Source organism: Bos grunniens, chromosome 15 (assembly GCF_055505025.1).
Source record: "Bos grunniens cultivar Pamir isolate PY7600 chromosome 15, Bosgru_T2T1.0, whole genome shotgun sequence".
Classification (NCBI taxonomy): Eukaryota; Metazoa; Chordata; class Mammalia; order Artiodactyla; family Bovidae; genus Bos; species Bos grunniens.
This window is the reverse complement of record NC_141179.1, coordinates 38215818-38287906: the sequence shown is the minus strand read 5'-3', so window position 1 is coordinate 38287906 and position 72089 is coordinate 38215818. Positions and strand designations below refer to the sequence as shown.

General features: G+C 39.8%; 1 long non-coding RNA gene across 3 annotated transcripts; it reads left to right on the top strand.

Moving 5' to 3' along the window:
* The first annotated feature begins 13788 nt into the window (after positions 1 to 13788).
* On the top strand, positions 13789 to 59396 carry LOC147357687 (uncharacterized). 3 transcript variants are annotated; one of them, XR_015141527.1, is made up of 5 exons: positions 13789 to 24097; positions 24945 to 25044; positions 25522 to 25649; positions 26194 to 26279; positions 59210 to 59396. It is a non-coding gene; the product is annotated as an uncharacterized LOC147357687 (long non-coding RNA). The 3 variants fall into 3 exon arrangements; XR_015141525.1 differs by having other exon boundaries at positions 24881 to 25044; XR_015141526.1 differs by lacking the exons at positions 26194 to 26279; positions 59210 to 59396 and having other exon boundaries at positions 24881 to 25044; positions 25522 to 25978.
* The last annotated feature ends 12693 nt before the right edge of the window (positions 59397 to 72089 follow it).

The window sequence follows — 72089 nt, the reverse complement described above, 5'->3', positions numbered from 1 at the left end:
ATGATCCAGCAGTTCTAATTCTGGGTACTTATCCAGAGAATACCAAAACACTAATGTGAAAAAATATGTGCAACCCATTGTTCATTATATATATATATAATGAAATATTACTCAGCCCTAAAAGAAATGAAATCCTGCCATTTGTGACCACATGGATGAAACTTGAGGGCACTGTATTGAGTGAAAAATAAGTCAGATAGCTCACAGACACAGAGAACATACTGGTGGTTGCCACAGGTGGGGATTAGAGAATAGGCGAAGTGGATAAAGGAGTTCAATGGTACAAGCTTTCATATATGAAATTAAAAAGTTATGAAGATGCAACATAGATGGTGACTATAGTTAACAACTGTATTATATATTTGAAAGACCTAGCAGAGCAGACCCTAATAGTTCCCATCACAAGAAAAAAAACTGTAATAATATAGTGTGATGAATTTTAACTAGACTCGCAGTTATCCTTTTCCAATACATGCAAATATCAAAATCATTATCTTATATACCAGAAACCAATGTTACCTGTCAATTAAACATCAGTAAAAAAGCTTTAACATATCAATTAAAAAACCCTCTTACAAAGCTACAGCAATCAGAAACAGTGTGGTACTAGGAAAAGGACATTCATTAATGATTTAGAATAATAGAGCCCAGAAATAAACCCTTGTAATAATGTATAATCAAATGACTGTTGACAAGAAGGTAAAGACCATTTAATGGGAAAAGGACAGTTTTTCCAACAGACGGTGCCAGGAAAACTGGATGTCCACATACAAAAGAATGAAGTTATACTTTTAATTAGCACCATGTACAAAAATTAATTCAAATTGGATCAAAGGCCTAAATGTAAGACCTAAAGAAACATATCTCTTAGAAGTAAACATAAGAGAAAAAATTTACAACATGGATTTGACAATTATTCCTTGGATATGACACAAAAGGCACAGATAATATAAGAAAAAATGAACAACTCTGACTTCATGAAAATTTAGGAAATTTTTTATTCATGGAATCTATCAACAAAGTGAAATAGCAATCCATGGAATGGAAGAAAATATTTGTAAATCATATATCTGATAAGGAAAATAATATCCAGAGCATATGGAAAATTTCTAAAACTCAACCACAAAAAGTCAAACATCAATAAATGGCCAAAGGACTTGAATAGACATTTCAAAATAAGATATGGAAATGGCAAGTAAGCACATAAAAAATGTATAACGTCACTAATCATGAGGTAAATGCTAATCAAAAGTGCAAGGAAGTACCACCTAACATCTATTAGTGTGGATGCTATTTAGAAACTCAGAATAAAACAAATGTTGGCAAAAATGAAAAAATTAGAGTCCTGGTACACTTTTAGTGCATAACGTAAATGTAAATGAATGTGCAGCAGCTATACATGTATAGCCTTTGTGTAAAAAGTTACAGCCACTGTGGAAAACAGTAGGATAGCTTCTTAGAGAAATTAAAAATAGAATTACTATATGACCCAACATTTCTACTTCTGGGTATATGCCAAAAAGACTGAAAATAAGATATCAAAGAGATATTCGTACACCCATGTATATAGTAGTATTATTCACAATAGCTAAAACATGGAAGCTACCCAAGTGTCCATCAATGAGTAGATAAGCAAAATATATATCCATACACTGGAATATTATTCATCCTTAAAAGAAGATTCTGGAATATTATTCAGCCTTAAAAAATCCTGACATATGCTACAAATAGGGATGAACCTTGAGGACCTCATGTTAAGTCAAAGAAATCAATAAAATAATACAAGTAGTGTATCATTCTACTTATTTGAGGTACTTAAAGTACTCAAAGTCATAGGGACAGAAAGTAGAATGGTAGTTGCCAGGAATGGGGAGTTGTAGTTTAATGGGTATAGTGTTACAGTTATACAAGATGAAAAGAGCTATACAGGATGAAAAACACTCCTAAATACTGATTCAGGAACTGTTTGCTATGTATTCACACAAAGCTTTATTTATATGTTCCTATATACAGATTAACTGAGCAGATGACCACAGAGATCCTTCTAATATTGCTTGACCAGTGTTCGTAGGCTCTCACTTAATAACTACAGGATCTCTGTTCCTAGACTGCTTGGATTTTGTTGGTTTTGCTTTGTTGTTAGTTTTATTGCACACCACATGAAAATTCAAGTGGGTAGACTGTTGCTGGATAAGGCAATGGCAGCCCACTCCAGTACTCTTGCCTGGAAAATCCCATGGATGGAGGAGCCTGGTGGGCTGCAGTCCATGGGGTTGCTGGGAGTCGGACACGACTGAGCAAATTCACTTTCACTTTTCACTTTCGTGTACTGGAGAAGGAAATGGCAGCCCACTCCAGTATTCTTGCCTGGAGAATCCCAGGGACGGGGGAGCCTGGTGGGCTGCTGTCTATGGGGTCGCACAGAGTCGGACACGACTGAAGCGACTTAGCAGCAGCAGCAGCAGACAGTTGCTAAACTTATATGCAGAGTACATCATGAGAAACACTGGGCTGGATGAAGCACAAGCTGGAATCAAGATTGCCGGGAGAAATATCAATAACCTCAGATATGCAGATGACACCACCCTATGGCAGAAAGCGAAGAAGAACTAAAGAGCCTCTTGATGAAAGTGAAAGAGGAGAGTGAAAAAGCTGGCTTAAAACTCAACATTCAGAAAACTAAGATCATGGCATCTGGTCCCATCACTTCATGGCAAATAGATGGGGAAACAATGGAAACAGTGACAGACTTTATATTTTGGGGCTCCAAAATCCCTGCAGATGGTGACTGCAGCCATGAAATTAAAACATGCTTGCTCCTTGGAAGAAAAGTTATGACCAACCTAGACAGCATATTAAAAAGCAGAGACAATACTTTGCTAACAAAGGTCTGTCTAGTCAAAGCTATGGTTTTTCCAGTATGGTATTCCAGTCATGTATGGATATGAGACTTGGACTATCAACAAAACTGAATGCCGAAGAATTGATGCTTTTGAACTATGGTGTTGGAGAAGACTCTTGAGAGTCCCTTGGACTGCAAGGAGATCCAACCAGTCAATCTCAAAGGAAATCAGTCCTGAATATTCATTGAAAGGACTGATACTGAAGCTGAAGCTCCAATACTTTGGCCACCTGATGCAAAGAACTGACTCATTGGAAAAGACCCTGACGCTGGGAAAGATTGAAGGCGGGAGGAGGGAACGACAGAAGATGAGATGGTTGGATGGCAGCATGGACTCAATGGACATGAGTTTGAGTGAACTCTGGGAGTTGGTGATGGACAGGGAGTCCTGGTGTGCTGAAGTCCATGGGGTCACAAAGAGTCAGACATGACTGAGCAACTGAACTGAACTGAACTGAAATACAGTTATAATGCTACCAGCAAGAAGGGACAGTTGACAACCTGATAAAAAGAAGAAATGAAAGAGAATAATCACAAAATTATATGGATATTAGACATCAAAAAGAACTGACTGCATGATACTGTCTAGTTTAGGGCTAGAGATACTACCTGGAGACCCTACACATCTTATAACCCTCAGAGCAGCACTGTCTTCATGCCAGCACCATATCATATGGTATCAGTCGCTCAGTCATGTCCGACTGTTTGTGACCCTATGGACTATAGCCTACCAGGCTCCTCTATTCATAGAATTCTCCAGGCAAGAATACTGGAGTGGGTAGCCATTTCCTTCTTCAGGGGATCTTCCTGACCCCAGGATCGAACCTGGGTCTCCCACATTGCAGGCAGGTTTTTTACCATCTGAGCCACCAGGGAAACCCCTCATGCCAGCCGATTAAGTAATAATTTTATGACAGTGTCAATGTCCTTCAAGAAATAATTTAATTTGTATTCAGTTTAATCTTTCTAAGAAAGTAAAGGTGTATGCACTGCATTTGACTAATTTTCCATACAAATTGCTATGATTAGGCACTTTTCAAACAAATATAGGTGGCTGGCACACCCTGAGAAATCATCTTTCTAAAACATTTTAAATTAAAAACCCCGGGTTCTAATTTAAAAGAATGGAAGTGTCATAGCAGAGTTTATTAGAATATTGTAAAGATTTTTTTTCTGAACTGGATTGTTTTTACCTCGTGCTGATACCCAGGTTTAAAAGTTATGAAATAAGATTGTACAACCAAATGCCAAATAATAAGCAACTATTTTAAAATTAGTACTTTCCTTGGTGACTTTGGTTAGATCACACTCTGTTTAGTGCTACAGTGTTGGGTGGATGTAATATAAACCATCTGCATGTAGTAAGGTCTAAATTTCTGTTCACTTTGTAAATCAGAGATGGGCTCAGAGGAGAATGGTTTTATATCTCATATTAGAGACCCTAGACTTCATAAAGAGCAAGCAAATGCTGCTCTACCTACCTAAGTCAGAATTCTCTGCAGATTGGGATTAGAGCCATATAATAGTGGTGAGATTGGCTGGTAAATCTGTCAGAGGAAATTAATTTCCATTCAATCAGCAAACACTTGGTGAGTGCCACCTGGTGTGCAAGACATGGTGCTAAGTGCCAAAGAAAAGTTTTTTGTTTTTGTTTTTTCTAAACTTGCCCCAGATTAGCATCAGGGACTTTTTAGAAAATCAGAGTACTTGAGGGATAGTTAATTTGAGTCCCTCCCTATCTGGAGATACTGACTTTTAAAATAAAGTTTGAAATTGCTGGAGGCTAAGTTAGAACCCTCTGGGTACAGACACTGATGATTCCTACCTCACACCACCAGTCCTCTGTAGCTTGAATAGGTTTCAAAAAGTGAGGAATGAATATACAATTTAATGGCTCAAGGCATACATGCAGTCAGGAGTAGAGTTCTGAGTCCACAAAGTGACATGATTACATATTCAGCTTCTAAAGTTGCCCTAGGAGACTCCAAGATGGTAGAGTAGAAGGCTGTATGCTCATCTTCTCCTGTGAGAACACCAAAGAAGGCCAATGCCAAAGAATATTCAAACTACTGCACAATTGTGCTCTATTCACATGCTAGCAAGGTAATGCTCAAAATTCTTCAAGCAGTATGTGAACTGAGAACCTCCAGATGTACAAGCTGGATTTAGAAAAGGCAGAGGAACCAGAGATTAAATTGTTAGATCCGCCAACATCCGTGGATCATAGAAAAAGCAAGAGAATTCCAGAAAAACATCTACTTCTGCTTCATTGACTACACTAAAGCCTTTAACTGTGTGGATCACAACAAACTGTAGAAATTTTTAAAGAGATGGGAATATCAGACCACCTTACATGAGAAACCCATAAAAAGGAGGGAAGCAACAGTTAGAACCAGACATGGAACAATGGACTGGTTCCAAATTGGGAATGGAGAACATCAAGGCTGTATATTGTCACCCTGCTTATTTAACTTATATGCAGAGTACATCGTGTGAAATGCTGGACTGGATGAATCACAAGCTGGAATCAAGATTGCAGGGAGAAATATTGACAGCCTCAGCTATGCAGATGACACTACCCTAATGGCAGAAAGCAAAGAGGAATAAAGAGCCTTTTTTTTTTTTTTAAAAGAGCCTCTTGATGAAGGTGAAACTCAACATTCAAAAAACTAAGATCATGGCATCTGGTCCTATCACTTGATGGCAAATAGAAAAAAATGGCAACAGTGGCAGATTTTATTTTCTTGGGCTCCAAAATCACTGCAGACAATGACTACAGTCATGAAAGTAAAAGATACTTGCTCCTTGAAAGAAAAGCTATGACAAGCTTATCGCATTAAAAAGCAGAGACATCACTTTGCTGACAAAGGCCCATATACTCAAAGCTATGGTTTTTCCAGTAGTCACATACTGATGTGAGAGTTGGACCATAAAGAAGTCCGAGTATTGAAGAATTGAGGCTTTTGAACTGTAGTGCTGGAGAAGATTCTGGAGAGTCCCTTGAACAGCAAGGAGATCAAACCAATCAATCCTAAAGGAAATTAAACCTGAATACTCATTGGAAGGACTGATGCTAAAGCTGAAGCTTCAATACTTTGGTTATCTGTTGCGAAGAGCTGACTCATTGGAAAAGACCCTGATGCTGGGAAAGATAGAGGGCAGGAAGAGAAGGGGATGGCAGAAGGGGATGGTTGGATGGCATTAACAATTTAATGGACATAAGTTTGAGCAAACTCTGGGAGATAGTGAAGGACAGGGAAGCCTGGCATGCTATAGTACAACGGGGTCACAAAGAGTTGGACATGACTTTGCTTGACTGAACAACAAAGTCACCCTTTCTTAACCATTTGCAGTCACCATTGCACTGGTTAAAGCAATGGTTCTCTCAATAGGAAAAGGGAATCCACTGATATATGCAGTTACAAATGATCTCAGAATATTGACGTGTCAGAAACTTCATGCCTTGGAAGTCACTTTGGCAAAACTGTTTTGCACCTGAGTTTTAAAGCCTCACCTACAACAATCTTAAGTGGCAGAGCCCATTTACATGCTGCACGGTATCTGCAATGCTGTGGTCACCAATTTGGTCTTACTGCTGGGCCCCTAAATGCTGGTCTGGTTGTCAGCCCCCAATTTTTGCTTCTAGACTCCACAATACACTGAGCCTGTAATCTGCTGTTCTGAGCCCTTGCATGTCTTTTCTTTCCTGGCTCTGTGCCCAAGTGCATTGCACATTATCAACCATTTCTTTCATTCCCATGGTCCCCAGATGCCCTGTCAGTCCGCCCTGAGGAGAGGGAGTTTTTCAGGCACCCAGTTCCCCAGCTCTAAGATTTCATTTTCTTGTAGCCCTGCAGGCACCTGGGGTTTGAACAAGAACATCTTGGAAATTAGGTGTTCTGAGACGAGTTACCACACTACTACACTGGAAAGAAATGTGACTTGAAACAAGTGTGTTGAAGAAAATATTGAGGCTTCCAGACACTGATACCTGGGTCACTCATGGGATATCCAAGACTAGTTTTGAGCTTTTTGGGTGGTGCAGTGGTAAAGAATCCATTTGCCAATTCAGAAGGTGCCAGAGACATGAATTTGATCCCTGGATAGGGAAGATCCCCTGGAGTAGGAAATGGCAACTCACTCCAGTATTCTTGCCTGGAAAATTCCATGGACAGAGGAGCCTGGCAGGCTACAGTTCATGGGGTCGCAAAGAGTCAGCACAGCTGAGTGACTCAGCATGTAAAACTAGAAGAACTATCTACCTGTTCTGTTCTTTCCTCCTCAACCCACTGATGCTGCTGCTGTGGTTGTCGCGCTTGCAGGCTCTTATGTTGCTGTGGATCATGTACTGTGTGTGTGTGTGTGGTGATCCTGGGATTGTGAGAAACTATTTTTTTTGCACTCTACCCTCTGTGGACAGTAAGACAGGAACTCGGATCTTCCAGAAGGGCTTTGAGCAGTAGCTCAAAGGGTTCCAGAAACCTGTTAAGCAGAGTGTAGAATGGTGGAGGTGCTGCATAATCAGCTGTTACCGTGCATGCTTATTCTTAAGTCGTTGCAGGTTTCTTGGAAGCAGTTTATTTTCATTCAGAAATGTGCACACGCATGGACGCGTGTGCACTTGGCACAATTGAGGTTGACGCGTCAATGACCCGGTGCCCCTATCTTTTTGTGAGTGCCTATGGTTTGGGAGTGGGCATGTGTTTGGAAGCATTACTGAATTTTTGTGTGTGAAAGAATGACTGGAAGTGACTGTGAGGATTAGACTTAGCCATAAAAATAGATCTGACCATGTTTCGTGTAGGCACAAAATATTTCATTGACGCTCCATCTCAAGGAGTCAGCAAACACTTGGATTAATGCAATGACTTACAGGGTCCGAGTTTTTCCTCCTGTTCTCTCATCACCAGTCTAATTTCTGCCTCCTCTCAAGCCCTACTTCCTCCTCCCACTGGCTTTCTATCCCTCATTCTGCATCCACCAGCACCAATATGCCCAGATGTTTGGCCCCGCTTGTACCTTTCTTATTCAATGGCCCTATCACCTCCAGATCTTTATTCAAATGTGGACTACCCTGGAAATCCTTTCTGAAATTGTACCTCAGCCTGCCAACACACCCTGATCCTCTCTCTTCTTCTTTGCTTGTTTTCTCTTTATCACTCATTATCCACTATATTGTATGTATTTTCTGACTTAATTTGGTTTATTATTTGTACACTATGCTCTGTGTGTGTGTTAGTTGCTCAGTCGTGTCCCACTCTGCGACCCCATGGACTGTAGCCCACCAGGCTTCTCTGTACATGGAGTTCTCCAAGCAAGAATACTGGAGTGGGTAGCCACTGCCTTCTCCAGGGGCTCTTCCCAACCCAGGGATCAAACTCACATCTCCTGCATTGCAGGCATATTCTTTACCATCTGAGCCACCAGGGAAGCCCCATGCTGTGGACAGTGTAAAATCCACATGTATAAGCATACGTCTATTTTTTTAATCTGCTGAATCCGCTACACACAGAACAGCGTGCCTGGCACAAAGTAGCACTCAATAAATATCAGTAAGACAGTTTAACAACTAGTAGGGCAAAGGTGCCTTTATATTTCTCTTTTTCAATATGCTCTTGGTGATTCTCACACATTAATTTTTCCAGAGGAAAGTTAGGATAATTACAAATTTTAAAACATCCTGTTGGATTTTTATTTGCTTGGGCTTTCCAGATAGACAATTTTATCATCTATAAATAATAGTGAATCTTATTTATTTGTTTATTTGTGTTAGTATATCAAGTAGTACTTCTATATTCAAGAACATATATATATATATATATATGTTCTCTTCTTACTGGATAGTCAAAGATATTTTAAAAATCATAAATTATTTGATCAAACACTTTTTGTTACCTAAAATAATTATCTTGGGACTTCCCTCATGGCTTACTCGCTAAGACTCCATGCTCCAAATGCAGAGGGCTTGGTCCTTGGTCAGGCAATTAAAGCCCACATGCTGCAACTAAGACCCAATGCAGGCAAACAAACATTGAAAAAAAAAAAAGAGTAAAAAAATTTTTTTAAATATTATCTTATGGTTTTTTCTTTGACTTGTTAATATAGCTAATATATTTCTAAAAATAAAAAGCTAATATTAGAAAGCCCAGAGGTAAATCCACGCACATATGGACACCTTATCTTTGACAAAGGAGGCAAGAATATACAATGGATTAAAGACAATCTCTTTAACAAGTGGTGCTGGGAAAGCTGGTCAACCACTTGTAAAAGAATGAAACTAGAACACTTTCTAACACCATACACAAAAATAAACTCAAAATGGATTAAAGATCTCAACGTAAGACCAGAAACTATAAACTCCTAGAGGAGAACATAGGCAAAACACTCTCTGACATACATCACACATCTATGACCCACCTCCCAGAATATTGGAAATAAAAGCAAAAATAAACAAATGGGACCTAATTAAACTTAAAAGCTTCTGCACAACAAAGGAAACTATTAGCAAGGTGAAAAGACAGCCTTCAGAATGGGAGAAAATAATAGCAAATGAAGCAACGGACAAACAACTAATCTCAAAAATATACAAGCAACTCCTACAGCTCAACTCCAGAAAAATAAATGACCCAATCAAAAAATGGTCCAAAGAACTAAATAGACATTTCTCCAAAGAAGACATACAGATGGCTAACAAACACATGAAAAGATGCTCAACATCACTCATTATCAGAGAAATGCAAATCAAAACCACTATGAGGTACCATTTCACGCCAGTCAGAATGGCTGCAATCCATAAGTCTACAAGCAATAAATGCTAGAGAGGGTGTGGAGAAAAGGGAACCCTCTTACACTGTTGGTGGGAATGCAAACTAGTACAGCCACTATGGAGAACAGTGTGGAGATTCCTTAAAAAACTGGAAATAGAACTGCCTTATGATCCAGCAATCCCACTGCTGGGCATACACACTGAGAAAACCAGAAGGGAAAGAGACACGTGTACCCCAATGTTCATCGCAGCACTGTTTATAATAGCCAGGGCATGGAAGCAACCTAGATGTCCATCAGCAGATGAATGGATAAGAAAGCTGTGGTACATATACACAATGGAGTATTACTCAGCCATTAAAAAGAATACATTTGAATCAGTTCTAATGAGATGGATGAAACTGGAACCTATTATACAGAGTGAAGTAAGCCAGAAAGAAAAGCACCAATACAGTATACTAACGCATATATATGGAATTTAGAAAGATGGTAACAATAACCCTGTGTACGAGACAGCAAAAGAGACACCGATGTATAGATCAGTCTTATGAACTCTGTAGGAGAGGGAGTGGGTGGGGAGATTTGGGAGAATAGCATTGAAACATGTATAATATCATGTATGAAACGAGTTGCCAGTCCAGGTTTGATGCACGGTACTGGATGCTTGGGGCTGGTGCACTGGGACGACCCAGAGGGAGGGTAGGGGAGGGAGGAGGGAGGAGGGTTCAGGATGGGGAACACGGGTATACCTGGGGCGGATTCATTTCGATATTTGGCAAAACTAATACAATATTGTAAAGTTTAAAAATAAAATCAAATTAAAAAAATAAAAACAAACAAACAAAAAAAAGCTAATATTAACAGATAGTATTTTTGAGTGGTTACTACCTGCAAGACACTGTGGTAAGTGCCCTACAGATACTATCTATTTTGTACTCTCTTTTTTCTGTTTAAAATTGGGACTTTGCCAATGTTACCAAATAAGTTGGTGAATTTTTGAACTTTTTCTATGTTTGCTGCTGCTGCTGCTGCTAAGTCGCTTCAGTCGTGTCCGACTCTGTGCGACCCCATAGACGGCAGCCCACCAGGCTCCCCCGTCCCTGGGATTCTCCAGGCAAGAACACTGGAGTGGGTTGCCATTTCCTTCTCCAATGCATGAAAGTGAAAAGTGAAAGTGAAGTCGCTCAGTCCTGTCTGACTCTTAGCGACCCCATGGACTGCAGCCTACCAGGCTCCTCCTTCCATGGGATTTTCCAGGCAAGAGTACTGGAGTGGGTTGCCATTGCCTTCTCCATTCTATGTTTGAGATCAGTGTAAACAGCATGAAAATTTTCTGTTCCTTAAGCTTGATGTAATCAACCTGTGAAACTTCCTCATCTAGCTCTTTTTTAAACTTTTTTTTGACATGCACGCATTGCTTAATTTATTTATTATTTATTTAGTTACACTGGGTCTTCTTTAACGCACATAGGCTTTCTCTGGTTGTGGAGATCAGGGGCTACTCTCTAGTTGCAGTGCATGGGCTTCTCATTGTGACTTCCCTTATTGTGGAGCATAGGCTCTAGGCACATGGGCTTCAGTAGTTGCAGTAAATGGGCTCAGCAGTTGAGGCTCAAGGGCTGTAGAGCACAGGCTCAGTTGCTCCGAGGCATGTGGAATCTTCTTGGACCAGGGATTGAACCCATGTCCACTGCATTGGCAGGTGGATTCTTACCAACTGTGCCACAAGGGTAATCCCCTGAATTCTTTTTATAACATAGTTCTTAGCAAAGTTTTAAATTTATGTCATGGTTATTCAAGTTTACTACTGTTTTATTTTATTCAATCTATTTTTGATTTATATATATCTCTGTAAAACATCTTTTTTTTTTTTTTTTTTTTTTAGCTGCATTGTGCAGCTTGTGGGATCTTAATTCCTTGACCAGGGATCAAATCTGTTCCCTCAGCACTGAAAGTGCAGAGTCCTAACCACTGGACCAGCAGGGAATTCCCTATTTTTGTAAAAATTTTAACTTTAAATTTTTTTGCATGCATTAGCAAACTGTGCTTTTTCATTATAATTTAAAATCTTCATATTTGAGGTTATATCTTTTCTTTATTCTGGATGTAGTATATCTGTGTTTTCCCTTTTCCTCATTCAAATTAACAGTAATTTCTATTTTACTGAACTTTTCAAAGCACTAGCTTTAATATTTATTTTTCAGTTCCACTGCCAATTTCACATGAACTCTGCTTTCTAATTCATTAATATCTTCCTGACCCACTTAGTTCCCTTATTCTGCATGAATGTTAAAATGTTTGTTTAGCTGGCCTATTTCTAGATTTCTGAGTTGAATTATTGAATTAAATTGCTTACCTTTTCTTTTTCTTGATTAGTTGTATTGAACTGTTTCTCTCCACCTAACTGATTTAATTCTGATCACATTTATGATCATGTAATATCTGGAATGCTCTTACTAAAATGCCAAGCAAGTAGTAACCGAGTCTCCATCATATTTTACCTGAACTATTATAACAACCTCCCAACTGATCCCCCTGTTTCTACTTTTTGCTGTGTACATAATTCTGGAGTGATCATTATAAAATATAACTCATACCATGTCTATCCTCTGCTCAAATCCTTCCACAGGCTCCCCACCTCCTTGGAGTAAGTCAGAGTCCTTATGGTAGCCTAGAAGGTTCTACATGATCTGACCCCATATAATTTCTCTGATTTCCCTGTCAACCAAGCCATAGCTTGCTCTACTCCCAGCTTCCTCAAGGTCTAGCATGCCACTTCCTCAATGTCTCCATGATTGACTGTTTCTCTTCCTTCAGAACTCCTCTGAAACATCACCTTCTTAGAGATGGCTTCCCTTACCACTATTTGCAAAAAGGCATCCCTTCTCTGATCACTCTCTATCTACCTTATTATTTTTTCCAAAGAACTTATCACTATCTTAAATATTATATATTTATAGTGGGTTTTTGGTCTATGTACTTCCACTAGCATGGAACTCTATGAATGAAGTTACATGTTTTCCTACTATGTCCCTGAAACATAGAAAAATTTCTAGAACATGGTAGCCCTACAGTAAATATTTGTTGAGTTAATAAGGGCTTCCCTGGTGGCTCAGATGGTAAAGAATCTAACGGTAATGTGGGAGACTCAGGTTTGATTCCTGATCAGGAAGATCCCCTGGAGAAGGGAATGGCTGTCCACTCCAGTTTTCTTGCCTGGAGAATTCCATGGACAGAGAAGCTAATAAATAATAGAACTATATAAGGCTCTGATTTTGATCTCTAAGTTCATCTTATCATGTAGACATGTTATGTGATGTAAAGATCTCATTTTTTAAATAGTCTATAATTTTTGTTTTGCTTTCCACTTGGTCTCGCAAGTTAAGAGCATTTCTATCTTCAAAATAGCTTTAAGAATTATACATCAGTTTTGCACTGAGGTTAGCTAAAATGATTTCTATAATTTTTTTTACTTGGGAAACTTATTGAGATTTTTTTCTGTGATTCTTTCTTTAAAAATATTTGTTAAATAATAGAAAAATTTTTTCCCTGAGGTAAAAATATTTCTATGTCTCTAGCTATAAATCTATGGATGTGAAATTAATATGATTCATGATTGTAGTTGATCTTGAAAAGACTAAGAGAGGGCAATGAAATTTCCAAGTACTATTGTTTCTTTTTTTGTGTGTGAACTACTCCTTGCATTCTAAAATCTTTTAGTTTGTATAATTTTTTCTGACCATTATAAACAACTTAAATAAGGTTTAAATATAAATTATATACTTTATATAATTTCAGTGAGTTTTATCAAGAATATGCCATATAAACCACGAAAAATACAGAATATCTCCATCATCCCAGCATGTTCTCTATGCCACTTTTGAAATCAATATTTTCCAAATCACTCCCTCACACAATCACTAATGTGATTCATTTTTCAATGTAAATTCATTTTTCAATAGATATATGATATGTACTCTCTTTTATCTAGCTTCTTTCAGTCAGCATCATGTTTGGGAGATTTTTTTTTATTGTTGCATATATCAATATATAATTATGTGGGGGATTATTAGGTATTAATTTCAAAGGATTGGGGAGAAAGAAGTAAGTAGAACTTCAATGTATACCAAAGATTTATTGTTGGACAGACACATGTATAGCTTCTAACTTTAGTTACTATGCATGACACATGAACATCCATGCACAAATATTTCTATGAAAAGCTGAAGTCATTTCTCTTAGATAAATAGCTAGAACTTATGTGGTAAATGTCTATACAACTAAACTGACTATGCCTGTTTACAAATGGCTCTGTCATTTTACACTTCCAGCATAAATTTCAGGTCATTTAACTTGTTCCATACAACCTTGATGATGATTGGTATTTTCAGCCTTTATAATTTTAACCATTCTTACGATACTGTAACAGTGCCTCATTATAGATTTTGATTATTTCCCTAATTAACAGTGATAATTGAGTATCTTGGCCATTTATTTATATTCTTTTGTAAAGTTCCTATTCCAATGTTTTGTCCATTTTTAATTTGACACCTCATCTTCTTACTATTAAGTTGTAAAGGTCTTAATATACTCTAGATACAAGTCCTGCTTCCTTTGGGGACACTATTTCACTTATGTGCTTACATTTTTCTCACTCTTGAATCACTTCTTTTGTTGGAAGCTAGATGCCATGAATCAAGGGTGTTCAAGTAGGCTGTGGAGGAGTCTGTATGTCAAGGATGCAGGCCTCTGACCAATAGCCAGCGAAGAATGGAGGTCTGTCAACAACCAAATGAGTGAGTTTAGAAGTGGATTCTTTAGCTCCCATTGAGACTGGATATGACTGCAGACCTAGCTGAGAGCAAGACAACTTGAGCCAGAACCACCCAGCTGAGCCTCTCCCATATAACCTACCCTCAGATTATGTGAGGTATTAATTTTTTGTTCTTCAAAGCTGTTAAGTTTTGAGATAATTTGTTCCACAGCAATAGATTACTAATATCCATCCAAACTATGATAACTTAATCCAGTTTTAGGATTGGATCAAGGTTTGGAAAGGTGTCTGAATATTCCTGTAACAGTTGCTGCATGTGATTGACAGAGCTAACAAATGCCTTGCCTTTGTCTCCTGTAGGGCCCTGAGCCAAGTACTATAAATCTGGGCCTCATCTCTCCTATTGACTTGCCAGGACAATGATGAGATTAATTGTTTCCATGAAAAGAACTCTAGGAACTTCCTGGAGAGCTTGGCTCATGTGTAGATCTTGAAAAACTGTAAAAGTAGTTTCTTGCCTATTTAAACATAGCCAACAGTGACCAAGTCCTACACAAAACTTCGAACATAGTCCCCAAAGCTATGTATGAAGTGGCACCTGATTATTTTTGTTTCAGTCTCATTTCTCACCATGCTCTCTTTCCCAATCTGAACTCCAATTACATGACATTCTTTCAGTTTGTCAGAATCTGCATGTTCTATCACAGGGCCCTTCCACATGCTATTTCCTTGTTCCAAAGTTCCTGTATCTTCTCTGTTCCTAGTTAATTCTTACTCATCTCCTAGATCTCATTTAAGTGTTGCTTCCTTAGAGGAGCCTGTCCAGACAACCACTCTGAGTCTAGGTTATATTTCTTTCTTATTTGATTTCAAAGAGCATACATACCTTTCCTTAGCTCATCATTTCAGGTTTAGTTTATGAATTTATTAGTGTGAATACTTGACTACTATCTAGTGCCTTAGTTATAAGTTCCATTCATACAGAAACTGCATCCATTTTGCTCCCCCTGTAACACAGAATAGAGTATAATAGGTACTGAGTAAGTGTTTGTGAAAGGAAGAAAAATGGCAATTAAAACCCATTTTGGCCAAAGCAATCTTAAGAAAGAAAAACAAAGACGGGGGTTTCACGTGCCCTGATTTCAAACTATGCTATAAAACTACAGTAAATAAAACTGCCTGGTACTGGCACAAAAACATACACTTAGATCAGTGGAACAAAAGAGAGTCCAGAAATAATCCCATGCTTTTGTAATCAATTAACAACAAAGGAGCCAAGAATATACAGTGGGGTAAAAGAAAATCTCTTTAATAAATAGTGTTCAAACAACTGGACAGACACATGCAAAAGAATGAAACTGGACTACTTTCTCACTCTATATACAAAATAAACTCAAAATGTATTAAAGACTTAATGTAAGATCTGAAACCATAAGACTCCTAAAAGAAATCATAGGAGGTAAGCTCCATAACATCAGTTTTAGTGATATTTTTTGGGATCCATTTCCTCAGTCAAGGAAAATAGAAGCAAAAATAAACACATGGTACTACAATAAACTAGAAACCTTTGCACACAAAGGAAACTATCAACAAAACAAAAAGACAAACTACTGAATGGGAGAAGATAGTTGCAAATAATATATATCTGATGAGGGGTTAATATATAAAATACATAAAAACCTCACACAGACTAGTATCAAAAAGATAAACAAACCAATTAATAAATGGCAGAGATCCTGAATTATTCTTCCAAAGAAGACATACAGATGGCCAAAAGACACATGAAAAGATGTTCAATATAACTAATAGACAGGGAAATGAAAACCCAAACCATAATGATTTATCACCTCACAATTGTCAGAAGTGACTTAGCATGCACATGCACAAAAAGACAACAAATAACAAGGATGTGGAGAAAAGGTAACCTTTCTATACTGTGGAAGCTATGTAAATTGGTGCAGTCACTAAGGAAAACAGTATGGTGGTTTCTAAAATAATTAAAAATAATCAGTGCTGCAATGAACATTGGGGTACACGTGTCTCTTTCAATTCTGGTTTCCTCAGTACACATGTACACCCGTGGCAGATTCATGTTGATGTATGGCAAAACCAATACAATATTGTAAAGTAAAAAAATAAATGAATAAAATAATTAAAAATACACAATCCAGCAATTTCACTTATGGATATTTATCTGAAGTAAGCAAAAACACTAATTTGAAAAGATACATGCACTCTTATGTTCATTATTTATTTACAACAGCCAAGAAACAGAAAGAACCAACTGCTCATCAATAGATGAATGAAGATGGTTATAATAGACAATAGAATAAAACTCAGCCATAAAAAAGAATGGAATCATGCCATTTGTGACAGCATGGATGTAGCTAGAGGGTATTATGCTAAGTGAAATAAGTTGGGTGGAGAAAGTCAAATACTATATGATTTCACTTATACATAGAATCTAAAAAACAAATGAACAAACAAAACAAAACAGAAACAGACTCATAGATACAGAGAACAAATAGGTGGTTGCCAAAGGGGAGGCTATGGGATGGGTTGGGCAAAATAGGTGAAGGGGATTAAGAGGTACAACTTCCAGTTAAAAAATAAATGTCACAGGTAAGTAATGCACAGCATAGGGAATACAGTAATATTGTAATAACTTTGTATGGTGACAGATGGTTAGTAGACATCATGGTGATCAGTTAGTAATCCCTCCTATGTAAATGTCAAATCATTATGTTGTATACCTGAAACTAATATGATATTGTATGTCCACTATACTTAAATTTTTAAAAAGGTGATAAAATAATTGCAAAGAAAAGGAATCCATTTTAATAAATGGTACCCTCTGAGTAGCACAAGGACTATGTTCTAGTCAAATCCAGAGAGAAAGCTTTCCTGTAATGTGGTATCAAACCACATCTCTGAAAGTGAACAGCATTCTGCCATAAGAACAAAGCAACCACAAAAGTAAGAAATAATGAGAACCTACATAAGTTCACAAGTCATTGGCTCCAGATCTAGTCCATTATTTCTTCTCTGTAAATGAGAACATTAGTCCTTCTATCTGGATATAGGAAGTTCCTGAAGATCACGTAAAGAATGATAGGAGCTTCAAAATTAAACAGGAAATGAGTTTATAAGATGGCAGCTGAATGCCAAACAGATCTGATGAGATAGCCAGATCCCTCCCAAGCATAGCTGATGAAGACCACCTTTGCTGGAGAGCTACCTACTCAACCACTCATAACTAGAATTCTGGACATGGCAAAATACCCAACAGCCACAGCTTAGGATTTGAAAGGGAGAAAAGGTGATGCCAAGGTAGGACAGGATCACTAGGCTATTTGTCCTTTGTTGTCTTGAAAGTTGGGCCCAGGACAAGACCCATCAATGCAAAGGAAATTCCATAAAACACTAGAGAAACCAGAAGGCACTGTCACATACACTACATCTGGGGTGCTGCCAAAGAATGCTGGGCCTGTCTGTTAGGGAGCTATGTAATCTTGTGAGGTGGTGCTGAGTTCAGATGATTTCCAGGAGTAATGAAATAATTCAGCCTCATTCAAATTTAAATGTTGAAGCCCTAAACCCTAAGTGATGGTGTCTATAGATGGGTTCTTTGGGAAATAATTAGGTTTAGAAGAGGTCATGAATGTGGGCCTTCATACTGGGATAAGTATGTCTTTTATAAAGACACCAGAGAGTTGTCTGCACTACCCTTACCCCCTTTCTGTGCCATGTGAGCACACAATGAGAACATGACTGTCTGTAAACCAGGGTGAGAGACCTCACAAGAACTTGATCATGCTAGCACCCTGATGTCCAATTTCCAGTCTATAGAAATTTAAGAAAGTCTATAAAATACAGACAATAGAAATATAAAAAAAAAAATGTCTGTTTAAATAACCCAACCTATGGTATTGTGTCATGGCAGGGTGCAACTAAGATAGTGGCAGTGACGAATAGAAAATACACAGTTCCTACCCTCATTGGTGAATGAATATAGAAGTTTGATATCAAACATTAACATTAAACATGAGTAATAGAGTGTACAGTGCAGCACAGGTATATGTAACAAACATTTAGCCTTGGCAGGAACTAGGGAAAAAGCTACTTTAAGAAATAAACTTTGAGATCTGAAAATTGAAAAGCAGTGGGAGAACATTAAAGGGTTTTGAGGCATAGAGACCAGGGATACAGCCATAACATCAGGTTGGTAAAAAAGTAATCTCAGCTTTGGACCATGAATTTTAAATCATTAAAACTAGGCTCAAACCCGTCTATATTAATCAAAATACGAACCATTACAACCAACACATTGTTTTGCTTAAGAGAAATAAATTTGTTTATTCCTGTAGCATAAAAATCCATGCTTCGGGATTCAATGAACTCTTAGAAAGCATTTTCAACCTCCCGCTGCTTGTGCAAACATTTTCCCTGCAAAAAGTCATCGAATGCCTGAAGAAGTGGTAGTTAGTTGGTGACAGGTCAGGTGACTATAGCATATGAGGCAAAATTTGTAGCCCAATTCGTTCAACTTTTGAAGTGTTGGTTGTATAATGTGTGGTTGGGCATTGTCCTGTTGAAGAATTGGGCCCTGTGTGTTGACCAACGCTGGCTGCAGATGAAGTGCATTTCATCAATTTTCTGAGCATACTTCTTAGATGTAGAGGTTTCCCTGGGATTCAGAAAGCTGTTGTGGATCAGACCAGCACAGCAAACAGGGACCACGATCTGTTTCTGGTGCAAGTTCGGCTTTATATTGCCAGTTGTCATATAAAATCCTCTTTGCATCGAACATCACAATCCGATCAAGAAATGGTTTGTTGTTGTACAGTAAAAGAAAAGACGACACTTTAAAATAATGATTTTTTTTTTCGGTCAGCTCATAAGGTACCCACTTATCAAACTTTTTCACCTTTCCAATTTGCTTCAAATGCCAAATGACCATAGAATGGTCAATGATGAAGTCTTCGGCAACTTCTCATGTAGTTGTAAGAAGATCAGCTTTGATGATTCTCTCACTTGGTTGTTGTCAACTTCTGATGGCCGTCCACTGCACTTCTCATCTTCAAGGCTCTCATCTCTTTGGCAAAATTTCTTGAACAACCACTGCTCTGTACATTCATGAGCAGTTCCTGAACCAAATGCATTGTTGATGTTGTGAGTTTTCTCTGCTGGTTTACAACCAACCCATTTTGAACTCAAATAAGAAAATTGCTTGAAATTGTTTTTTGTCTAAAATCATTTCCCTAGTCTAAAATAAGTATAAACAGCAATAAGTCATTAGCAAAAAAAACATAAAGTGAGAAATGAACATTAAAATGATGAATAACATAACCACATTTAAGAATGTACTCCAGTATCAAATTGCAGAGTTCAACAATATAAAACCACAATTACTTTTGTACCAACCTAATATCAGTGGGATGATATTAGATGATATTAGATATTAGATGAAAGATGAATTAGATATTAGATGATATTAGAGCCTGCTCAAACCAGCTCATGCAAGTCATGGTTTGCATCTCTTCCCAACTTTGTGTTCAGTGATATCTCATTGGTAGCTTGAAAGTAGACATGTTGGGAGGATTTACACAGTGGAATTTTTTAAGTGCAACAAATCAGACCTTTCTCCCCTCACCTCCCAAATCACAGAACTACCAATTGTTAAATATTAACCACACACAACTGTAAAGCATGCTTAAGAAATAGGGAGTAAAATCAGAGACAAGAGTAGAAGATAAAGTGGAAAGAAATGAGGTCAATATTAAACCTTCAGAAATGGTGTGTAACCATCAGTATCTCAAAAAAAAAATAACTTAGTTTTTATAAATAAGGGTGAGAATCACTGGGTAAGATTTAGAGGGCCTTGTAAGCTATGGTAAGAGGTTAATTATTAGATTATGATCAAAGGGGGCAGGGAATCTGAGAAGATGGCAGAGTAGGAAGATTTAGAATTAAAAGATTAAAGTCACCATACATTCAGAGTGAGTCTCCTCAATGTGGTACATTTCTATTTAAGATTGCTTTTAAAATGAATGCATAAAACTTGAGTACTGGTTGCCATCGTTTCAAGACATATAAGAGAAAATTGAATTCACAGACTTCATAAATTTAGGTGTCACTTGAAGTGACTGTGACTGTCATTTCTCATAAGCATTTTTAAAATTCAGCTTTTTTTTTTTTTTTGAGCACATGTCTCCAAATCATAAGGTAAGATAGTGGAAAAATAAGATTCTATTTATAAATAAGCTATTCAAACAATTTTCTACAACCTTCCAGTAAGTACAGGAGATAAGTCTCCTCCCACTTCCTAAAAAGTTACAGTATTTTGACAATTCATACCAACTTTAAGACTTTGTCAAAGTTGAAAAATATCTAAGACAATGGGCTGTTTCACAACTAAGAGAAAGAGCAAGTAGCTTAAAGGGTTAACATGTTAAGACTTCAGTTGAAAGCTACCTAAGGCAGATTTAGGCAAACAATGTCTTCAATTCATACAACGCTTTTAGTTTTTACTCCTTTCTCCTTTTGCTCTGTTCCTCTTGCACATAATTCAGTTTAATCCTATTCTATCTAGAGTAAAAGGGCCCTCTTTGTAAAGTGCTATGGTTTCCCCACACAGTTGTACCAGCAATAAAACTGGTTCAGTTCAGTTCAGTTGCTCAGTCGTGTGCGACTCTTTGCAACCCCATGAATCACAGCACGCCAGGCCTCCCTGTCCATCACCAACTCCCGGAGTCCACTCAGACTCACGTCCATCAAGTCAGTGATGCCATCCAGTCATCTCATCCTCTGTCGTCCCCTTCTCCTCCTGCCCCCAATCCCTCCCAGCATCAGAGTCTTTTCCAATGAGTCAACTCTTTGCATGAGGTGGCCAAAGTACTGGAGTTTCAGCTTTAGCATCATTCCTTCCAAAGAAATCCCAGGGCTGATCTCCTTCAGAATGGACTGGTTGGATCTCCTTGCAGTCCAAGGGACTCTCAAGAGTCTTCTCCAACACCACAGTTCAAAAGCATCAATTCTTGGGCGCTCAGCCTTCTTCACAGTCCAACTCTCACATCCATACATGACCACAGGAAAAACCATAGCCTTGACTAGATGGACCTTTGTTGGCAAAGTAATGTCTCTGCTTTTCAATATGCTATCTAGGTTGGTTATAACCTTCCTACCAAGGAGTAAGCGTCTTTTAATTTCATGGCGGCAGGCACCATCTGCAGTGATTTTGGAGCCCAAAAAATAAAGTCTGACACTGTTTCCACTGTTTCCCCATTTATTTCCCATGAAGTGATGGGACCGGATGACATGATCTTCATTTTCTGAATGTTGAGGTTTAAGCCAACTTATTCACTCTCCTCTTTCACTTTCATCAAGAGGCTTTTTAGTTCCTCTTCACTTTCTGCCATAAGGGTGGTGTCATTTGCATATCTGAGGTTATTGATATTTCTCCGGGCAATATTGATTCCAGCTTGTGTTTCTTCCAGCCCAGTGCTTCTCATGATGTACTCTGCATGTAAGTTAAATAAGCAGGGTGACAATATACAGCCTTAGCGCATTCCTTTTCCTATTTGGAACCAGTCTGTTGTTCCATGTCCAGTTCTAACTGTTGCTTCCTGACCTGCATACAGATTTCTCAAGAGGCAGGTCAGGTGGTCTGGTATTCCATAAAACTGGTTACTTATATCAAATTCTTATCCATTGTACCAGATCTGCCTATGCCAGAAGACAGTTTCCAACACATTTATAATTTGTAATCTATTATGAGACTTAAAATACCCACTTTCCCATAGTAAATACAGAATTCCTTTCAGTTCAAATATCTATGTATGAAAAACAATTTCCTATTCTGCATAACACCATTTCACATAACTGGTTGTAAAACACTGTGTACTTTGTAGTCCTAATAAATTGCTCTGTAATTAACAACCAAGAACATTTGAGTAGCACTTAACTGTGTTCAGTTACTATTACCACCATTATGCATATCAGGAAAAATTAAGATTCAGACAAGTAAAGGTCAAGTTTTGTCTGATGAAACAAGGACTCAGCCTCTGTTCCTGTGCTTTCACAACTTCTGATTTCTCTGTAATACTGATGATGCTTCATACCAACACACCAGAGATCAAATATGAAAAATCAAAACCATGGAAATACACTCGAGAACTGGAGGATGGAAAACAAAATATAAGAATTATATATATTTAAGTCCAGCTTCCCTGTTGCGATATAAACCATTATTGAACTGCAGAAACCTAGAATAATTCTTGTAAAAACCTGTTTAAATACGGATTCAAGCCCAAACCTAAAACACCACAATTGCCAAATAGCTCTGCGGTACTTTTCCTTCAAAACACATAAAATTTGTGGTCGATCGTCAGATTAATTTTTCTTCTTCTCTCACTAGACTGCACCTAAAATCGGCCTGTGACTGCTTTCTTCACTTCTTCATCCCCAGCACCTGGTACAGTCTAGCTGGTAGTTTCTTTTAACAGAATGGATTCAAAAGAAAACAAGTGAGCTGCATCAGGGAATGTTCTGGAAACTTCTGCTTTCTCGAGGTCTGGACACTTTTCCAAAGGCAAGCTAGCATTCTGGCCTTTCCCCTGCTTGTTCGCAGCTGTGTGGCGGCCCGCAAGTCACTCAGCAGGTCTGTACAGCTGTTTCCTCCTCAGTTTAATGGGAAGGACCGGAGGACCTGCCCCCTGACGTCTGCACTGCAAGGGAGGTTGGCCCTCCCGCCCGCGAAGGCTCCGAGTTTGCTGCGGGGACTCTCCGGTCTCCTGGCAGACAGGATAGCAGTGGTACTCCCTCACTGATCTTCACTCATTAATTCATTCGCTCTTTCACAGTCATTTCCCGAGGCCTTCACCTGCGCTCTCTCCTCCTCACAGCAGACGCCTAGACCAGCCGTTCTCAAATGCAGACAGCCAAAGACATCTTATTAACTGTTAACTCAGTTCTTTCTAGGACGCCTGGTTTCTCCAGAAATTGTTGGCGGAAGGTAACCTTCACAGGGAATGCCGCTCATTATACTCGAGAAGCCTGGCGTTGAGTCGGCGCCCGGAGGAAAGCTCCCGTCAAGCCCGACGGGGCAACTGGCGGGCCTGGGACCTCACTGCGCAGGCGCGGGAGCAGCAGCTTGGCGCCGTCAGCTGCAAAGAAAATCCCCGCGCAGGCGTGATTCCGCAGGCATTAGGTGGGTCAGGCTCGCGGCTGGCTGGGCTTCTCACAGCTGCCTCGCGGAGTTAAGGACCTCGCCCCCCACCCCGACCCAGGAAGCGGGTCTCTCTCCATGCCACTGGCACACGTAGAGGAGTCCCGACAGCTCGCGCCCACAAGCGTCAGCCTACCCAGGAGGAAGGCCCTGGCCTTCTCTGCCCGAGGCTGGTCAGGCTGTACCTCATGATACACCTGGCTCTGCTTTTTCGCGTAGACATAGGGGAGCTCGGCCAGACGGCCAGCAAGTAGATGTTGCTGATAAATGGTAGCGCCGACTAGCCATGCTGGCGAACCCCCAGCGCAAAGAATAGCAGAAAGAGTGCTGCCAAGGACCTCCGCGAAAGCCTCAGTCTGTGAGGTTCCCACCTGGCCCTGGCCTGAAGCTGTGAAGTCCTGCAGTATCCCGTTGGCCCGCAGAACTGGAGGTCCCGCTCCACCTACATGACATTGGCTGGCTGAGCCTAGGGCCCTCCGGCCCAGTTTCTCCCCACGTTTCCGAGCTCAGAGTCTGCTGTGCAGAGGGCGTGTGGTTCTCTGGGTCTGGGTGCAGTTCTAGGCAAGCCACAGCTGGTTGGGCACTGATGGTGGTGGTGGTGGTGGTTTAGTCGCAAAGTCGTGTCCGACTCTTGCAATCCCATGGACTGTAGCCCGCCAGGCTCTTCTGCCCATGGGATTTTCCAGGCAAGAATTCTGGAGTGGATTGCCATTTCCTTCTCCAGGGGATCTTCCCGACCCAGGAATTGAACCTGGGTCTCCTGCATTGCAGGCAGATTCTTTACCGACTGAGCTATGAGGGAAGCCCTGGGCACTGATCCTGGAGGCCTTTTCAGGAGTGTTGACGCTTGAGCCTGGAACACAACAGCACCGCCTCCCTCACAGGGCCGGGCGCATCTTGCGTCCCTAGCGGTCAGCGGTTTCTGTGGGTATCCTTTTAGGAACCAGGTCTGCTTATTTCAGCCTGGAAGAGTGGGACGGCGATTATCAGCACTGTGGTCTTTAGCTCAGCGGGATAATCTTTAGACTCTCCGTTAAAGAATTGAACCATCAATGTAAAAAGAAAACAATCATATTATTTTACCTCCTTGTCTGATTTTTCCTCCTTATGGTATGAGGCATTTTTGTTTGTGACGCTTTAACAGTTGTGATGATTGTGAGATATTTATGTGATTCACTGAGGCTACCTTTCTTATCACTTTCTGGTCTTCTAGGAAAATAGAAAAAAAATAGTATGAGAAGTCATTGCTAAACTTAGTCCTCAATGTCTAACCAAAGGTCAGTGGAGGTGGCCCAGGATGGATATTGGCATTGCCGGCACAGCACAGTGATTCAGAGGCACCAGGAGTGGAATGATAACACCTACTGGATATCTGAGGTCAGCCCTGTCAGCCTTCCCCAACATCATCCTGCTGGTGTCTGGCTGGCTGCAGATGTTACCCAGTATGGTACTTGATTCAGGAGTGGCCCCCTTCTATCATTTATTTTCAAAAAGGATTAATTTCCATTCTAAAAATATTCTCCCGTAAAGTAAGAAGCAATTCTGTTTGGCATTTCCCCCCTGCCTAACTAAGAAGAGGAGAACTGAAGCCTTGAGGGCAGCCTGACTCACTAACAGCACTGATGAGAGGCTTCATCCCCACCCCCACTGCCCCTTAGGGACAGTGTGTGTGGGAGGTCTTCAGGACTCACTGAGAGTCTCTCAGAACACAGATCTTTCCTTGTCATCATTTTCATCATTTATTGTGTTCCTTCAGCACTCAGCAACGAGAAATCACTCTTTTTGTCTGCCCTTCCAACATTTGCTCCTAGAGTGATAGAAAACAACCAATATTGTGTTTCTGGATTTTTTCAGGTTCGAGAGGTTCTGGTAGAACAGGAAATGGAGGATTTCATTGTTTCATGGCAGAGATCCTGTCTTCAGTATGCTGGGCAGAATGTGAAAACCCTGCACGTGGCTCTGGCATTTTTGTGTGCAGACAGGTAAAGGTTTCAATCGGACTGCTGTGTTCCAGCAAAAGCCTCTCTCCCTCTTGGGCCTTGGGAGTCTCCCTCCAGGATTCATTCTGAGGATTTCCTGCCAATTCTTGAATGCCTGCTCCCCTGGCCTGGGCCCTGGGTGCCCTCCCAACAACCTCCCTCCCCCAGCACACAATGATGAAAAAGGCACAATTTCATTAGTGCACTCAGTTACTGTTTCATCAGAATGGAAGGGAGTGAGAGTCAAGGAAGTGCCTAGAACCTGAGGCAAAAGAAGAAAAATCAACAATACTGATGTTGGGTCATTAAAAATTTGATATTTTGTTCATCATGGAATTTTGCATTAATTTTGATTTTCAAGTGTTACATTAAAATACCTTAATTACTGAGCTTTTTGATGCCCACTTAAATTTTGCTCATAAGGTGAATGCCTTACAAGCCTTACCTTATTTCTGACCCTGAGATGTAGGGTACCCAAATGATCTGATTACAAAGTGATACATAGGAAGTTGGTTTGTTCATTTGATTTTTCATGCGTTCCTGGGAGCCAACACCAAGGTGACTGGCAGAGCACTGGAGCCCCTGGGTGAGATTTAAGAAGCTTCATGAAACTCTCCTTTACCACTAAAAAAGGTACCCCCCTCCTTTGCCTGAAATCTTTGCCAATTAATTTATAAGTTAAACATTCTCTAAAACAAGTTGAATTGGAAAATGCAAACCCTGATGGCAGAAGGATAAAGTGTTACAAAGTTCTTAAAACTGTACTTTTAATGTGAATATGTTTTTTCCAACATTTTCTTAGAGGCAGGACAGAATGGAAGGCATGATGATTCTGATTTGTTGGAGTTTTTAGCATGGTCATGTTGATGGTGGTAGGTGTGGAAATTTAAGAAAGGGATACAGAAAGAAAAAAAGAGATTTTCAGTGAGAAACTTCTTTGCCTTCTCAAAAGCCGTAGAGAGGTTACACTTCATCCAGGAATCATTCATACTGTTTCTTGGGGATGCTCAGCCAATCACCCTCAGCCACTGCCTTTCCTCCAGCACTCTACTGGACCATCTTCTAATCTTGACATCTTCTGTTTCATTCCTTGTATTTAAAGAGATTACAAGTCTTAAGTGGATGGATAAACACTTAGTGACCATCTTGTTGAAGACCCTCTTCCAAGCATGGTATCTGAGACTAAGTGGAAATGTAATTCTCTGTTCAAGATCACACAAGACAGCACCAATAGAACCAGACACATGCTCTGGACTTGACACATATTTCTCCAGTCATTCATCACAGAATTATTGAGCACCTCCTAGATTAGATGCTGGAGATGTAATGGTGAGCAAAACCAGTCATGGTCCTCACTCTCCTGGGATTTAGTCTGTTGCAGGGGGGATGAGTACATCAATCAAATAATCACAAATAGATATATCATTACAAGCAGTTAAGTTTTATGATGTAAAGAAACAGTTCTATAAGCCTGAATAACAAGAAATGTGGTAAGTGTTGGGATCAGAAATTGCTGTCTGTGTCATAGAACCAGTTTATAACCAAGGACTTATTATCTCTATGATGTTCACAGCAAGTTTTACTGATATATTTCTCAAGTTATTGGTCTTATATGGGACATTGTGTTCCAAGTAGAAAGGGAAAGGAAAGTGGATAAAACAAAATTCATTCTTTAAAGTCTTTAAGGATACACTTAGAAATAAGGTGTTATCAACTATCTGAGCATTCCTTGGCCCAGTCAAATTGACATAGAAGATTAACCATCACATTGCATTATTGCCAGATCACTAAGTAAAATTTGCATTTGGGTACCTTGCTTCCTGAATTTGTCAGCTCCCCAAATACAGGTGTCATCGTTCTCTCTGATAATATCCTATATACCTCAAGCTGGCAACCACTTCATTTTCTTTCTATTTTCTTTCACAGTAGGTCCTTTCATAGAAAGCTTTTGGCTCTCTACAGAAAAATTATGATCTCTGTACAATTTGAAACAGTTTAGTTAATTAGAGATCTTCAAATCCTGCCAAGATAGAGGAAAGGCCAGGCTTAAAAAAACAGTGTCTTGCTTGCACATGGATCAATCCAAAAGCTGTATTTAAACCTAAGTTCCTAAATACAGTTTTTCAGTAAATATTTTCCCAGGAGAAATGAACACTTTGAAGAAAAGGCATTTTAGCAGCATGATAATTGTGATTTATAATGAGAAATATATATTTGGCATTTGGCCTTTGTCCTTTTTTCAGCACAGAAGTAGTAAAACCCTAGGAATTTCCTAAGCAAAGAGAATGATAAAGATGTCTTTTGTTATATTAATGTAACTTTGGTGTGCTCCCAAAGATGCCAGCTGGTTGCCAGGAGCCAGCCACAGGATTAGAGGTTGGAACTTTCAGTCCCACTCCCTGACCTTCTGGCAGGAAAGTGGGGCTAAATTTGAATTTAATCACCAATGGCCAATGATTTAATCAATCATGCCTGTGTAACAAGCCCTCCATAAAAATCCAAAAAAGATGGGGTTCAGAGAGCTTCCATGTTGTCAAATATATAGGGATACAGGGAGAGTAGCATGACTGGAGAATCGTGGAAACTTCATGCCCTTTCCCACATACCTTGCCCCATGCATCTCTTTCTTCTGGCTGTTTCGAAGTATATCCTTCAGTCAGTACAGTTTAGTTCAGTCGCTCATCATGTCTGACTCTTTGCGACTCCGTGGACTGCAGCACGCCAGGCCTCCCTGTCCATCACCAACTCCAGGAATTTATCCAAACTCATGTCCATTGAGTTGGTGATGCCATCCAACCATCTCATCCTCCGTCATCCCCTTCTCCTCCTGCCCTCAATCTTTCCCTGAATCAAGGTCTTTTCAAATGAGTCAGCTCTTCGCATCAGGTGGCCAAAGTATTGGAGTTTCAGTTTCAACATCAGTCCTTCCAGTGAACACCCAGGATGGATCTCCTTTAGGATGGACTGGTTGGATCTCCTTGCAGTTCAAGGGACTCTCAAGAGTCTTATCCAACACCATAGTACAAAAGCATCAATTCTTCAGTGCTCGGCTATCTTTACAGTCCAATTTTCACATCCATACATGACTACTGGAAAAGCCATAGCCTTGACTAGACGGACCTTTGTTGGCAAAGTAATGTCTTTGCCTTTAATATGCTGTTTAGGTTGGTCATAACTTTTCTTCCGAGGAGTAAGCGTCTTTTTATTCCGTGGCTGCAATCACCATCTTCAGTGATTTTGGAGCCCCCCAAAATGAAGTCAGCCACTGTTTCCACTGTTTCTCCATCTATTTGCCATGAAATGATGGGACTGGATGCCATGACCTTAGTTTTCTGAATGTGGAGCTTTAAGCCCACTTTTTCACTCTCCTCTTTCACTTTCATCAAGAGGCTTTTGAGTTCCTCTTCACTTTCTGCCATAAGGGTGGTATCATCTGCATATCTGAGGTTATTGATATTTCTCCCGGCAATCTTGATTCCAGCTTGCACTTCATCCAGCCCAGCGTTTCTCATGATGTACTCTGCATATAAGTTAAATAAGCAGGGTGACAAAATACAGCCTTGACGTACTCCTTTTCCTATTTGAAACCAGTCTGTTGTTCCATGTCTAGTTCTAACTGTTGCTTCCTGACCTGCATACAGGTTTCTCAAGAGGCAGGTGGTCTGGTATTCCCATCTCTTTCAGAATTTTCCACAGTTTCTTGTGATCCACACAGTCAAAGGCTTTGGCATAGTCAATAAAGCAGAAGTAGATGTTTTTCTGGAACTCTCTTGCTTTTTTGATGATCCAGCAGATGTTGGCAACTTGATCTCTGGTTTCTCTGCCTTTTCTAAATCTAGCTTGAACATCTGGAAGTTCACAGTTCATGTATTGCTGAAGCCTGGCTTTGAGAATCTTGAGCATTATTTTGCTAGCGTGTGCTGCTGCTGCTGCTGCTGCTAAGTTGCTTCAGTCGTGTCCAACTCTGTGCTACCCCAGAGACAGAAGCCTACCAGGCTCCTCCGTCCCTGGGATTCTCCAGGCAAGAACACTGGAGTGGGTTGCCATTTCCTTCTCCAATGCGTGAAAGTGAAAAGTGAAAGTGAAGTCGCTCAGTCATGTCCAACTCTGTGCTACCCCAGAGACAGAAGCCTACCAGGCTCCTCCGTCCCTGGGATTCTCCAGGCAAGAACACTGGAGTGGGTTGCCATTTCCTTCTCCAATGCGTGAAAGTGAAAAGTGAAAGTGAAGTCACTCAGTCGTGTCCAACTCTTCGTGACCCCATGGACTGCAGCCTACCAGGCTCCTCCGTCCATGGGAATTTCCAGGCAAGAGTACTGGAGTGGGGTGCCATTGCCTTTTGTGTTGCTAGCTTGTGAGATGAGTGCAATCGTGCAGTAGTTTGAGCATTCTTTGGCATTGCCTTTCTTAGGGACTGGAATGAAAACTGACCTTTTCCAGTCCCATGGCCACTGCTGAGTTTTCCAAATTTGCTGGAAATGACCTTAATTCTAGTTAATAAAATGTTTTTCTAAGTTTTGTGAGCCACTCTATCAATCAGACTCTAGGAAGAAGGTCATGGGGACCTTGGATCCGTAAGAAGCCAGGTGACAACCTGGACTTGTAGTTGGTGTCTGAATTGTGTGTGGAAGAGCACCGTCTTGTGAGACTGAACACTTAACCTAGGATCTGATGCTGTCTCCAGGTAGATAATACCAGAATTGAGTTGAATTGTAGGACATCCAGCTAGTGTTGGAGAATTGCTTGGTGGGGTGGTAACCCCCTCTCCCATTGCCCCAACCGAAGTTGATGATCAAAATCAGAGATTTCTTTATTTTTTAATTATTTTTTATTAGAGTATAGATGATTTACAACGTTGTGTTAGCTTCTGCTGTACAGCACAGTGAACCAGTTATACATACATATATATATATATATACACACACACACACACACACATATATATATATCCACTCTTTTTTAGATCTATTCCCGTCTAGGGAATTTGCCATCTAAATCTTGCCATCAGGACTGAAGCTTGCATTGCTCCAGGTCACTGTGTATATGTGGCTGATAACTCCCAGATGAGTCTTAGAAAAGAATGGCTCTCACACAAAGAGGGTTGCTGTGTTCAAGATCTGAATCCTTCCCTGGGAATAATTCTCATTCAATGTATGGTTGAGGACAGAACTAGCTATATAATTTGCAAGTCCCAATGAAAATGAACATGTTTAAAACCTTGTTTAATGAAACAAGTGTTTAATGAAAACACTTTAAATGAACCTTGTTTAAAAATTAAGAAGGTAACATAAAAAATTAAAAATAATTTTTAAAAATTTTAAAAATTGAGAAAGTGACAAATGACTGTGACAACTGATAATTAAACTGAGACATGGGGCTCTTCTGAATGTGGGGGGCCTGTGTGATTGCATGGGTCATATGCCATCAAAACTGCACTAGTCCAGGAAGGTAGAAAGACCCAGGCTGTTTGTCTAGAGGAGGTACAAATCTGAAGTCCTGACCCAGCTTTCAGGAGGTCAGGGAAAAGTGGAAGCCTTCCTTGTCATTTCAACTTTCCTCTCTGCCCAAAACCCTTTTTACACTCCCTGACAGCTGTAGATCTAGAAGTACACCCTTGTACACTTTCTGCATGCAAATATCCAACTCAGCTTCCCCAGGGAACCCAAAATAGTATATTATTGTTAAAGGAGACAAAAACAAATGGGATTAAACTCAGGGAAAAAATACAGTAATTGTGTAAAACATTTTTCTCCTTTCTGAATTTTAGTAATATGTTTATATGACATTTAAAACCAAACAATTTTACATTAAAAAAATGATACTTCTTGTTGCATACGCCTAATAATTGAAAGCAGGGGTTTAAGCAGATATTTTGTTCACTAGTGTTCATAGCAGCATTATTCACAAAAGCCAAAAAGTGGAAACAACCCAAGTGTCCATCAACAGATGAACAGATAAATGAAATGTGTATGTGCACACAGTGGAATAGATTCAGTTTTTTAAAAAGAGTGAAATTCTGTCACAAGCTACAATGTTGACAGATTTTGAGGACATTGTGCTAAATGAAGTGTCATACACAAAATGACAAATATTGTATGATTCTATCAATATGCTGTATGTATCCAGAATAGGCAAATTTATAGACACAGAAAGTATAATAGAGGTTATCAAGAGCTGGAGAGAGGAAGGAAAGGGGAGTTATTATCTAATGGACACAGAGTTTCCATTTTGGATGACAAATTTTGGAAATGGATAGTGGTGATGGTTACTTAACATTGTGAATAAACTACATGCCACTGAACTGTACAATTAAAAATGGTTAAAATGGTAATTTAAAAGAAAGTTCTATTCCTGTTTAGGATCTAGAAAGCAACCAGAGTGTCACTCCAACGATGAGAAAAAGCTGGTTAATTTCTAAATCATAATTTTTAAAATTTATTTTTTAATTAGAGTATAATTGCTTTACAGTGTTGTGTTAGCTTCTGCTGTACAACACATGAATCAGATATATATATATATATATATATATATATATACACACACATATACACACACACACACACACACACGTCACCACCTTCTTGAGCCTCCCTCCCAACCCTCCCAAATCATAATTTTTTGAACCCACTGAAGAGCTGGAGTCACAAGGCGAGCCAGGTGTACTGAATCAAAACTGACAAACACCTCCAAAAACAAATGGATCTGGATCACATGAACTGTTTGAACTTGGATGAAGAAGTGGTACTTGCAAAAGCTGGTAAGTAGACCTGGGTCAGGTTGAGCAAGTGAGACATTCTCCTGTAGTGCCAAATTTAACACAGTGACAAAAACTGAGAAAGCAACGTATACATTGGTTAATGAAGTATTTTAAAAAACAAAAATTATTGTAAAAATCTGTGATGAACAAAGTATCAGCATTTTAAATGAAGGCATGATGGGACCTGGCACTTACATGAACCTGCCTTGCTCACCTCACCCTATTCTTTGCCCTGTCAAATCTCATCTTTACTCAAAATTTAGATGTTTTATCATGGATTTTTTCACATCAGTTTTTATCTTTATATATATTATATTAAAATATTTGCCTTGGGTCCTGAGATTTTTGGCACCCCTTTTAGTTTTGCAATGGAGGCAAGTGCCTCATTTGCCTCACCCTATTCCTGGCTTCCAGGACATCTCTATCTGGAAATTGATTTTGTTCGCCAAATAAAATTAGGCAAGTCAATGTCCCAGTAGTTTGCTTTCTCAACTAAACAGAGATCAAACAGAAAATGCAAATGTGCTCAGGATTTACTCTTGATTGGGGATTGTATGAGATGGTGATAACAAAGCGTTTCTGTTATTTTGTTTCAGTATTTTAGTGTGATAAAGTACACGTAACAAAATTCATCATCTTAACCATATTACATTTAAATGTACCATCTTATGTTTTTAAGTATATAGTTCAGTGGTATTAAATATATTTGTTCTTTTAAAAATGAAAGTGTTAGCCACTCAGTCATGTCTTACTCTTTGTGACCTCATGGACTGTAGCCTGCCAGGTTCCCCTGTCTATGGAATTCTCCAGGCAAGAATACTGAGGTGGATAGCCATCCCTTCTTTAGGGGAACTTCCTGACCCAGTGATTGAAACCATGTCTCCTGCATTGTAGGCAGATTCTTTACTGAGTGAGCCATCAGGGAAACCCAAATATATTCATAACTTTGCACAAACATTACTCTTTTCATCTTGTAAAATTGAAACTCTGTGCCCATTAAACTGTAACTGCATTCTTACCAGACTCTGGCAACCACTGTTCTACTTTCTGTCTCTGTTTTTGACTATTCTAAGAATTGCATATAAAGGAAATCATATTTGATTTGGAGGGACTGGCTTATTTCACTTGACGTAATGTCCTCAAGGTTCAGCTTTATCTTTGCTATAGCATGTATCAGAATTTCCTTCCTTTTTAAAGGCTGAATAATATTCCATTGTATGTTTGTACCACATTTTGCTCACTCGTTCATCCATTGAACACTTGGCTTATTTACATATTTTAGCTACTGTGAATAATGAACATAGGTGTACAAAAATTTCTATAAGATATTGTCTTCAATTTGGAAATATACACAGTAGTAGAATTGCTGGATCATATAGTAATTCTATTTTAATTTTTGAAGAAACACCTTACTGTTTTCCAGTGGTTGTATCATTTTATGTTCCTGCCAATAGTGCATAAGATTTCCAGTTTCTCCAAACAGTGCTCACCAACACTGTTATTTTTTTAAAAAATTTTATATAGTAGCTATCCTAATGTGATGTGATATCTTACTGTGCTTTTGATTTGCCTTTCCCTACAATTAGCGATGTTGAACATCTTTTCACGTGCTTATTGGCCACTTGTGTATCTTTGAAGAAATGTTTATTCAAGGCCCTTGTACATTTTTAAATCAGGTTATTTTTGTGTTGTTCGGTTTTAGGTAATCTTTTTATATTCTGGATGTTAATCATTTATCAGATATATGATTTGCAAATACTCTCCCATTTGGTGGGTTGCCTTTTTACTTTGTTCAGTTCAGTGCAGTTGCTCAGTTGTGTCCGACTCTTTGCGACCCCATGAATTGCAGCACGCCAGGCCTCCCTGTCCATCACCAATACTCAGGCTAACATCCATCGAGTCAGTGATGTCATCCAGCCATCTCATCCTCTGTCGTCCCCTTCTCCTCCTGCCCCCAATCCCTCCCAGCATCAGAGTCTTTTCCAGTGAGTCAACTCTTCGCATGAGGTGGCCAAAGTACTGGAGTTTCAGCTTTAGCATCATTCCTTCCAAAGAAATCCCAGGGCTGATCTCCTTCAGAATGGACTGGTTGGATCTCCTTGCAGTTCAAGGGACTCTCAAGAGTCTTCTCCAACACCACAGTTCAAAAGCATCAGTTCTTCGTCGCTCAGCCTTCTTCACAGTCCAACTCTCGCATCCATACATGACCACAGGAAAAACCATAGCCTTGACCAGACGCACCTTTGTTGGCAAAGTAATGTCTCTGCTTTTCAATATGCTATCTAGGTTGGTTATAACTTTCCTTCCAAGGAGTAAGCGTCTTTTAATTTCATAGCTGCAGTCACCATCTGCAGTGATTTCGGAGCCCAAAAAAATAAAGTCTGACACTGTTTCCACTGTTTCCCTATCTATTTCCCATGAAGTGATGGGACCGGATGCCATGATCTTGGTTTTCTGAATGTTGAGCTTTAAGCCAACTTTTTCACTCTCCACTTTCACTTTCATCAAGAGGCTTTTTAGTTCCTCTTCACTTTCTGCCATAAGGGTGGTGTCATCTGCATATCTGAGGTTATTGATATTTCTCCCGGCAATCTTGATTCCAACTTGTGTTTCTTCCAGTCCAGAGTTTCTCATGATGTACTTTGTTAGTATTGTCTTTTGATGCGCAAAATTAAAAAAAACTTTCATCCAGTCCAACTTGTCTATTTTTTCCTTTGTTTTTTGGGGTTTTGATGTCATATCCCAGAAATCATTGCCATGAAGATTTTGCCCTATGTTTTCTTCTAAGAGTTTTATAGTTTGTTGTGTGCTTAGTTGCTTAGCCATGTTCGACTCTTTACGACCATGTGGACTGTAGCCCACCAGGCCCCTCTGTCCATGGGGATTCTCCAGGCAAGAATACTGGAGTGGATTGCCATGCCCTCCTCCAAGAGATCTTCCCAACCCAGGGATCAAACCCAGGTCTCCCATATTACAGGCAAATTCTTAACTGTCTGAGCTACCAGGGAAGCCTAAGAATAGTGGAGTGGGTAGCCTATCCTTTCTCCAGGGGATCTTCCTGGCCCAGGAATTGAATCAGGGTCTCCTGCATTGAAGGTGGATTCTTTACCAGCTGAGCTATAGTTTTAGGTCTTAAAATTTGATCTTTGATTTTTTAAAATAAATGTTTGTATATGGTGTCAGGTAAGCGTCCAGCTTCATTCTTTTACATGTGGATTTTCAGTTCCCCCAATGCCATTGATAAAAAGACAGCCCTTTACCCATTGACTATCTTTGTACCTTTGTCAGCAAATATCTGATCATAAGTGTGAGGGATTATTTCTGAGTTTTCTTTTCAGTTGGTCTATATGTCTGTCTTTATAATGATATCACTTTTTTTGTTTTAATTACTGTAGCTTTGTGGTGAATTTTCAAATCAGGAAATGTGAATCCTCCAGTTTTGTTCTTCTTTTCCAAGAATGTTTTGGCCATTCAGGGTCCTTTGAGGTGCCATGTGAATTTTAGAATGGATTTTTTATCTCTGCAAAAAACATACTTAGAATTTTGGTAGAGATTGCATTGAATCTGTAGATTGGTTATGTTACTGAATTGGTCGCTAAGCATGGACTAAGACCCCTTGCTTCAGGTGGGGAGGTTCTTTTTCTCCTAAGATTCCCACAGTTAATAACAAAACTAATGTTGAGATTGTAACAGCACAAGTTTATTCAGTGGTCAAAGAATTAAAAAGTGGGAATCAAGTTCTCAGCCCTGTTCCAGTGGAAACACCATATATATATACCTTGATGCTCCATAGTCATAGGAGGGTCAAGGTAAAAAGGAGGGATTCAGAAAGAGTGGGAAGAGTATTGTCCATGAACAGGGGTGTGGTTTGGACCCAGAATATAACACTTCCTTCAGCCCTTGTATTGGGTTTCAGGTTTTTGTCATGGCAATTGTCAACTGTCTGGACACTGGTGGGTGTGTCATTTAGCATGCTAATGTATTACAATAAGTGTATAATAAGGCTCGGGCCTACTGGAGGTCACATCTTCCACCATCTTGGGTCTAGTTTGTTCCTACTGGTTTTATTTTTCTCTTTGCAGCTTAGATAAGAGCAACTGGTTTCCATTTGAGGGAAGGTCAAGGGTATGATTCTGGGGCAACAGCCTTGGTAACAGTTGGCTGGCCTTGACATCTTAACAATATTAAGTCTTCTAATACATGAACATGGAATGTGTTTCTATTTCTTTATAACTTTTACAGTTTCTTTCAGCAGTGTTTTGTATTTCTGTTGTACAAGTCTTTCACCTCCTTAGTTAATTTGTAAATATTTTATTCTTATTGATTCTCTTATAGATGGAACTTTTTAAATTGCAATTACCTTTTCAGATTATTAGTGTATAGAAATGCAACTAGTTTTTGTGTGCAGACTTTATAGCCTACTACTCTGTTGAACTTATTTACTAGCTCCAACAGTTTTTCTTTTAATCTTTAGAGTGTTCTATATATGTAATCATATCATCTATGAACAGACATAATTTTACTTTCTCATTTCCAATTTGAATGTCTTTTCTTTTTCTTGCCTAATTGCGCTGATTAGAATTTCTAGTACATTGTTGAATAAATGTGGTGAAAGCAGGCATCCTTGCCTAGTTCTTGACTTAGAGGAAAAAAAAGCTTTCAGTCTTTCATCATTGAGTATTATTGGGCTCTACCCCAAGGGCCTGCAAGCTTTATACTTGCCCAGCCTCAAGACTGAAGAAAGAGCCTGAAGTCAGTGACAGAGACATCTATGGTTTAATGGATAGGGGTAATCTTACACATCTGAAGCAAGTCCTGGAGTGACACCCCACTGTATGTGCCCAGAAGGCAGGCAGGATGTGGCAGTAGTCTTTGCTCCCTAGGGAAGAGGGAGGTTTTCAGTTATAGGGGGAATTGATGTCAGGGTTACCAGGGAAAGCAGCAGAGGGGCATACCCCTTTGGTATACTATCATAGTGGAGATAGTTCTGATCTGAAGATTGTTGTTGTTGTGAAAGTCGCTCAGTAGTGTCCGACTCTTTGCAACCCCATGGACTGTACAGTTGGTGGAATTCTCCAGGCCAGAATGCTGGAGTGGGTAGCTTTTCCCTTCTCCAGGGGATCTTCCCAACCCAGGAATCGAACCAGGGTCTCCTGCATTGCAGGCGGATTCTTTACCAACTGAGCTATTAGAATAGTCATTTAGCTGGGCCATGGGCAAGTGTATAGTAGTGATAGTGAAGTCACTCAGTTGTGTCTGACTCTTTGCGACCCCATGGACTGTAGCCTACCAGGCTTCTCTGTCCATGGGATTCTCCAGGCAAGAATACTGGAGTGGGTTACCATTTCCTTCTCTAGGGGATCTTCCCGACCAAGGGATCGAACCCGGGTCTCCCGCATTGGAGGCAGACTCTTTAACCTCTGTAGGCATTTCTAATTGGACTCTATGATTAAGACGGGAAGGTCAGGTAACTAGGTGAGTCAAAGACTGGTCCAGCAGGAGATGTACAGAGATAGAGAGAACAGCCAAAGTGATGCCCTGATCCTACAGGTATGTTTGCTGTCAGTTTTTCATTATGGCTTTTATTATGTTGAGCTATTTTCTGTCTATTTCTAATTTACTGTTTTCATCATGAAAGTACATTGAATTTCATGTAATGCCTTTTCTACATTAGTTGAAGATCATGAGGAGTTTCTACCCTTTGCTCTGTTAATGTGGTGTATTACACTGATCAGTTTTTGTATGTTGAACTATTATTGAATTCTGGTAATAAATCCATTTTGTTATTGTGTGTAATCCTTTTAATATGCTGAATTCAGTTTCCTGAAATTTTACTGAGGATTTTTGCATGAATGTTCATAAAGAATATTGGTCTGTAGGTTTTTGCTGTTGTTGTTTTAGTGTCTTTTCCTGATTTTGCTATCAGGGTAATGCTGGAGTCATAAAATGAGTAGGAAGTGTTCCTTCCTCTTCAATTTGGTGGAAATGTTTGATAAGAAATGATATTAATTCTTTAAATATTTGGTAGAAGTCACCAGGTAGAAGTCATCAGGATCAGGGCTTTTTATTTAGTTGGGAGATATTTGCTGATTGATCAGTCTTCATTGTTACAGGTTTGTTTACATTTTCTATTTATTTATGACTTAGTTTTGGTAGAATTATGCCATCACCATGGCAGAATAACAGTTTTCTACCATCTTTCCTCCAGAGAACACTGATTTAGACAATCACCCATGGGTGAGAAGGATGTTGTGGACATCCAAGAATCCATTGGATGAGTTTGTGCATACCATTTGGGGGAAAAAAAATCGGAGCCTGCATGCACTGAAGATTAGTGTAACATTTTTACTTATATCATTCTTCTCCCAAGGCAGCACAGTTCAGCAAGAGATAACTTCTTGGCCTATGATTTCTCCCTTGGGGGAAAGTGAGAGTGTTTAATTATGTGCTTGGCTTCCCCAGCTTTGTGGGATGCTGCCAGAGTGACTCACTTCTTTCTAATCCATCCAGAGTACTGTGGCAGTCAGGCAATTTGGGGGTGGGGAGCAGGTGGGAGAGCAGCTGATAGGGCTAATTAGTAGCATGAGTGCATATGAAAATATACATCACACTGATAAAGGTATCAACTAAATTCAGAATACTCTAATACTAAAACATGATGTCTTAATCACTTAACTCCAGTAAAAAACTAAAGGACAAAAGTATTAACAATATCTGTAATAATTTATTAATCAGTATGCTGCTGCTGCTGCTAAGTCGCTTCAGTTGTGTCCGACTCTGTGTGACCCCATAGATGGCAGCCCACCAGGCTACCCCATCCCTGGGATTCTCCAGGCAAGAACACTGGAGTGGGTTGCCATTTCCTTTTCCAATACATGAAAGTGAAAAGTGAAAGGGAAGTCCCTCAGTCGTGTCCAACTCTTAGCGACCCCATGGACTGCAGCCTACCAGGCTCCTCTGTCCATGGGATTTTCCAGGCAAGAGTTCTGGAGTGGGGTGCCATTGCCTTCTCCAATTAATCAGTATAAAAAGAGGTAAATTGTGGTATCAAGAAAAAAATATAGGAGGAAAATAAAAAAAGATAAAGTAAATGTATATATCAGCACCCACAAACTAAAGGCTGCCCAGTGGCCCCAGCCACATCAAAAATCAAACCTAACTCAGCCTGCACTTAACAGGAAAAACTTGTCAAGGATACCTAAACCCAATCACAATCCTGAAGCTAATCTTTACTAGTATACCTTCCATTCAGTTCAGTTTAGTTGCTCGGTCATGTCCAACTCTTTGCGACCCCGTGGACTGCAGGATGCCAGGCCTTGCTGTCCATCATCAACTCCCGGAGTTTACCCAAACTCATGTCCATTGAGTTGGTGATGCCATCCAACCACCTCATCCCTTCTCCTCCCACCTTCAATCTTTCCCAGCATCAGGGTCTTTTCACATGAATCAGCTCTTTGCATCAGGTGGCCAAATATTGGAGTTTTAGCTTCAACATCAGTCCTTCTGATGAATATTCAGGACTGATTTCCTTTAGGATGGACTGGTTGGATCTCCTTGCAGTCCAAGGGACTCTCAAGAGTCTTCTCCAACACCACAGTACAAAAGCATCAATTCTTTGGTGCTCAGCTTTCTTTACAGTCCAACTCTCACATCCATACATAACTACTGGAAAAGCCATATAGCCTTGACTAGACGGACCTTTGTTGGCAAAGTAATGTCTTTGCTTTTTAATATGCTGTCTAGGTTGGTCATAACTTTTCTTCTATGGAGTAACATCTTTTTATTTCATGGCTGCAGTCACCATCTGCAGTGATTTTGGAGCCCCAAAAAATAAAGTTAGCCACTGTTTCTCCATCTATTTGCCATCAAGTGATGGGACCAGATGTCATGATCTTAGTTTTCTGAATGTTGAGCTTTAAGCCCACTTTTTCACTCTCCTCTTTCACTTTCATCAAGAGGCTTTTTAGTTCTTCTTCACTTTCTGCCATAAGGATAGTGTCATCTGCATATCTGAGGTTATTGATGTTTCTCTCGGCAATCTTGATTCCAGCTTGTGCTTCATCCAGCCCAGTGTTTCTCATGATGTACTTTTCATATAAGTTAAATAAGCACAGTGACAATATACAGCCTTGATGTACTCCTTTTCCTATTTGGAACCAGTCTATTGTTCCATGTCCAGTTCTAACTATTGCTTTCTGACCTGCATACAGATTTCTCAAGAGGCAGGTCAGGTGGTCTGGTATTCCTATCTCTTTCAGAATTTTCCACAGTTTATTGTGATCCACACAGTCAAAGGCTTTGGCATAGTCAATAAAGCAGAAGTAGATGTTTTTCTGGAACTCTCTTGCTTTTTCAATGATCCAACAGATGTTAGCAATTTGATCTCTGGTTCCTCTGCCTTTTCTAAAACCAGTTTGAACATCTGGAAGGTCACGGTTCATGTATTGCTGAAGCCTGGCTTGGAGAATTTTGAGCATTACTTTACTAGTGTGTGAGATGAGTGCAATTGTGCAGTAGTTTGAGCATTCTTTGGCATTGCCTTTCTTTGGGATTGGAATGAAAACTGACCTTTTCCAGTCCTGTGGTCACTGCTGAGTTTTCCAAATTTGCTGGCATATTGAGTGCAGCACTTTCACAGAATCATCTTATAGGACTTGAAATAGCTCAACTGGAATTCCATCACCTCCACTAACTTTGTTTGTAGTGATGCTTTCTAAGGCCCACTTGACTTCACATTCCAGGATGTCTGGCTCTAGGTGAGTGATCTTACCATCGTGATTATCTGGATTGTGAAGATTGTTTTTTTGTACAGTTCTTCTGTGTATTCTTGCCACCTCCTCTTAATATGTTCTGTTTCTGTTAGGTCCCTATCATTTCTGTCCTTTATTGAGTCCATCTTTGCATGAAATGTTCCATTGGTATCTCTCATTTTCTTGAAGAGATCTCTAGTCTTTCCCATTCTGTTGTTTTCCTCTATTTCTTTGCACTGATCACTGAGGAAGGCTTTCTTATCTCTCCTTGCTCTTTTTTTGGAACTCTGCACTCAAATGGGTATATATTTCCTCTTCTCCTTTGCTTTTGGCTCTCTTCTTTTCACAGCTATTTGTTAGGCCTCCTCAGACAGCCATTTTGCTTTTTTGCATTTATTTTTCATGGGGATGATCTTGCTCCCTTTCTCCTGTACAATGTCATGAACCTCTGTCCATAGTTCATCAGGCACTCTATCAGATCTAGTCCCTTAAATCTATTTCTCACTTCCACTGTATAATCGTAAGGGATTTGATTTAGGTCATATCTGAATGGTGTAGTGATTTTCCCTACTTTCTTCAGTTTAAGTCTGAATTTAGCAACAAGGAGTTCATGATCTGAGCCACAGTCAGCTCCTGGTCTTGTTTTTGCTGACTGTATAGAGCTTTTCCATCTTTGGCTGTACAGAATATAATCAATCTGATTTCACTGTTGACCATCTGGTGATGTCGATGTGTAGAGTCTTCTTTTATGTGGTTGGAAGAGAGTGTTTTGCTATGACCAGTGCATTCCCTTGACAGAACTCTGTTAGCCTTTGCCCTGCTTCATTCCGTACTCCAATGCCAAATTTGCCTGTTACTCCAGGATTTCTTGACTTCCTACTTTCTTGACTTCCTACAACAGAACCTTGTGTGCCAGGACCCAGGAGAAAGGAACAGTGATCCCACAGGAGACTTGCCTGTGGTTGTCTGGGAGTCTCTGCTGAAGGCATGGGTTGGCAGTGGCCTGCTGCAGGGTTGGGGGCAGGGACTGTAGCAGTACATGCATGGGATCTTTTGAAGGAGGTCACTGTTATCTTCATTACCTCCACCATAGTTTGGTCCCAGGTAAATAGCAGGAAGGGAACACAGCTCCACCAATCAACAGAAAGTTGGATTAAAGATTTAGGGAGCATGGCCCTGCTCATCAGAACAAGACCCAGTATCCCCCTCAGTCAGTCTATCCTGTCAGGAAGCTTTCATAAGCCTCTTATCCTTCTCCATCAGAGGGCAGACAGACTGAAAATCACAATCACAGCAAACTAACCAATCTAATCACATGGACCATAGCCTTGTCTAACTCAATGAAATTATGAGCCATGCTGTGTAGGGCCACTCAAGATGAACGGGTCATGGTGGAGAGTTCTGAAAAAATGTGGTCCACTGGAGAAGGGAATGGCAAACCACTTCAGTATTCCTGCCTCGAGAACCCCATGAACAATATGAAAGGGCAAAAAGACAGGACACTGAAAGATGAACTCCCCAGGTCAGTATGTGCCCAATATGCTACTGGAGATCAGTGGAGAAATAACTCCAGAAAGAATGAAGAGATGGAGCCAAAGCAAAAACAACACCCAGTTGTGGATGTGACTGGTGATGGAAGCAAGGTCTGATGCTGTAAAGAGAAATATTGCATAGGAACCTGGAATGTTAGGTCCATGAATCAAGGCAAATTGGAAGTGATCAAACAGGAGATGGCAAGAGTGAACATTGACATGAAGTAGCCATTGTCAACAAGAGAGTCCGAAATGCAGTACTTGGATGCAGTCTCAAAAATGACAGAATGATCTCTGTTCATTTCCAAGGCAAACCATTAAATATCACAGTAATCCAAGTCTATGCCCGGACCAGTAATGCTGAAGAAGCTGAAGTTGAACGGGTCTCTGAAGACCTACAAGACCTTTCTAGAATCAACACCCCCCAAAAGATGTCCTTTTCATTTTAGGGTACTGGAATGCAAAAGTAGGAAGTCAAGAAACACCTGGAATAACAGGCAAATTTGGCCTTGGAGTATAGTATACCTTACCCTAGTGTCGACTACAAATTGGCTCCTGCCAAGGGCATTTGCCATCTGCCTCGGCAGAGATTGAACTCTGTGCTGCTGTAGCTGTTGACCTTCAGTATGCCCTGAGTGAGTTCAAGGTGGAGAGTGAGGCACTCTGTGCTCCAGGGAAACTGGTGGAACAGGTCTTTGGATAGTTAGATAATTTAGAAACTGACTTCAAGATCCTTCATATCTAGAAAAGCACTAAATCCCTTCATGGTGACAGTAGCTCCACCTGACTAGCAGAAAACCTTTAGTAAAGTAAATGTTGATTGCATTGAACTCCCCCTTCACCAAAATCTTGTATATTGACCTTCCCCTCGTACTTCTTTGGAGCAGTTTCTCAGAGCTATCTGAGGTGCTCTCTTCTAGGCTACAGTCCTCATTTTGCCCCAAATAAACCTCAGCTCTCAGGTTGTGCATCTTTTTATTGACACTGGAGAATAGGACCTCCTAGCCAACTAAACCATTTCTGAGTTTCCTCTTCTATTACTCCATAAAATTCATTCCTACTCAAATCCCCATGGAAAGAGTGTTCCACTACTTGTGAAGATTGTACGCTTTCAATCCATGAATGGCTTTGCCTTGAATGAAACTGAGTAAAAGTCGCTCAGTCATGTCTGACTCTTTGTGAACCCATGGAATATACAGTCCATGTAATTCTCCAGACCAGAATACTGGAGTGGGTAAGCTTTCCCTTCTCCAGGGGATCTTCTCAACCCAGGGATCGAACCCAAGTCTCCCACATAGCAGGCAGATTCTTTACCCGCTTAGCCACAAGGGAAGCCCAAGAATCTTGGAGTGGGTAGCCTATCCCTTCTCTAGCAGATCTTCCCAATCCAGGAATCGAACAGGGGTCTCCTGCATTTCAGGTGAATTCTTTAGCAACTGAGCTATCAGGGAAGCCCCATTAAAATCATTTTTAAATTGTTTTAATTTTATCGTTTGACAAAGGGTATAGTCAAAGTGGAAATGACGCCCAACCTTGTATATGTCTGGTGGTGAAAGTAAAGTCTGATGCTATAAAGAACATTATTGTGTGGAATCTGGAAAGTTAGGTCCATGAGTCAAGGTAAATTGGAAGTGGTCAAACAGGAGATGGTAAGAGTGAACATCGACATTTTAGGAATCAATGAACTAAAATGGGTGGGAATGGGCAAATTTAATTCAGATGACCATTATATCTACTACTGTGGGCAAGAATACCTTAGAAGAAATAGAGTAGCCCTCATAATCAACAAAAGAGTCTGAAATGCAGTACTTGGGTGCAATCTCAAAAACAACAGAATGATCTCTCTTTGTTTCCAAGGCAAACCGTTCAGCATCACAGTAATCCAAGTCTGTGTCTCAACCACTAATGCTGAAGAAGCTGAAGTGAATGGTTCTATGAAGACTTATAAGACCTTCTAGAACTAACACAGGAAAAAGATGTCCTTTTCATCGTAGGAGACTGGAATGCCAAAGTAGGAAGTCAAGAGATACCTGGAGTAACAGGTAAGTTTGGCCTTGAGTGCAAAATGAAGCAGGGCAAAGGCTAACAGAGTTTTCCAAGAGAACGCATTGGTCATAGCAAATACCCTCTTCCAACAACACAAGAGACGACTCTACTCATGGACATCACCAGGTGGTCAATACCAAAATCAAATTGATTATATTCTTTGCAGCCAAAGATGAAGAAGCTCTATAGAGTCAGCAGAAACAAGACTGGGACCGACTATAGCTCAGATCATGAACTCCTTATTGCAAAATTCAGACTTAAATTGAAGAAAGTAGGAAAACCACTGGGACATTCAGGGATGACCTAAATTGATTATAGGGTCATAAGGGTCATAAATTGACCCTTATGATTATATAGTAGAAGTGACAAATAGGTTCAAGGGGTTAGATCTGATACAGTGCCTGAAAAACTGTGGATGGAGGTTCATGACATTGTACAGGAGGTGGTGATCAAAACCATCCCCAAGAAAAAGAAATGGAAAAAGGCAAAATGGTTGAGGAGGCCTTACAAATAGCTGCTAAAAGAAGAGACATGAAAGGCAAAGGAAAAAAGGAAAGATATATCCATCTGAATACAAAGTTCCAGAGAATAGCAAGTAGAGATAAGAAAGCCTTCTTTAGTGAACAATGAAAAGAAATAGGAGAAAACAATAGATTGAGAAAGACTAGAGATCTCTTCAAGAAAATGAGAGCTACCAAGGGAACATTTCAGGCAAAGACGGACACAGTAAATGATAGAAATGGTATGGACCTAATAGAAACAAAAGATCTTTAGAAGAGGTGGCAGGAATATACAGAAAAAAAAGTGAAGTCACTCAGTCACGTCTGACTCTTTGAGACCCCATAGACTCTAGTTTGCCAGGCTCCTCCATCCGTGGGATTTCCCAGGCAAGAATACTGGGTTGCCATGTCCTTCTCCAGGGGATCTTCCCAACCCAGGGATCGAACTCTGTTTTCCTGCATTGCAGGTAGACTCTTTACCATCTGAGTCACCAAGGAATACCCAGAAGAACTATACAAAAAAAGTTAATGACCTGGATAACCATGATGGTATGATCACTCACCTAGAGTCAGACATCCTGGAGTGCAAAGTCAAGTGCACCTTAGGAAGCATTACTATGAACAAAGCTAGTAGAGGTGATGGAATTCCAGCTGAACTGTTGAAAATCCTAAAAGATAATGCTGTGAAAGTGCTGCATTCAATATGCCAGCAAATTTGGAAAACTCAACAGTGGCCATAGGACTGGAAAATGTCAGTTTTCATTCCAATCCCAAAGAAGGGCAATGCCAAAGAATGTTTGAACTACCACACAGTTACAGTCATTTAACATGCTGGCAAAGTAATACTCAAAATCCTTCATGCTAGGCTTCAACAGTATGTGAACTGAGAACTTCCAGATGTACGAGCCAGATTTAGAAAAGGCAGAGAAACCAGAGATCAAATTGCCAAAATCCATTGGACCATAGAAAAAGCAAGAGAATTCCAGAAAAACATCTATTTCTGCTTCATTGACTACACAAAAGCCTTTTACTGTGTGGATCAAAGCAAACTGTAGAAAATTCTTAATGAGATAGGAATACCAGACTGCCTTACCTGCCTCCTGAGAAACCTGTATGCAGGCCAAGAAACAGCAGTTAGAACGGGACATGGAGCAACAGACTGGTTTCAAATAGGAAAAGGAGAACATCAAGGCTGTAGATTGTCACTCTGCTTATTTAACTTATATGCAGAGTACTTCATGTGAAATGCCATACTGGATGATGCTCAAGGTGTAATTAAGATTGCCGGGAGAAATATCAACAACCTCAGATAGCAAATGACACCACCCTTATGGCAGAAATCGAAGAGGAACTAAAGAGCCTCTTGATGAAGGTGAAAGAGGAGAGTAAAAAGGCTGGCTTAAACCTCAACATTCAAAAAACGAAGATCATGGCATACAGTCCCATCACTTCATGGCAAATACATGGGGAAACAATGGAAACAATGACAGACTTTATTTTCTTGGGCTCAAAAAGCACTGCAGATGGTGATTGCAGCTATGAAATTAAGACACTTGCTCCTTGGAAGGAAAGCTATGACCAACCTAGACAGCATACTAAAAAGCAGAGACATTACTTTGCCAACAAAGGTCCGTCTAGTCAAAGCTATGGTTTTTCCACTAGTCATGTGTGGATGTGAGAATTGGGCTATCAAAAGAGCTGAGCGCTGAAGAACTGGTGCTTTCAAACTGTGGTGCTGGAAAAGACTCTGGAGAGTCTCTTGTACTGCAAGGAGGTCAAACCAGTCAATCCTAAAAGAAATAAACCCTGTCAACTCATTGGAAGGACTGATTCTGAAGCTGAAGCTCCAATACTTTGGCCATCTGATATTAAGAGCTGACTCACTGGAAAAGACCCTGATGCTGGGAAAGATTGAAGGCAGAAGGAGGAGGGAGTGACAGAGGATGAGACGGTTGGATGCATCACTGACTCAATGGACATAAGTTTGAACAAACTCAGGGAGATGGTGAAGGACAGGAAAGACTGGTGTGCTGCAGTCCATGGGGTCGCAAAGAGTTGGACACACCTGAGAGACTGAACAACAACCATCCCCATTAAACTTCAACTGCAGAGGAAAGAGGCCTGGAGCGGGGGAATGCATTTATTTTGCTGAGGGGTGGGGATGGGTCTAAAAGGCCCTGATCTGTGGTGGTCATTGATCTGTCCAGGTCTCAGACCTTAAAGGAATGTTTAGAAGTAGGGGTAATCCAGGATGACATCACCCAGAATTTGGCAGATGTTCCCTTAGTCCAGCTCAAGTAGGAAGAACAGCTCTGCTAAAGTGCAAATAAATACTTTGAAAGAGAATGTTGTAAAGCCAGTTTTTTGGGCCTTTTCCAAGTAAGACTGGGATTTTTAGACTTTCCTGTAGAGGTTTGTTTGATGCTTGTCCTTGGGGTGTGACCTCTGAGAGACTCCCTGTGTACCTCAGAGTGGGACTGGGAGTAACCCCCACATTCACTGAGGTCCTTTTGGACTTTGTCAGTCGCCCCCTTCCTGGCACCAAAGGGATTGACTGTGAGGGGCAGGAAGAGGAGGGAAGAATCCATGGAGTGTGTGCCCCACAGTCAGGAATGAGGGATCTCACTGGGTTCTGGGTTTTCTATGACATTCTTTGGGGAGGGCTCCCAGCAAAGATTGGCATGATAATTTCCTCTAATGGCTCCTGTGATCTTCTGTCTTGATGATTATGTTTAGAAACACTTAACTGGTTAAGTGGTACAACCTAGAACCTTATATTCTTTTTATGAAGCTCCCTTGAGATAGACTGTTCTCCCCTGAATTCTGCTAATCTCAAAAACTCACACTCCTTTCTCTTTTTCATCCTGTAAATCAATGTCACTGCCCAGAAGAGAACCCACAAAACTGCCTTTGTGTGACCCTGGCTACCTGCTGGCCAGTATCTGAGCAGTTAGGGTGGGGAGGGTAGAGAAACTTTGTGCCTACTAATGGGCTCCAGAGTCTTTAGCTGGACTCCAAGGACTTCAGAGGTCTTTAGACACCTCAGGAAGAAGTGACGTGTTTCATGGTCATGAAGAAGAGACAGGTTAAATCAGGGTAAAGGCCGACATATTGAGCCCACTAGATGTGGGGCCGTATTATTATGTGTGTTGTAGAGAGAGAAGATGGGCCAGTCTGATTTTCTTCTGTGATTCTGAGTTCATCCATTGAAGATATTTCAATGAAGTTAATCTAAAACATAGGTCATTTTAAAAAAATAATTGCAGTCATTCAGGTGTGAGACATGATCCAATCCTTGATTACATGTTCATGATTTTCTTTTAGGTTGTGGTGAAACTGAACTTGCCACTTCTTTGATTTATAAGGGAAGCATTGTAAATTAGAAAACTTTTGTGGAAAATATGCATGCTACACTCTTTTTTGACATTGAAAAGTTTCTTTTTGCTCTAAAACAGTATGCAAAATAAGCTCATTCCAGTTCTTCTGTAAATAAACTTTTTAAAATAAACTTTTATTTTTTTTAATAAAATTAACTTTGAAAATAAACTTTTTATTTTGGAATAATTTTAGATTCATTGCAAAGTTACAAAGATAGTACAGAGAGTTCCTGTGTACTTTTCTCCCCTTTTTGCCTAGTTTTTCATCTTACATAACCAGGTTACATTAGTTATAACTAAGATATTATATTGGTATGTTACTACTAACTAAATTCTAGATATTTTTCAAATTTCACCAGTTTTTTTTTTTGGTAGTGTCCTTTTTCTGTTCCAAGATACAATCCATGATGCTACATTAAATTTCCTTAGTCTCCTCTGGTCTATGACAGTTTCTTTCTTTAAACATTTTTTTAATTAAATTATAAATTATTTGCTTCAGTTTTGATTGGCTTTTAAGTTCATATATTATTTTTTTAACAAACTTTTATTGGGGTATAGTTGATTTACAATGTTGTGGACCATTTCTTATTCTTTTTTTCTTTTTTGACTTTTGTTTTTATTTTGTCTTTTTTTAGAGACTTTGAGAATTTTGAAGAGTTCTAGTCAACATTTGGTAGAATGCCCCTCAATTTGGATTTGTCTAATGCTTTCCTCAGGTTTCTATCAGATCTTTAGGATTTGGGGAAGAATATCATAGAAGTGAAGTGCGCTTCTCATCAAATTATATCAGTGTGCTCTCATCAATATATATCAGTATATCAGGTTAATACAAACCCTGTCAACATGAGCTGTCACTAGTATGTTAATCTTGATCACTTCATCCAAGTAGTGTCTGCCAGGTCTCTTCCTTGTAAAGTTACTGTTGTTCCCTTTCCCTTTCTTTGGAAGTCCATCCCACACAAAGTAGGGATATTAAGCTCCGTCTCCTAGAGGGGGTGGTTGTTGAGCAGAATCCTGTGTGAAAGTGAAAGTGAAGTTGCTCAGTCATGTCCGACTCTTTGCGACCCCGTGGACTGTAGCCCACCAAGCTCCTCTGCCCATGGGATTCTCCAGGCAAGAATAGTGAAGTGGGGTGCCATTTCCTTCTCCAGGGGATCTTCCTGATCCAGGGATTGAACCCAGGTCTCCTGGATTGCAGGCAGATGCTTTAACCTCAGCCACCAGGGAAGCCCAGAATACTGTGTACTGGACAAATCTCAGGGCAGGACCCCAACTAAGAAGAACAGCAAAGATCATCACAATGCCAGCCTCCAGGAATGAAAGTCCAAACACTTCTGCCCACTGCAACTGTGTAACAGACTCACAGAGGAAAATACAACACAGTCAAGCACTGGACAGGACCACACTTTACTCACATAGAGGAGAGACCAAACAAGATCAGCTCCAGTACTATGCCTTGATCTCTCACAGCTAGTCAGTGCCCCTAGCCAACTTGGGGCAAGTGACCCCTCTGCTGCCACAGAAGGATTCCCCCACCTCTCCTATGGAGTCTGAAATACTGAAAACTAGAGGTGTTGGCTATCGATATGCATGCTTAAGCAGAAAAAAGAAACACTCATTGAGCCTGAGACTGGGAGAAATATTCTCACACAAGGCAATAAGCCTGGCACAGCTATGTGGGCCCTTTACCATTACTAAGGAAGTGTTTCAGGCCCAAGACCCAGTCTTAGTGGCCAAGCGGGGGTGGATGGATTACATGCATGAGATTGCTTTTTCCGACATTAGTATTTAGATATATAGTTTGGAATTCTTCTGTAAAAAATATTTGTCTCTTCTATATTTATTGAATCATTTATATCAGTATGAAGTCATTTACTGTATAATATTGTATCACTTACGTTGTTGCTCAAATTGTTCCAGCTTTGGCCATTGTGAGCTCTTTCAGGTGGGCTCCTGTGTCCTGTTGGCATGCCTCTGTTTTTTGAGTATTTCCTTGCTATCTGGCATGACAATATACTCCAGCTTTATGTTGCTTATTTTCCCTGTCCCAGCCCTAGAATCAGTCCTTTCTGGAAGGAGTCTTGGTTTCTGTTATTGAATAATGGTATATACTCCAGCCCAGTGTTTCTCATAATGTACTCTGCATATGAGTTAAATAAGCAGGGTGAACAATATACAGCCTTGACGTACTCCTTTCCCAATTTGGAACCAGTCTGTTGTTCTTCTGTCTTCTCTTTTTTTGTCCATCTGATCTTTGTTCCTTTTTTCTTGTTCTGTTTTGTATGAACGAAGTTTGTTTGTTTGTTTCTCCCTCCCTCCTCTCCCTTCCCTTTCCCTTCGCTTCCTTTCTTTGTAACTCTTCTAATAGTTTTTTCTAAAAACATCAACTTTATTGATGTATAATTTATATAAAATTAAATGCATTCATTTTATAATTTGACAAGTTTTGACAAATACAACCACCATTTCAGTCAAGGTATAGATTACTTTCTTAGCTCTTGATTTGTGTTCTCTTGCAGTTAATTCCCAGAACTGTCAATCCTTGATCTACTTTTTTTCTCTATAGTTTTGTTTTACCAGTTTTAGTATTTTACATAAATGGAATCATATAAGATAGAAGTTATGTAATCAAATCCCACATACATCCAAAGTCAAATTCCCTGGGGATTCTCAGTCCCTTTGCCAGATCCCCAGATTGGGAAATCTGTTGTGGGTCCAAGATCTTTCTTAACAGTGCAAGAATTTCCTTGGCATAATTGTTTTACAGTTTGTGGATCGTCTTCTTGGTGGCTCTATAGTGGGGCTAATGGCAACCTCCTCCAAGAGGGCTTATGCCACATGCTGTGTGACTCAAGTCTGCTGCAGCCAGAGCCCCTGTCCCCGTGGCAGGTCACTGCTGACCTGTGCCTCCTCAGGAGACACTCAAACACTCAAACACAGGTCTGGCTCAGTCTCTGTGGGGTCCCTGGGTCCTGGTGCACACAGGGTTTTGTTTAAGCCCTCTGAGCATCTCTGGCAGGTATGGGGTTTGATTCTAAATGTGATTTTGCCCCTCCTACTCTCTTGTTGGGGCTTCTCCTTTGCCCTTGGACATGGGGTATCTTTTTTGGTGGGATCCAACATTCTCCTGTTGATGGTTGTTCAGTAGCGAGTTGCAATTTTGGAGTTCTTTATTTTTTGACACTCTGTATTAAGGGTATCAACCCTTTATCTGTGATGTAAGTTATAAACTTTCCCCTAGCTCTCTACTTTTTAGAAAATCTTGCGTTCATGATTTTTTTCCCTCATATAAAAGTTTTGTTTATACAATATCAGATATCTCAGTCTTTTCTCATTTTTTCTCTGAATTTTTAGTCATACTAATGAAAGATTTTTCTCCTTGCAGCTATAGAGGAAGTCACTTCAACTTTCCTCTAATATTAATATTTATATGGTGTAATTTCTATTTAGACATTTGATCCATTTGGAGCTTATGGCATGAGAAATGAATCCAACTTTATCTTTTTCTGTTAAGCTATCCAGTTACCTCAATACCACATTAAAAAAAAAACCAAACTTTTCTCTACTTATTGAATTACTGCTTTTGTCAAACAAATTACCATATTCTATTGGATCTATTTTTGTATTTTGTATTTTCTGTTAATATTATCAGACTGATTATCTGTGCATCAATACTATACTTACTATGTTCAGTTCAGTTCAGTTGCTCAGTCGTGTCCAACTCTTTGTGACCCCATGGACTGCAGCACGCCAGGCTTCCCTGTCCTTCACCAACTCTTGGGGCTTGCTCAAATCTATTGAGTCTGTGATGCCGTCCAACCATCTCATTCTCAGTCATCCCCTTCTCTTCCTGCCATCAATCCTTCCCAGCATCAGGGTCTTTTCCAAATAATCAGTTCTTTGCATCAAGTAGCCAAAGTATCAGAGTTTCAGCTTCAGCATCAGTCCTTCCAATGAATGTTCAGGACTGATTTCTTTTGGGATTGACTGGTTTGATCTTGTAGTTCAAGGGACTCTCAAGAGTCATCTCCAGCACCACAGTTCAAAGCCATCAATTCTTCGGCACTCAGCTTTTCCTTTATGGTCCAACTCTCACATCCATATGTGACTACTAGAAAAATCATAGCTTTGACTAGATGGATCTTTGTTGGCAAAGTAATGTCTCTGCTTTTTAGTATGCTGTCTAGGTTTGTCATAGCTTTTCTTCCAAGGAGCAAGTGTCTTTTAATTTCACAGCTGCAGTCACCATCTGTAGTGATTTTGGAGCCCAAGAAAATAAAGTCTGTCACCGTTTCCATTGTTTCCCCATGTATTTGCCACAAAGCCATGGGGCTGCTATGATCTTAGTTTTCTGAATGTTTAGTTTTAAGCCAGCCTTTTCACTCTCCTCTTTTACTTTCATCAAGAGGCTCTTCAGTTCTTCTTCACTTTCTGCCATAAGGGTAGTGTCATCTACGTATCTGAGGTTATTGATATTTCCCCTGGCAATATTGATTCCAGCTTGTGCTTCATCCAGCCTGGCATTTTGCATGATGTACTGTGCAGAGAAGTTAAATAAGCAGGGTGACAAGATACAGCTTTGACGTACTCCTTTCCCCATTTGGAACCAGTCTGTTGTTCCATGTCTAGTTCGAACTGTTGCTTCTTGACCTGCATACAGATTTCTCAGGAGGCGGGTCAGGTGGTCTGGTATTCCCATCTCCTGAAGAGTTTTCCACAGTTTGTTGTGATCCACACAGTCAAAGGCTTTGGCATAGTCAATAAAGCAGAAGTAGATGTTTTTCTGGAACTCCTTTGCGTTTTCAATGATCCAATGGATGTTGGCAATTTGATCTCTGGTTCCTCTGCCTTTTCTAAATCCAGCTTGAACATCTGGAAGTTCATGCTTTGTTGAAACCTGGCTTGGAGAAACTTGAGCATTAGTTTGCTAGCATGTAAGATGACTGCAATTGTGTGGTAGTTTGAACTTACTATTTTAGAGGCTTTTAAATGTATTTTTATATCTGATAGGGCCAGCCCCCACTTACTATTCTTTTATTGGGTTTTCTGGTTTCTGGTATTTCTTGATTCTACCAAATTAGCTTTATAGTAAACTTGTCTAGCTTGTAAATCATATGCTGATATTTTAATTGGAAATTTATAAATTAATTTAGGGAAAACTGCCATAGATTTAAAAAAATTAATTTATTTAAATTGGACACTAATTACTTTGCAATATTGTAGTAGTTTTTGTGATACATTAACATGAATCAGCCATGTGTGTACATGTGTTTTCCATCCTGAACCCCCCTCCCACCTCCCTCCCCATCCCATCCCTCGGGGTCATCCTAGTGCACCGACCCTGAGCACCCTGTCTCATGCATCAAACCTGGACTGGCGATCTATTTCACATATGATAATATACATGTTTCAATGCTATTTTCTCAAATCATCCCACCCTCACCTTCTCTCACAGAGTCAAAAGTCTGTTCTTTACATCTGTGTCTCTTTTTCTGTCTTGCATATAGGATCATTGTGACCATCTTTCTAAATTCCATATATATGCCTTAATATACTATATTAGTGTTTTTCTTTCTGACTTACTTCAGTCTGTATAATAGGCTCAAGTTTCATCCACCTCATTAGAACTGATTCAAATGCATTTTTTTTAATAACTGAGTAATATTCCATTGTGTATATGTACCACAGCTTTCTTATCCATTTGTCTGCCAATGGACATCTAGGTTGCTTCCATGTCTTGGCTATTGTAAACAGTGCTGCAATGACCACTGGGGTACATGTGTCTCTCTGCTGGGTGTGTATGCCTAGCAGTGGGATTGCTGGGTTGTATGGCAGTTCTATTTCCAGCTTTTTAAGGAATCTCCACACTGTTCTCCATAGTGGCTGTACTAGTTTGCATTCCCACCAACAGTGTAAGAGGGTTCCCTTTTCTCCACACCCTCTCCAGCATTTATTGTTTTTAGACTTTTGGATAGCAGCCATTCTGACCAGTGTGAGATGGTTCCTCATTGTGGTTTTGATTTGTGTTTCTCTGATAACAAGTGATGTTGAGCGTCTTTTCATGTGTTTGTTAGCCATCTGTATGTCTTCCTTGGAGAAATGTCTGTTTAGTTCTTTGGCCCATTTTTTGATTGGGTTGTTTTTTTTTTTCTGGAATTGAGCTACAGGAGCTGCTTGTAAATATTTTTGAGATTAATTGTCAGTTGTTTCATTTGCTATTATTTTTTCCCATTATGAAGGCTGTCTTTTCACCTTGCTTATAGTTTCCTTTGTTGTGCAAAAGCTTTTAAGTTTAATTAGGTCCCATTTGTTTATTTTTGCTTTTATTTCCATTACTCTGGGAGGTGGGTCATAGAGGATCTTGCTGTGATTTATGTCAGAGAGTGTTTTGCCTATGTTTTCCTCTAGAAGTTTTATAGTTTCTGGTCTTACGTTTAGATCTTTAATCCATTTTGAGTTTATTTTTGTGTATGGTGTTAGAAAGTGTTCTAGTTTCATTCTTTTACAAGTGGTTGACCAGATTTCCCAGCACCACTTGTTAAAGAGATTGTCTTTTCTCCATTGTATATTCTTGCCTCCTTTGTCAAAGATAATGTGTCCATAGGTGTGTGGATTTATCTCTGGGCTTTCTATTTTGTTCCATTGATCTATATTTCTGTCTTTGTGCCAGAACCATACTGTTTTTATGACTGTAGCTTTGTAGTATAGTCTGAAGTCAGACAGGTTGGGAAAACTGCCATAGATTTAATGTGAGGTTTTTCAACTCAAGAAGGAAGAAAAGTTTCCATTCATTTGAAATTCTTTGGTTACTTACTAGGCTGTGGTTATTTCTTTTTCTTATTTTTCTCTTTTTTCCTTTTCCATATCTCTTCTTCCTCCCTATTTTATTTGGATTTTTCTCATCCATCATGTCTCTTAACTACATTTTGTTGAAACTACTATAGAGATTATTTGTTTTCTACATTGACTTTACCATTAATTTGTGATTGTATTAAAGCATAGTCCTTTTGCTGTTCTGGGTTTCCAGATACTTAATTTTGTAATCTGCAAACAGAGGTACGTTTATGTCTTTCTTTAAAATTCTTAATCCTCTAGTTGCTTCATTTTGTATTATTGAATTGGCTATAACTTCTAATATGATTTATTAAATTCGCACTTTTCTTTGAATTGATATAGATACTTCAGGCTGTAATTTGACTCAGATAACTGCAATGGCTATATCCCATGGATTCTGAAATGTTGTTTTCACTAATGTTCTTTAAAATTTTTTTCTGATTGTTTTTGTGTTTGTACTTTAATCCAAGGGTTTGTGATAGCATAATTTTAAATTTTCTAACTGAAAGAGGCTTTAGAATTCTTTGTTATTGAATATCTATTTTTAATGCATTTCTCTTTATCTTTGAATGCTAATTATTCTACTATAATGTGCCTTGATATCAGTCATTCTGGGTTGATTTTCCAGAATATGCATTGTATCTTTTCAGTATGTAATTTTGAGTTAACTTTTATTTCAGAAGATTTTCTTCAATGGTTGTTTTTGTAGTATTTGTTCTTTTCAATTGCTTTGGCTTTCTTCTTTGGAGAATTACACACACACACACACACACACACACACACACACAGTTTGCTAATGTTCTGTGTTGCTGCTGCTGCTGCTGAGTCACTTCAGTTGTGTCCGACTCTGTGCGACCCCATAGAAGGCAGGCCCCCAGGCTCCGCCATCCCTGGGATTCTCCAGGCAAGAATACTGGAGTGGGTTGCCATTTCCTTCTCCAGTGCATTAAAGTGAAAAGTGAAAGTGAAGTCACTCAGTCGTGTCCAACTCTTAGCGACCCCATGGACTGCACCCTACCAGGCTCCTGCGTCCATGGGATTCTCCAGGCAAAAGTACTGGAGTGGTTGCCATTGCCTTCTCCAATGTTCTGTGTTACTTGCTCTTAAATCTGTTTTTTTTGTGTTTTTTTTTTTGTTTTTTTTCTGGCTGTGCTATGCACCTTAGTTCCCCAGCTAGGGAATTGAACCTGACCCTCAGCAGTGAAAGTGCAGAGTCCTAACCACTGGATGGCCAGGGAATTCCCTTAAGTCCTTTTTAAATAAAAATTTTCCTCCTTTCCATTTATTCACCAATGTATTATTTTTAGTTTAACCTTCATTTCTAAAGATATATATTTTAAAATTTCTAATACATTCCTTGTTTTTGTAAGTTCCATTTTCAAATCTTTTTCTTTTCTTTTTTCTAATAATACTATTTCTGAGTTATTTTGATTCTAATTTAAGTTATTATGTTAAACCTCTATTATCTTCTCAATTTCTTTAAGCTTATTTGTTTCAAATAGTAGATATAGTTTTTCTTTATTTTGTAGGCATGTTGCTATGGCATGTTTTCACTGCTTGAAAGAATGTTATTCTGTTCATAATTTTCCAATAAGTGGGTTTGACTACTTTTCTTCCTTATTGCTCATATTTTAGCGAGTTGAGTTTGCCTATACTAGTGTAGGTTTTCTAGCTTCAGGATTCCGGAGCTCCCTCTTCTGTCATTTATTTGAATTGTTAAAAAAAAAATACAGTGCTTTGTGAGGTGGGCTGTCTCTTCCCCTTTCCTTTCCTGTGCCCCTGTTGTTCATGCTCAGTATGAGGGCTCTGTCCTCCAAGTGAGACTTGAGCCTGGCACTGAGGTCACCCCAGCACTCTCTGATTAAACGAGGCCCCCTTGCACTCACCTGAAACTGTAGTCTACAAAGTGCCTCCCAGTTTGGACTGATGTTCTCTGGGAGATGTATCTGCAGTGCTTAAAAAGACAAAGAATTTCTGGTAATATCCAAGTCATATGTAATCAATAAGGAAAAGAAAACTACCCATAATGTGCAAGGTTAAAAACAGGCAGTCTATAGAGGAGAAAACCTGAATGTCAAATAAACATATGAAAAGGTGCTTCATCTCACTGGTAACTGGAAATGTTAATTAAAATACAGAAATAGCGTTTTATCTGATTTGGCACTAAAGACACTACAATAAGTTAATATAATGATTACCAAGAAAAAAAAAAAAGAGTAAGATATCGGTTTCTGTTGAGTAGCCATCACCTTGTAAGTACTGTATTCTAAAAAAAGGAAGCCAGGAAGAAAAAAGTCATATACTGTAGGAGGCTTATCCATTTTCATTTCCAACAAAAACATCAAAAATAGATTTTCATCTTATTTGGCATAAAAGATATTATAATAACCTAATATGATAATTGCTAAAGAATGAATCAGAGTCTTGGCTTCTATTAAAGAACAGGTATTACCTTGTATATGTTAAAAAAGGAAGCCAGAGAAAAAACCTGATGACAAGAGAGGAAGACATCAAAATTAAAAAAAAAAATGTTAAAGAAAAAAACAAAACAGAAAACCCATGAAGAGTGCCCTAAGGTTGTTTTCCAAAAGAGGTCTGAAGGCTTATTACATCAGATTTATCTGATGTGATACATCATATTCCCAGGCCCTACTTTCTTCCAATTGAATCTGAGTCTCCTTCAGTCAGGTCTGAGTACTGAGTACTAAGCTGCTCAGGTGACTTTGATGCACAACCAGTTTTGGGAACTAACTCTGTCAGAGTCTTCACAAAAGATCTTTCCTTCATTTCATTGGGCAAGATCAGCTTCCTACAAGAAGCTTTCTGTGGTTTCTTTTATTCATTGGCAAGATTTATGTGGTTCCTTCTATCTACTAACTTCTTATCTTAATATGACATTTAATCAGTGTGTGTTACATTATAGAACCATGAAATTGAACTAGGAGAAGAATGGAGAAGAAGCAACACAATATTTTAGTTCTTCTCACATTGTCTCTTTGTATCCTATTTTATTCTATTAGTTCAAACAAGTCTTTTAGACAGAATGACAACCATGACTAAAGATTTTCCTACCAATAAGCCTGATGTAACAAAACTTTTGACCCAATGCTTTAGAGAGTTTAATTAGCAGTAAGAACCTAGGGTTAGTACAATGATCTAGATTCATTCCTAGCTGTACCACTTCTATGATTTTAGAAAAGGTGCTTTACCTTTTCACACATAGATTTCCTTATCAGTCAAGTGATAATATATAATAATGATTACTACTATGGCTAGGTACTATGCTAAGTAGAGGGGAATGGAAAAGCAAAATAGCTTCTCATCAATTAAAGAAAAATTGATTTACCAGAGTTTTTAGTCATAGTTGAGACTATCATAAATATTACATATCTATAAAGGAAACAATCTGATGGTTCTGGCAGAATAGTTTTTCCTAATCAAAGGAAAAGGAAAAACAGTAAAACTTAGATGTCCTTGTTCCAAAAGTAAACATATAATATTTTGAACTATTTGTTTATCTAGAGTTGAAGAAGGTGTTTTTGACTGTGGCTGTAATAAAATTTCCCAATCCACTTGCTTTTTAAAAAAACCTTACCATATTTCCATCAAATGTCCTCTTAAGCCCTGGAAGACCTTTTGTGACTAGTTTAATGAATATAGTACAGCAGATGGGACACTCTGAGACTTCTGAGACCAGGTTGTAAAAAGTAACAGCTTTCACCTAGCTCCATCCTTATGGAGAGAAAACGAGTATTCCCATCCCTCAGGCCAAGCTGACCTTCAGACTGAAAACCAGCTCCAACCAATTGAGTGAGTCATCTTAACTGGGTCTCATCCCTTAGCCAAGCCATGCCCGCCTGATGCTGTGTGGAGCAGACATAAGCCTTCCTAGACCAGCCCTGAACAAGTCACAGATTTCTGAACTAAATAAATGTTTTTGTTTTAAGCCATAAAGTTTTGGAGTAGTTTGTTACGTAGCAATAGATTAATAGAAAATTGCCTTATTCAATAGAATATGTTATATCAACATCACATCACCCTTTCTTAATCTGTGAGTTGTTAGAACGGAACATTTGGGCATCTGATTCAACTGAAGAATGTTTTTCAAAACAATGTTAGGATTCCTGCTTGGAATTTATAAAATGAATGTATTTGCTTAAGTTGAAAAAAAATGTATATTGAAAGGTGTTCATCACAGTGCTATTTCTAATAGCAAGAAGAAAGAAAGGCAACAATGTAAATGTTCATTAGTAGGTAAAGTAAATTATGGCTCATCTGTATATGTAATGCTGCTGCTGCTGCTGCTGCTAAGTTGCTTCAGTCGTGTCTGACTCTGTGCGACCCTAGAGATGGCAGCCCACCAGGCTCCCCCGTCCCTGGGATTCTCCAGGCAAGAACACTGGAGTGGGTTGCCATTTCCTTCTCCAGTGCATGAAAGGGAAAAGTGAAAGTGAAGTCGCTCAGTCATGTCCGACTCTTAGCAACCCCATGGACTGCAGCCTACCGGGCTCCTCCATCCATGGGATTTTCCAGGCAAGAGTACTGGAGTGGAGTGCCATTGCCTTCTCCATATGTAATTCTATTCAGGCACTAAAAGGAAGATGAAGATCTAAATGTATTGACTTAATTTAAAATGAAAAATGAAAATTACAAAATTGGGTATAGGATGATCCTATTTGTGTTAAAATACATAATAGATACTTCACATATAGAGTTTTATGAGGAGAAACATTTCTGGAAGGAGAAATTAAGAAGAAACTGTTCCCCCATCCTGAACCCCCCTCCCACCTCCCTCCCCACCTAATCCCTCTGAGTTGTCCTAGAGCACTGGCTTGGAGTGCCCAGCTTCATGCATTGAAATTGCACTATTCATCTATTTTACATATGTTAATATACATGTTTCAAGGCTATTTTCTCGAATAATCCCACCCTCACCGTCTCCCACGGAGACCAAAAGTCTATTCTTTACATACTGTAATTATTCTCCAATTAAAATAAATTAATTAAAAAAGAAGAAACTGTTAACGGACAAATTGTGGGATATGGAGTTATGAAATTGAATTGGGAAACAAGGACTTCTGTTTTCTTTTCCATATTCTCTTTTAAATCTTTTTTAAAGATCCACATACTTTTAAATCTTTTAGTTTGAGTTTGGGATTTATAACAAAAGTACTTTCAAATTCATAAAAACAAAAATGTTTCCCTAACAGTATCAGAATTACTTTTCAAGTTTTCTCTTTAAAACAGTTTCTTCCCCAAGGGGCATGTGTAGGTGTTCGAAGCACATTTGTTCTCCCTCAGTGATCATACCAGTGCATGACAGCTGTCACTCATGGAGCCACTGACTCAGACTTTAATGCATTAAGAGTAGGCAGTCATGTCTTTCGTCTGAAATAGTTAAAATTCTTTAAGAAAAAGTAAGCAATTTGACCAAGGTCAGTTCTGCCAGAAGACTCTGAAGAACTGTAAACACAGGAATGAAACAGCTTTAGCTTTTAACTTTCCTACAATAATACTAAGTGTTCTCAAAGCCTTTATGATTACTCACCTCATTTTTCAGCTTGCTTCAAAAATAAAATACATTAGCATAGAAACTGGGAGAACTACATATATTAATTAGAGGGAGCAGTGTTAGTTTTAACCCCACAGCCATTTACTTTACTGACATTACATGATTCTCATAAAAGTGACTGATGTATTGCTCACACTATAATAAAAATAATTTGATTATCTAAACACACATCAGCTAGGGGTTAGGTTAGGTGGCCAGCGTGCAGGTAGGTGGTAGGAAAGTCAACAACAGAGAATGAAATTTGTCTCATTTTCTGTGACTCAGATGAAAATAACAAAGATAATTAGGAATTCAATGTTATCAAGCCAACATTGCAGTATAGATTTGATATTTTCATGTTATTACACAGCGTTTCGTGATAGGAAAGTTTTGATTTGAAAACGTGACTAATCATTCAGAAAAACTTTAATAAAAATAAAGCATATTAATGATAATTCCAAATACTAATCAATAGAATAGAAAGAAAGCCATAGTCCTCAATGAGCTTATATTAAATCCTAAGAGATTGAATTTTCAGTGCACCCAAGCCTCTTACTTCATCTTCTAAGCTCCCAGAGAATGCATTCATTTGGTCAAGAAATCTGTGTTGAAGTCCTCTGTGCCACACATATTGCCTGGTGTTAAGGACAGGGAGGTTAAAGATATCATTCTTCCCTCTGAGCTCATGTCATCAGTGTAGATCATATCACAGAATGTTATGGTTCATTGTGATTATGTCTTAAGGAAGAACTCAGGTCCTAGTCATATTTGTTCACTGTGTTTGGCTCAGTAATCAAGTTTAATTGCTGCAAAAAGCTTTAATGGTTAATCCTCCCCCTAAAATATAGGAATAAAAAGAGAAAACCGAGAGTAGATGAGAAACAACATTGCAGGACTAGAGAAGGTACTAAAATTTTCTGATTGCCTGTCATGTGACAAATACCATTCCAGAAATTTGTATATGTTCTCTTGTTTATTCCTTACTCCAATTCTGTAAAGCAGAAAAAAACTAACCTTACTAAGCCTTACAGAGGTTAATACTTTACTCGCTTCCTACCTATATTCCCTACTGCAGCCAGGTGACCTGGTCTGATCACTCATTGGCTTAGCAGCTTTCCATGACTCTCCACTGCACTTGGAATAATGTCCCAAACTCTCAACTGACTTTGAAGGAGCTAAGGGAACTGGTGTTTCCCCAAATCTCCAGCCTCATTTCTTGCCTCTCTTTCTCCTACTCTTTTCTCTCTTGGTAAAATGCATTTATTTCAGCTGCTTAAACACACACCATGCCCTTTTCCAGCCTGGCCTTCCCACAGGCTGTTCTCAAATCCAGAATGCTTTTCCTTCCTCTCTTCTCAATAAATATTGAATGAGTGAATGAATTAATGAATGAAGGGATATTGAAGCAAGCATAGAATCCTGTTCAGTGGAAAGATTGAGAGTAGATAAAGACATTATGGAATTAATCACAAAACTATGATGATACATGAGTTCTTTGAGGTTTAAGCTGATCACAAGAGGTAGCACGTCCAGCACCCAGATCTTGGTTTCTTCTCTTCAGCAGTTCCTGCTCTTCCTTCAAGCCTCAGTGTTAGTGCCACACTCTGTAGAATGCTTTAAAAACACCAAACTGGTTAAATCCCTCACTGTATGCTCTGTAACGCCACACACTTCCCTTCTGTGGTGCTCATCACACCAGACTGAAGTCACTTGAAAGCAGAGCCGTGACTTTTATGTTTGCTTCTCTATTCTCAGCCCACAGCACTGTAAACAACACGTAGCGGTTTCTCTCTATATATTAGTTGATTTGAATGAACACAGAATTGCTCTAGGACACATAGTTGATTAGCATTTCTCATTAGTTTTGCTGTTTTATTCTTTTGGTCATTAGTTTATTTTACATGAAATTGGAGATTTTATATATTCCCTACCCACTCTTTCAAACTGAGTATAACTACTGAGAGAGTGGAGCTACTTTCAGATATAAAATATTATCCAATTAATAATAGAATTAAAAAAATAACTCTCCCAACTTTTAAAGTGTCCCTCTGGGCACCTGCTCTGGACAGCACATTTTCCTGTTTTGTTTTGTTTTTTAACCTCACCCTCCACGTTTTTCCCTTTGCCCAACTAATTCCTATCTATCTTTTTCATCTCAGCAGGGTATTGCTTTAGACCATGTGTACATACACTATCAAGATGACAGCTGCATTCTCAGTATCAAATACAAGAGTACCTGACATGGTAGGAGCTTGATACTGAATAATGAATGAGTGAGTGGGTGAGTGAATAAATGAAGATGTGTTGGAAAGATTCGAGGTAGGATCTTATTCAATGGAAAGATCGGGAATAAAGAGATGAGGAAATAAATCACAAATTTATGATAATAGCTGTGTTCTTTAAGCTGATCATAGATCTTGGTTTCTATATAACATTCTCCAATAAAATGAAGCAGGAAATTTTTGGAGGAAATACAAGATGAGTTTGGAATATTATGTAGTACCAGAAAATAATGAAGTGTTGAGTGGCTGTAAATGCAGACTGAACTTAGTGACTCTCATCTAACAGACAAAATATGGAAAGGGAAAAATAGTAACTATAATAACAGGAGAAACCTGACAGATGCTCCTTTTACCTAGTGATCAAGATTAATATCACCAGTAATATATGTTGACATTATAGACTCCCTGACATGATGCAATGAGAAATACATCTCTCTTCGGGGATATTGTTCTATGAGACCTGTAAACTCTACCTAATCATGAGAAAATATCAGATAACCTAAATTGGGGGGCAGTGAAGGAAATATCGGGACTAGTGTATTTAAATGTGTCAAGGTGATGAAAGAGATAGGGAAATTGAGAAGCAGTTAAAGAATCAAAAGAGAATGAGACATGACAGCTAAGTGCAACATGGTATCCTGGAATAGAAGAATATTAGTGGAAAAACCAATGAAATCTGGATAAATTCTATAATTTAGTTAATTTCATTGTTCTGATATTAATTTCTTGATTCTGATATATGTGCCATGGTTATGTTAACACCAAGAAAAGCTGAATGAGAGTATAAGGCCAGACAGTCCTTGAAGGTGTTGGCCCTACGTCTACTGATTGTCTGGGCTGCCTTGGTTCTCTTCTGTGTGTTCTCTCCACCCAGGCAACAGGGGTATGTTCTCTTACTGGGGTATGTTCTCTATACTACCTATCTTTGCATCTCATCTGAAAATCTAAATTATTTCAAAATAAAGAGTTGAAAAAAAATTCCACACAAGGCTTGACTGCAGCATCCATCTACATGGAGTGAGGGGAGGGGAGCAGGGAAAATTGCCTGATTTGGAGTACATAAGATCTTGGCTTTCTAGCAGTACATCTAGTCTGATTCAGACTAGTGTGACCCTGTTCTCTGGCCACAGATTTTAGTGACAGGATGGTCATGCAGGCAGAATTGGGTAAGAGAGCATGAGAATTCATTCTCTCCAAAATTTAGTGTCTCCAAGCCACAACAGTTTATTAGTTCTTGAGTCTGTGGGTCAGGATTTGGGCAGGGCTCAGGTGGGATGGTGCACTGTCTTCCATGTGGTGTTGGTCAGGCTCATTCATACATTTACGGTCACTTGGCAGATCAGCTCGGGGCCAGACAGTCCTGGAAGGTGTCAGTCCTACATCTGCTGGTTGTCTGGGCTGCCTCGGTTCTCTTCTGTGTGTTCTCTCCATCCAGGCAGCGGGGGTATGTTCTCATGCACAGAGCACCTCCTGAGTGTGAGAACAGAGGCTCAAGGCCCTTGACGTCCAAACTTGAGACCTGTGCGACATAATTTCTGTCACATTATATTAGTCAAAGCAAGTTCCCACCTCTTAATGGGAAGATCTGTAAGAATTTGTAATATGTAATATGGCAAAACCAATACAGTATTGTAAAGTAATTAGCCTCCAATTAAAATAAATAAATTTAAATTAAAAAAAGAATCTGTAATAATTTAGAATCATCAAACCCACCCTTACAGCTGGGGGAGGGGGAATCACTTTCACCCAAATCACAGAGCTCCTGAACAGAATGGACATTAGGGAGAAAACTGGCCAGAGGCTGCAGATGAGGCTAAAAGGTAGATTGAAATTAATTGTGAGAGGCTCTGGATGCCTTGCTAAGTGGGCTTTCTCTTTTAGCTGGCGGTTTTTACCTTGTTTCTGTGACAACATGATTCTGATGCATTCTCATTAGGAAACCTGACTTAAAAGTGAGTCACCATGGCTGTTTTTCTCAACCTGAAGGTTAAGCATGAATCATGTTTCCTAGGAGGGCTGTATGCACCTTCCTCTTGGGAAATGGGGCTGCCTTGATTGTAACACAGTTCCAGGCACTGGGAAGCCACTGACATCTTGTTCCCAAGTGCAAGAGACAGTTCTGCTCTGAAATTCAGTCTTAAGATGCTCCTGTAACAGCTCTGAGTTATATTCGCCACTTTTCTGCATTTCCCCCACTGTGCATATACTGCTAGTTTGGAATTTTCCTGTTTCCAGAAGTACACAATCCCAGAAGCAACAGTTTTCTTCCTGTTGCCCAAATCCTTGGGGCCCTGTCTTCTCCTAGGTGCTCACACACAATTCTCATTGCTAATGGCTTTTTTTTTTTTTTTTTTGCTTGCTTTCTGGTCACAACCAGGACAGCCCCAGTCTGTCCAATGTCTTTGCACATCAACCAGGGGAATGGCCACTGCTCAATTCTCTTTCTTCCCAGAAATTGCCTTCTTGCAGCCGACGTGGTCTCCAGTGGCCCAGTGAACACGCACTTGAGTATTCTGACGAGAGGATCTTGTCAGTGCAGTCTCCATGGTATCTGTCCTGCCACGTGCACATATTCATCTCTGCTACTGGGTTGAACACAACCTGTGTTAGAAATGTGGGATTCACCTTGTTTGTGTTGAAAATAAATATTTCTTGAATGAGCATGTGAATAATGGATAAATAAACAAGATAACCGCTGTGTAGCATCCCTCTTGAGAAGTCAGGGACATGGGAAATGTCCTTTGGTGGATGACTCCTCAGAGTCCTGTTTCCCAGGCAGGCACTTGTGCTAGGTGGAATCAGGCACCTTGATCTTACATTCTCTCTTACACTGGAAAAAATGATTTTATCGTTTCATAGTGGGCAACTAGAAGGATACCTACAGAGCAGAGCTTCTCAGGTGAAGCATCAGGAAAAGAAGGAAAGGTCACCTGTCTGATTTAGTGACAAATAGAAATAGTGACAAATGGACAAATAGAACCTTGAGTTCCCAGGCCAATTAATTTTTCTACTTACCACTCTTCTTTCTCTTACCAGTCATGTGGTCTCAGTCATGTCTCTGTTTCCTCACCTGCAAAATAGATGTCATCACCTAATCTACTTATTTCCTATTATTGACTTGAGGACTGGAATTCATAAAAATGCTGTGCAAACCATTTAGTGGGGAGAGAAGAAACAGCAGAGATATGTCTTTAGGTGAGGAACTTTAGAAGATATTGTCTAAATGATGGTGATGAGATAGAAGTATGTGAAATATAGATTTTCAATGCTTTCTATACTGTACCCTCTTCCCCAAGAACCTACAATAAAATTTGTTCAGAATGTTGTGAAATCCCTGGTCAGGCTCCATCTCTCCCTAGATGGGGTTAAATCTAGTCTCATTTGTCCTCTAGGGAGCTGATGGCCCATGAATCTTCTGCTACTCTTGCCTTTGTCTTTAGCAGTCACCTCGACCAGAGCTCATACATCCCTCATGCACTGTCAGTAATGTTGTTGGATTAATGATTGCATGGAGTCTTGGCTTCTTATAGTCTTAGTCATATGAGGCAATACTTCCCAGCTCTCTTGTTCTCTTTTCCAGAAAGAACCTTCCTCAAACTCCTAAAATAATGACCAGACCCCTGAAAACTACAGTATCAACCAATAAGCAGTCTTAAACAAACATGTTCCACCGTCAGTCACACTTTCTGTTCAGCCTTAATAATTCCAAAGGGAAATCCAACTTAGCCCAAGTGACTAAGTCATTCCCTTGTAGAGCCTGTATTAGTTCTTCCCTCCCTCCACCTTCCTTCTTCGCTGTCTTCTTTCCTTCCTTCCTTCCTTCCTCCTATATTGGAGCAGACTTTAGAAATGAATTTATTACAGTTTGGAGCCCTGCCCTAAGCAGGGCTTATCTGTAAATGATAACTGATATGCTCTGTGTGATGAGTTAAAAGACTAGAATCTTTGCAACATGGCTTGGAAGTTACTCTGTGAAGTTATGTATTGCTTTGCTTACTTAATTTCCATGCCCAGAACACCTTGAAGATAGTCCCAGAGAAGATGCTAATGGGTTTGTGTGTGAGCTCACTTACCAGGATAGGAACAAGTGGTATTGCCTTGAGCTCAACTTCCCTCTTCTGATCTGCCTGTGCCTATAAGGAGAAGAATCAGACATGAGGAGAAAAAATAAATTGGAGATTGTTAGAGGTAGGAGCAAAGCAGTCCACTGGAGAATATCATCAACAGCCACAGAGGCCTGGTCAGTATACAGTTGGTGGCAGACTGGTTTGGGATCAAGAGCCATCATGGGCATGGACTCCTCAGGCCAGATAGGACCAGTGAGAAAAAAAGCAAGCTACTTCTAGGCTGAGACTAGCAATTAGGTCAGGACTGGATCCCAAGGCAGCCATGAGGTTAAGATTGCACAGGAGCCCAGTGACCCTGGCTATGACAGTCAGAAGTCAGAGCTCATGGAGGTTCATGGTACATCCTTTGCACACCAGCCTGGGCTACAGATTTTATTCCACCCTGCAGGGCAGCACTTGTCCCAGCAGAGGGGTGTCTCAGTCTGGCCCAGGATGGCAAGACCTCCAGTGTAGTGGAGGTCCCTACACTCTGGGACCTCATCCTCCCCAGGACAGTGCATGGGCAGCAGAGGAGCATCACTGACTTGCAGTTCATGTCAAGACAACGTTAGGAAGAGCTCTCGAAACCCTGGATACCTCCCGAAATGGCTACAGGGGAATTGGTAGTATTTTGGCTTCACAGATTGGATGGAGGGCTGTCCTATAGACTTAACTGGGGTTGCATGCGAGGCTGCCATCTTTGCTGCAAGTGTCTAAGGTCTCCATGTTGTGTCTAGAGTTTTGGTAATACTAGTGTCTTCTCTCTTCTGCATATTCTCTCTCCCAGAAATTGCAGCATCCTTTATTATGGAGCAGGTATTATTAGAACTGGAAATCCTGTGATTTCAGACAGGAGAGTGGTGGCAAGTCTGGAGCATCAAGACAGAGAAGAATCTAGCTGAATATAGCTGAGGAGACAGGCTTTGGATGTCTGTTCACTTGCCCAAGTACAGGCTAGTGTTAGGAAAATGTCCTTCTGTGGCTTGTTTTTGCCACTAATGGGCTGTGTGATCCTATGCAAGTCACTCTTGCTCCCTGGACTTCTGTCTTTTCTCACTTGTTAAAGGGGGCATTGAAAGTAGACCAGCTCAAGAGTTATTGTGGCCTAAATACTCAGAAGGTATCTCTCTCTGCTCCCTGCCTGGTCTGTGCCCTGCTTCTGGCTTCCCACGTAGTCTTGTTCCTTCCTTCACCTACCTCACATTCTTTTTTTTTTTTTTTTTTGCTCTATAGTATTTATAGTTATCTTTGTTCTTATTTTTATTAACATGAATGATTTTTAGCAGATACACTGTAAATTAAAAAAAAAAAATCCAGAAAAGTACAAAGGAAAAAGTAAAAATCATCTGAAATTCCATCAGCTAGAGATAATAATTACTACCTTAACAAACATTTTTTCATTCTCTTTTTACACATACATACACACACATAATTTTAAATAAATGGATTCACATACACATGGAGATATTTAACAACTTCTTTTTCTCAGTAATATGTCCTGGACTTTTATACCCTTGTATAAATGAATATAGATATGCATCATCACTTTTTTGTTGTTGTTTAGTTGCTAAGTTGTGTCCAACTCTTTGTAACCCCATGGACTGTAGCCCGCCAGGCTCTTCTGTCCATGGGATTTTCCAAGCAAGAATACTGGAGTGGGTTGCCGTTTCCTCCTCCAAGGCACTTCCCATTCTTGAGTCTGGCTTCCATTTGGTGTTTTTCTTGCTGTGACATAGATATAACTCATCTTTCCTGGATGTCAGTCTCTTGTTCTGTCTCTCTGTCCATTAACTATCTGTACTTAGCTATTAGCCAAAGTGTTTCTTTTGATTTGCATAGCTCTTTATAATTTGTAGAGTCCCTTCACAGGGCTTCTCTCATTACCCCTCACAAAGAACCTGGCCTGCAGAGAGCATCAGTCTCCTGGGTCACAGAACTTTGAGCTATCTTTTCTAGTACAAGGCTTCCTCCTTTTTTTCCTAATGTCTCTTTGAGTTGAACTATTGCATGGGCCAAAAAGTTAGATTGTTTGTTTGGGTTTTTCTGTAAGATGGTATGGAAAACTCAAACAAACTTTTGGGCCAATCCAACCCAACCCAATAATTTCAAATGAAAACTTACTTCCACAGAGATATTTAGAAATTACAATGCCTTTTCCCTCCATAGTGTTAGTGTTAGTTGCTCAGTCATATCTGACTCTTTGTGACCCCGTGGACTGTAGACTTTCAGGTTCCTCTGTCCATGGAATTCTCCAGGTGAGAATACTGGAGTAGGTTGCCATTCTCTTCTCCAGAGGATCTTCCCAACCCAGGGGTTGAGCTGGGGTCTCCTGCATTGCAGGTGGATTCTTTACCATCTGAGCCACCAGAGCAGACCACCGTAGGAACTTATTAAATTTATACCTTCAATATTAAAACTATAAATGAGTTTATGTCTTGCTGGCTTGGGGCTGTACCAACACAGAAATCAGACTTCGTTGATGTGACCCTCTCCTCGGTCATAGGGGGAATGTCTACACTGACCCAGCTCGAGGGTTGTGAGGCTTGAGGAACAAAGTTTCTAAACTTATTGATCAAGGTTGGAGAAGGCCATCCTTCTTTATCAGAGAAGACTGCCATTATTTTTCCTGAATAGGGTAAAAAGTTCGTTTTGAGGCCAGGCCCTGAACATTATCTCAATACGGAAGAAGGAGGTTGGGGGGGAGTATTTTCTGGGTAGCAGGAGCAACCAGAGGACATGTTTTCCTCAGGTGACAGAGGGAAAGCATGTGGCCTGTCCCCTAGTATCTCTCATCCTTCCCTGGTGCTACTTACCATTAGAGCCTTGTTCCTTTGTGTTTCTTGTCATGCCAGCACCATCCTAGTGCTGCAAGTACAGAGTGAAATAAAGCATGGTTCCTGACCTCATAAAACTTTGCCTTGTTTTGGAATTCCATAGTACTTATTGGCTGTGGGTTAAATAATTTAAAAATACAGATGTCACCAGGATTCTGACTCAGGAACTGGGTGGATGCTCTGAAATACATGAGCTGCTTTCAGGATTTCTGCTGTGTGACAGGATATGCACCAACTGCTTCCCAAAGCCAATCACTCTAGAGTCTGGATTTATCCTCTCCTACCCTTATTTTTCATTCGTGCCTTATTTTCCCCTTTACATGGAATCATGCCAGTCAGCACACAACCGTGCCTGCTACCCACATTGGTAAACCCTCCTTGACCTCTCACTTTACTCCTTCTACTTCATAGAAAACTTGTCTTCAGTCGCTTTTCCCACTTTCTCCCTTTTCATTCTCAATCCACTCTATCAGGCCAGGGAAATAGCACTTGAAAAGGTCACTCATGGTCTCCTTGTTGCCAAATCTGGGGGTTAAATTTCTGGTCTCTTCTTACTTGGTATATCTAGCATTTTTTGACCTAGCTGATCTTTCTCCTTTTATTTGAGCTCCTTGTCTTCTAATGACTCCATTTTTATCACATTTCCCTCCCACCTCACTTGCCTGTTTTTCTTAATTTCCTATCCTGGTTTCTCTTTCTTTTCTACACCTCTAAACCGTAAAGAGTCCTAGGGCTCTACCCAAGCCCCATACCCCACTTGCCCCCTCCCCTTCCTCTCTTTCTCTCCGTGAGCCTCTTTGCTGCCAGGGCTTTAAATATGCTGATATTATGGTAATGTAGTTACCCAGTTGAGCTGCAGACTTGTATATTAAGTTAAATTGCTCATTTCACACCTCCACTTATTACTCCACACGACAAAAAGAGAAATTTTGATTTTTAATTCTGTGGGTAAATAGCTAGCAAAACTCTTTTTCGTTCTGCATAAGAACCTGACGTTCAAAGTGTAGCTCTGTTCTAATGACTTGCAAAGGATAAAAACATCAACTGTGTTGCTAAGCAACATCTCATAGTAAAAATGACCCTTGTTTGGTAACTTAAACCTGGAGTGGGAGGAAGTATAAATGAACTGTAAATACCTGATGGGAATGCATGCTCTAATGCTTCCCCCATGTGTAGTGATTCTTGTAATTGCCATGAGCCTTCCAGGGAAACTAGAAGCTATGTCCTTAGAGTGGTTACAGAGATACTGGCTCCTTTAGGCAAAGAGGCTATTGAGCTAAGTAAGCCCCTGCACCTGACTGATATAGATCTGGAATTCTTGCATCTGGGCTGTTACCTGGCAAGAAGGTAGTTTTTGGACATTTGAATGGGCTGCTGTTGGACTTTTTGAGGACCGTAAGAGGAGAGGAACTTTGTGATGTGCCCTGCTGAACAACTAGGAGTTCTATCCTGAATGCTTCTCAAAGGGCTTCCCTGGTGGCTCAGATGGTAAAGAATCCGCCTGCCATGTGGGATACCTGGGTTCAATCCCTAGGTTGGGAAGATCCCCTGGGGGAGGGCATGGCAACCCATTCTAGTATTCTTGCCTGGAGAATCCCTGTGGACAGAGGAACCTGGCGGGTTGCAGAGTTGGACATGACTGAGCGATTAAGCACAGCACATGCTTAAAAAGACCTGTGCCAGGTGAGACTGATGGTAGTCTTGTGAGTTTCAATTTTTAGGAGAACCTCAGAAGACCTCACATCATACCTATTTCAACTCAGTACTGCACATTTCAATAAATTGCACAAATAGTCATTCAGATAGATGCTCAAGACAAACATCTAGGAATTTGATTCCATCTTTTTTGATTACTCTCTTTTCTTAGTCCTAAG